The sequence below is a fragment of the Muscardinus avellanarius genome (assembly GCF_963383645.1).
Source record: "Muscardinus avellanarius genome assembly, chromosome: 12".
Taxonomy (NCBI): Eukaryota; Metazoa; Chordata; class Mammalia; order Rodentia; family Gliridae; genus Muscardinus; species Muscardinus avellanarius.
Window position 1 is genome coordinate 4879042 of NC_137798.1, and position 70490 is coordinate 4949531.

A 70490-nucleotide genomic window follows, 5' to 3' on the forward strand; every position below is an offset into this window, starting at 1 on the left:
GTGAGGTGACACCCAGCAGTCCAAGCAGTGATACTTAAATTCTCGTTCACAGTGGTCGGTCAGAGTGCTGGCAGCACATAACATTTTCGTTTTTTTGTTGTTATTGTTGCAGACATAACGCCAAGTCAACATTAGAGCGCCACAAGTGTGTGTGTGTGTGTGTGTGTGTGTGTGTGTGTGTGTGTGTGTGTGTGTGTTGAAGCCAGGGGCACTCTACCTCCGAGCTACACCCCCAGCCTGATATTTTCTTTATTTATTAAGTAATTTTTTTTTTTTTTTTTGGTCGTACTGGGGTTCCTGGAAGCCCTTCTACCTCCGGGCTACACTCCCAGACCTGTTTTATATTTTTATTTAGAAACAGGGTCTCCTAAGCCAGCCCGCGAGGCTGGCTTCGAACCTGTGCGATCCTCCTGTCTCTGCCTCCCATGTCCTCTTCCCATTATTTTGGCCCAGGGTCAAAGCTCCTTTTCTTATCCTCATTTAATTTTTAGTTTTTGGGGAAAAAAGTAATGCCTATTAGAACTTTAAAGATAGGCTTATTAGGTGTTAGCAGAGATAAAGGCTGCTGCTGATAAAGACTGAAGCAGAAGCTTGCTCTAGATTGTAAAACTGAAGTAAGTTTTCACTTCAGTTGATCAGTCAAATTCCTTATATTTATTGGGTTTTATTTTTATATAGAGTGGATGATTCAGAATTCCTAACACAGGGGGGTTATTTAAACCAGCATATAGTCCAGAAAGGGAAGTAACTTAATATGTAGAAATACAAGGCAATATAAAAAATGGCAAGACGTAGTAAAGAGGTATGGTAAGAAGTGCTGAATTTTATGCTTTGGGCAATGGAGAAGCTTCATGGAGAAGCTGGCATTTGAAGCGGAGCTTGGGAGAATGATTTACAAAGATGGGGAGTTACATAGTAAGATTTGGGTAATTAAAGTGATTTTTTTTTGTTTTGTGGGAAGTTGAACTCAGGAGTGTTCTATTTCTGATCTATACCTCCAGCCCTATTTTATTTTTTATTTTTGAAACAGGGTCTCACTAAGTTGCTGAGGGCCTGGCTAGCAATATAATTATTTGTGTGTGTGGTACTAGGGATTGAACCCAGGGGTATTCTACCTCTGAGCTTATGCCCCCCCAACCCTATTTTATGTTTTGCTGAGGCTGACCTCGAACCTGTGATCCTACTGTCTAAGTATCCCAAGTACTGGGATGACAGGTGTGTGCCATCATGCTGAGGTACTCCCTGTTCCCTTTTATTTTTTGTCTTGAAACGGTCTTTATAGGTTGATGAAAGTCTCATTGCTATTGAGTTTGCCTAAAACCTGCCATCCTCCTGTCTTGGCCTCCCAAGTACTCCGGGGGTGGGGAGGATTATAAACGTGTACAAATATATTTATATTTATCGGTGCTAGAGACAGGGAGGGGCATTCTATCTCTGAGCTACACCCCAAGTACTATTTTTTTATTCTTTATTTTGAAACAGGGTCTCACTGAGTTGCAAAGTGCCTCACTAAGTAGCTGAGGCTGTGTGTGAACTGTGATCCTCCTGTCTCAGCCTCCCAAATGCTGCCCAGGCCTATTTTTTATTCTTTATTTTGAAACAGGGTCTCATTAAGTTGTGTGGGACCTCATTAAGTAGCTGAGGCTGGCTGCAAACCTGCTATCCTCCTGTCAATTACTGACATTACAAACATTTGCCACTATGCACAGATGCAGTACACACACACACACACACACACACACACACACACACACACACACACATTTTGGTGGTACTGGGGTTCCTGGAAGCCCTTCTACCTCCGGGGTACACTCTCAGACCTATTTTTACATTTTTATTTGGAAACAGGGTCTCCTAAGCCAGCGCGCGCCGCTGGCTTCGAACCTGCGCGATCCTCCTGTCTCTGCCTCCCAAGCACGGGGATTACAAGCGTGTGCCACCACGCCCGCGCAGTATAATTTTTGGCCCTATGAATAGCTGGAAATGTTCACACGATGACACATACATGTAAATGAGTACAATGATTGGAATTATAGTTGTTGCTGGTTTTTTTTTTTTACGGTCCTGGGGATGGAACCCAGGGGCATTCTACCTCCGAGCTACACCCCCAGCCCTATTTTTTTTTTCTTTATTTTGAAACAGGGTCTCATTGAGTTGCAAAGGGCCTCACTAAGTAGCTGGGGCTGTTTGCGAACTGACTGCAATCCTCCTGTCTCAGCCTCCCGAGTCCTGGGATTACAAATGTGTGCCACTTGGTTCAAAAGCAGCCTCAGCCACTTAGCGAGGCCCTTCACACTTAGTGAGACCCTGTGCTTTTTTTGTCTTTTCTTACTAAGAGAAAATAGCAAGTATTAATGCATTGACTTAGAAAAGAGCTTTGTGTGCACAGGAACAGAAAGGCAAGTATGACTAGCATAGTGAGAAAGACTGATAAAAAAGGAGTATGGATTTTTTTTTTTTTTTTTTTTTTTTTTTTGGTGGTACTCTGGGTGGAACCCAAGGGCTTTTCTACCTCTGGGCTACACTCCCAGAGCTATTTTATACTTTATTTGGAACAGATTCTCACTAAGTTGCTGAGAGCCTCACTAAGTAGCTGAGGCTGGCTTCGAACCTGTGGGATCCTCCTGTCTCAGCCTCCCAAGTGCAGGGATTATAAGCGTGCGCCACCACGCCCGGCGAAGTATGAATTCTAAGAAGAAAGTAGGGACCAGATTCTGTAGAGCTTGATAGATCCTGGTGAAGAGTTACTCTTAGCGTAATGACAAACCACTGAAAGATTTTAAGTAGGAAATGTTTTTTCTATTTTTTTTTTTTTTCCTTTTTGGTACTGGGGATTGAACACAGGACATTCTGTCTCCAAGTTATACTCCTAGCCTGCTTGCTTATCTATTTATTTATTGATTGATTGGTTGATTGATTGATTGCGGGTCTGGGGATGGAACCCAGGGGCATTCGACATCTGAGCCACACCCCTAGCCCTATTTTTTTATTCTTTATTTTGAAACTGTGTCTCACTGAGTTGCAGAGGGCCTCACTAAGTAGCTGAGGCTGTCTGCGAATTGCGATCCTCTAGTCTCAGCCTCCCGAATGCTGGGATTACAAGTGTACGCCACCACACCCAGCTTTATTTATTTATTTATTTATTTAAGACTGAGCCCAGGGACATTCTACTTCCGAGCTACACCCCTAACCTTATTTATTTATTTAATTTATTTTTGTGGTCCTGGGGATGGAACCCAGGGACCTTCTACCTCTGAGCTATACTCCCAGATCTATTTTTTATATTTTATATGAAAGCAGGGTCTCACTAAGCTGCTGAGAGCCTCACTAAGTAGATGAGGCTGGCTTTGAACCTGTGTGATCGTTCTGTCTCAGCCTCCTAAGCACTGGGATTACAAGCGTGTGCCAGTGTTCCTGGCTTATTTTTTATTTATATATTTTTTGGTACTGGGGATTGAGCCCAGGAGCCTTCTACCTCCAAGCTACACCCCTAGACCTATTTGATTTTTATTTTAAAACAGGATCTTCTTAAGTTATTGAGAGGCTTAATACTTGCTGAGGCTGTCCTTAGACCTGTGATCCTTTTGTCTCAGCCTCCCAAGTACTGGGATTACCAGTGTGTGCCACCATGCTTGGCATTTACTTATTTATTTATTTATTTATTTATTTATTTATTTATTTATTGTAGTACTGGGGATCCAGGGACATTCTACCTCCGAGCTACATTCTCATCCCTATTTTTTAGTCTTTATTTTTAAACAGGGTCTTACTGAGTTGCAAATGGCCTCACTAAGTAGTTGAGGCTGGCCACAAACTGTGATCCTCCTGTCTCAGCCTCCCAAACACTGGGATTACAAGCGTGCCCCACTACGCCTGATTTTTTTTTTATTTTGAAATAAATAAAAATAAAAATAATAAAAAAAAACTTAGCAGGGTCTTGCTAAGTTGCTGAGGCTGGCTTCAAACATGTGATACTCCTTTCTCAGCCTCCTAAGTACTGGGATTAGCAGGCTTGTGCCTCCATGCCTGGATTGGAGATGTCTTAAATGTGATTTATATTTTAAGGAGATGACTAGCTATGTGGAGAAAGGACTGTAGAGGCTAAGAGTAAAAGCAGGAATACCAGGGAAGTAGATATTACAATATTTTATTTTATTGTGGTGCTGGGGATGGAACCCAGGGGCATTCTACCTCTGAGCTACACCCCCAGCCCTATTTTTTATTCTTTATTTTGAAACAGAGTCTCACTAAGTTGCAGAGGGCCTCACTAAGTAGCTGAGACTGGCCACTAACCTGGATCTTCCTGTCTGAGCCTCCCACATACAATATTCTATGTGAGAGATTATGGTGGCTTACACTATGGTGTTACACTGAAGATATAAACTAATGGGAAATAGAACTACTAAGACTTGATGGATTGAATAGAAATGGAAATAACTATTGTACTTACTTGATCTTAGTGGAGAAGTTTTCAAAGTTTAACTATTAAGTTGATATTTGCTTTGTTTTTTTTTTAAGTCGATACTATTAATTTACCTTCTGCTTCTAGTTTACTAAATTTCTATATTTTTATAAATAGGAAAAGATGTTAAAGTTCATCAAACTTATTTTTTCTATTTGTTGAGATGATCTTTGTGTGTGTGTGTGTGTGTGTGTGTGTGTGTGATACTGGGGGTGGAACCTAGGGACATTCTACCTCCAAGCTACACCTCCAGCCCTAGTTTTTATTATTTCATTCTTTCTTTCTTTATTTTTGTGGCACTAGGGATGTAACCCAGAGGCTTTCTGCCTCCAGGTACATTCCCAGACATATTTTATATTTAATTTGGAAACAGGGTCTCAATTGCTAAGAGCCTCACTAAGTAGCTGAGGCTGGCTTCGAACCTCTGCGATCCTCCTGTCTCAGCTTCCGAAGGGCTGGGATTACAAGCATGCACCACCACGCCCAGCTTATTCTTTATTTTGAATCAGGGCCTCACTAAGTACCTGAGGCTGTCTGCAAACTTATGATCTTCCTGTCTCAGCCTCCCAAATGCTGGAATTACAAGCGTGTGCCACCATGCCTGGCTTATGATTTTGCCTTTAATCTATTAGTATGGTAAATTATAAGGGTGATTTTCTTTTTTCTTTTTGGTGGTACTGGGGGTGGAACCCAGAGGCTTCCTACCTCCAGGCTATACTCCCAGACCTATTTTATATTTTATTTGGAAACAGGATCTCACTAAGTAGCCGAGGCTGGCTTCAAACCTGTGTGATCCTCCTGTCTCAGCCTCCCAAGCGCAGGGATTACAAGCGTGCACCACCACGCCCAGCTTATAAGGGTGATTTTCTAAAGTTAAATCAATTTTTGCATTTCTGGAGTAAAACAAACACAACTATTATATACTATTTTCACAAATTGCTGGATTTGTACAAATTGCTGGATTCTTTTTGCATATAAATATATAAAAATTGTGTGTGTGTGTGTGTGTGTGTGTGTGTGTGTGTGTGTGTGTGTGTGTTTTACTGGGGATGGAACCCAGAGACATTCTACCTCTGAGCTATATCCCAGCTCTATTTTATTCTTTTATTTTGAACAGGTCACACTAAGTTGCAGAGGGCTTCACTGAGTGGGTGAGGCTGGTCAAGAACCTGTGATTCTCCTGTCTCAGCCTCTCAAGTACAGGGATTATAAATGTGCACCACCACGTGTGGCTTTTTTCCTTGTATATTTTTGTCTGTATGTGTGGTACTGGGGAATTGAACCCTGGAGATTTCTACTTCAGAGCTAGAACCCTAGACCTTTTTTTTTTACTGGGCATGGAACCCAGGGACATTTCTACCTTTGAGACACACCCCCAGCCCTATTATTTATCTTTATTTTGAAACAAGGTCTCACTGAGTGGCAAAGGACCTCACTAAATGAGTACTTGAGGCTGTTGGTGAACCTTCTTCTGTCTCAGCCTCTCAAATGCTGGGATTTGCCGGGCGTGGTGGCACACGCTTGTAATCCCTGCTCTTGGGAGGCAGAGACAGGAGGATCACAGAGGTTCGAAGGCAGCTGTGCGCGCTGGCTTAGGAGACCCTGTTTCCAAATAAAAATGTAAAAATAGGTCTGGGAGTGTAGTCCGGAGGTAGAAGGGCTTCCAGGAACCCCAGTACCACCAAAAAAAAAAAAAAAAAAAAAAAATGCTGGGATTACAAGTGTGTGCCACCACCCAGGTTTAATGCTAGACCTGTTTAATTTTTCATTTTGAAATAGTGTTACACTAAGTTATGGCAGGTGGACCAAGAACCCAAGATCCTCCTGTCTCGGTTTCCTATTTTTTTTGTGGCACTGGGGATGGAACCCAGGGGCACTCTACCTCCGAGCTACACCTCCCCCTATTTTTTTATTCTTTATTTTGAAACAAGGTCTCACTGAATTGCAGAGGGCCTCACTAAGTGGCTGAGGCTGTCCTCGAACTGAGATCCTCTTGTCTCAGCCTCTGGATTGCTGGAATTACAAGCCTGTGTCACCACACCTGGCTATTCTAATGTTTTATTTAAATGTTTTTGATTTTATTTCAGTACTAGGGCTGGAATCCAGGGGCATTCTACTTCAGAGCTATCCCCAGCTCTATTTTTTTATTCATTATTTTGAAACAGGCTCGCAGGGCCACACAAAGTAGCTGAGGCTGTGCTTAAACTATGATCCTCCTGTCTCAGCCTCCCAAGTACTGGGATTACAATTGTGCACCACCACGCCTGGCAAATGTTTTTTATTTCTGGTAGTGAGATTGGCATGCAATCTTTATTTATTTTTTTGTAGTGTGAGTGTAAGTGTGTGCACACACATGTGTATGTGAGTGAGTGATGGTTGCAAGAAGGGAAGCTTAATTTTATTTCATCTCCCATTGTGGGAAGACAGTTTAATACCCAAAACTAGGAAAATCAAAACATAGCAAACAAATCAAAATATGCAAACTAAGTTATCTAGTCTAACAAGGTGAATACAGAAATAATCAGTACAAAGTAAAAGTGGTTGCCTTTGGGAAGGAGGAAAATGAAAGGAGAGAAGTTGCTGATTTAATAACAATCAGGGTAGCCAGGCGTGGTGGCGCACGCTTGTAATCCCCGCGCTTGGGAGGCTGAGACAGGAGGATTGCACGGGTTCGAAGCCAGCCTCAGCTACTTAGTGAGGCTCTCAGTAACTTAGTGAGACCCTGCTTCCAAAAATAGGTCTGGGAGTATAGCCCGGAGGTAGAAAGCCTCTGGGTTCCACCCCCAGTACCACACACACACACACACACACACACACACACACACACCCAATCAGGGTTTTTTTGTTTTGTTTTGTTTTGTTTTGGCGGTACTGGGGCTGGAACCCAGGGGCATTCTACCTTTGAGCTACACCCTCAGCCCTATTTTTGATTCTTTATTTTGAGACAGGGTCTCACTGAATTGCAAAGGGCCTCACTAAGTAGGGAAGGCTGTTTAGGAAGGGATCCTAAAGTCTCAGCCTCCCAAATGCTGGGATTACAAGCATTTGCCACTAAGCCTGGCTAACAATCAGGGTTTGTTTTAAGTATCTAATTAACTTCAATTTGGAGATTGAATTTGCATAATTTGAATTTTATAATTTGAATTACAATTATAATTTCGTAATTTGTAAACTATGCCAAATTTTTATTTGAACCAGTAAAATCTTTATCATTCTTATCAGTCACAGTTTTATCTTGAATGTGAGGATTTTCTAAGAGTACTAATTAAAATGGAGTAATTTAAACTCCTTAAAATATCTCATGTTTTAGATTTCATAGTATAGTTTTTTCTTCCTATTTTTGGTCCTCTCAGAAAGTAACCCTAAATTCACAACTATGCTTCTCTTTTTCCTCCCCTTCCGTTTCTTTCCTCTTCCCCTTCCTTCTTTCCTTTCCCTCCTCCTTCCCTCCCTCCCTCCCTCCCTCCCTTCCTTCTTTCTTTCTTTGTTCTTCTTAGATCCAGAGCCTCCTACACAATAGGCAAGCACTCTACCAATAAGTTACATCCTTAGCCCACAATTATCCTCTTAATTTTTTCATAGATTATTATTTATCTTTTTTTTCTCACCTTTTCTATTATTTCTTGTTACAGGAAAATACGATTTTCTTTAAAAATGGATGGAGTGTCTTCAGAGGCTAATGAAGAAAAGTAAGTTCATTCACTGCAGCTAAAAATGTTATATTCTACTAGAACAAATATTTTCCTTTTTTTCCCTATTTTTTTTTTTTATTGGGGGTCTGGGGATGGAACCCAGAGGCATTTGACCTCCGAGCTACACCCCCTGCCCAATTTTTTATTCTTTATTTTGAAACACGGTCTCTCTAAGTTGCAGAGAGCCTCACTAAGTAACTGAGGCTGTCCAAGAACCACGATCCTCCATTCTCAGCCTCCCAAATGCTGGGATTACAAGCGTGTGCCACCACACCTGGCAGAAAAAGATATTTTTCTAACTAATAAGACCTCTCAATAAACTTTGGAAATCTTTTTCTATTATACTCCAGGGGGGAAAAAATAAATGCTACACAGTGATAGCCCCTTTTGCCATATTTTTGTATAATTAATCTAGAGTCAAAACTGAGAGGGACTTAAGTTATTTTATTTATATATTTTATACACACACACACACACACACACACACATTTTGGTACTAGAAATTCAACCTAGGGGCATTCTACTTTTGAGAGATACCCCCTCCTAGCCTCACCCCCTTTTTCCGCTACTGGGGATGGAATCCAGGGCCATTTTATCTCCAAGCTATACCCTCAACCCCACTTTTACTCTTTATCCTAAAACAGGGTCTCGCTGAGTTGCAAAGGGTCTCACTAAGCAGCTGAGGCTGGCCACAAACCGCAATCCTCCTCTCTCAGCCTCCCAATCTTTGGGATCACAATCGTGTGCCACTATGACTGGCTCCCCCAGCCCTTTTTAAAATTTTTAAGCAGGGTCTTGCTAAGTTGAGGAGGGTGACCTTGAACCTGTGATACTCCTGTCTCAGCCTTCCAAGTACTGGGATTACAGACAAGCATGTGCCACCACCATGCTTGGACTAAAAGGAAGTTTAGATAACTACCTTCCATCTCCTTAATTTAAGCATGAGAAGATTCAGACTGGAGAGGAAATGATTTATCTAAAAGTTGGCATCCAGCAGGGTGTGGTGACGCTTGCTTGTAATCCTAGCATTAGGGAGGCTGAAACAGGAGGATCGCAGTTTGCGGATAGCCTCAGCTACTTCGTGAGGCCCTTTGCAACTCAGTGAGATCCTGTTACAAAATACAGAATAAAAAATAGGGCTGGAGGTGTAGCTCAGTGGTAGAATGCCCTGGATTTCATCCCCAGTACTGCAAAAAACAACCAACACTGAATTCTTAAATACTGAATTTAAAGTCTTATACTATAACACAAATTTTGCTGGCTGAAGTGCAAAATAAAAGAAATGGCCAATTTAAAAGTATGTGAAGGGTGATGTGATGATGGCTTTTGTACACTCATTTTTTTTCTTTCTTAGTGACAACATAGAGAGACCTGTTAGAAGACGGCATTCCTCAGTAAGAAATATTTAAATGAATAATCATTACATTTTATTGAATGATATCTATATACCACTTTAATTTTGACTGACTTCACTTTCTTACTCCCACTAACTTCCTATTGCTCCCTGGATAAAGATTTTTTAAAAAATGTTTTTATACTAGAGACGAGGGGATCTCTATGATTGAACTACATCCCCAGCCATTTTCAGCCATTTTCATTTTTTTATTTTGAAACAGGATTTTGCTAAATTGCCAAGGCTTACCTCAAACTTGTGATCCTCCTGCGTTAGCCTCTGAGTAACTAGGATTGCAGGTATGCCCTGCCAAGACTCAGATATTTAATCTGGTTACAAAATTCTAGAAATAAACTGAAATTCACATTTTATAAATTTTTATAACAAATTTTGTTGCTACATAAATTATACTTCCATACAAAATTGATAAAAAATATATCTAACTTTGTGTACAAAACTTTCAGGACACATAAGTGTAACCGAAATGATTTGAGTACAAAATGCATATTGGATTATGAAACTGAAAAGTTAAAAAATAGGGACTACTACAGGCATAACTTTTTTTTTTTGTAATACTAGGGATTGAACTCAGTGACATTCTACCTCTGAGCTACATCCCAACCCTATTTTATTCTTTATTTTGAAACAGGGTCTTACTAAGTTGCAGAGGGCCTCACTAAGTAGCTGAGGCTGGCTGTGAACCTGTGATTCTCCTGTCTCAGCCTCCCAAGTACTGGGATTACAAGTGTGTGCCAACCTGTCTGGCTCCAAGCACAACTTGTTGACAGGGGATTCTAACAATATCTTACTAGAATTTCCTTTCTCTTTTTCTATTCTGATTGCTTCCTATGGGCACTCCCTGCTAGGCACTATCTCCCAGCAATTACTTTGGTACCTCTAGCGTTTCCTACTTCCAGATTCAAGTCCTATTTGAAGAATAGTATCTATTTCTTCAAGAGAGGAAAACAAAAGACTCGGTACTATATCATGTTGGTGAGAATATCCTGATAGGTCCAAGTCTTCTTTTCTGACACAGACATTACTACTGACAAATATCAGATTGTTTTATTTTATTTTATTTATTATTATTATTATTATTTGGTGGTACTGGGGTTCCTGGAAGCTCTTCTACCTCCGGGCTACACTCCCAGACCTATTTTTACATTTTTATTTGGAAACAGGGTCTCCTAAGCCAGCACGCGCGCGGCTGGCTTTGAACCTGCGCGATCCTCCTGTCTCCGCCTCCCAAGCGCGGGGATTACAAGCGTGCGCACCACGCCTGGCTCTATCAGATTGTTTTAGACAGAGGTACATGTTGTACCCTAGAGTCAATATGGAGCTTCTTCATCCAGACCACATGGGATGAAAGTGGGTGAAATAATTTGGGAAACTGGGCTTGGAAAAGAGAATAAATGGGAACTATTTAAATATGCCAGATGTGAGGGTGATCTGGCTGTGACATCTGTCACCCCACTGATCGCCAGGGTCGATTCTGCTGATCTGGCTGGCTAGGCGGGTGTCCCCTTCCTCCCTCACTGCTCCATGTGCGTCCCTCCTGAGGGCGCGTGCTCAGTCAAAGAGGATGACCTTCCCCGAATAGAGGAGGACTGGTCTTCGGTCAAGGGTATACGAGTAGCTACGCTTCCCTGCTAGAAGAGTCCCAGACAAGCTTCAAGGTCCATTTGTAGGAGAACATAGGGTAGTCAAACTTCCAAGACTCCAGACACACCCAAATGAGGTGTTGCTCATGACAGTCTGCCCTTCTTTTAAAATAAAATAAAATAAATCTGCCACATAAGACTGAGCAATATAACTTGAAGAAGTTTCAAAGATTTTAATGGAAATTTTAAGTTTCTATTTACAGTATAACTTGAAATAAACTAATTGTTAACAGATATGCCAGATTTTGTTAAATAATTTTAATTATTACTACCTCTAGATTTTGAAACCCCCAAGGAGTCCTCTTCAGGACCTCAGAAGTGGAAATGAAATAGTTCAGGTAAGTCTCTAGTGCAAATAAATGCTTTATAGATTACTATTTTCAGTGGCTTTTTATTTCTTTCTTTATTTTTGTAGGATTGAGAGTAGAACCTTGTGCTAGGCAAGTGTTCTGTCATTGAGCTACATCCCCAGCACTTTTTAAATATGTATGTATGTATGTATGTATGTATGTATGTATTAACTTATTTTGAGACAGGGTCTTGCTAAGTTGCCCAGGCGAGCATACAACTTGTGATCCTCCTAATCCTTACCCTCCTAAGTAGCTGGGATTACAGGTATGTGCCACCATTTTTTTCTTTCTTTTTGGATTGGGGGTTGAACCAAGTGTGTGCTACCTCTGAGCTACGTCCCCTGCCCTTTTTAAAAGTTTTGATTTTGAGAAAGGATTTTGCTAAATTGCTGAGACTGGCCTAGAACTTTGTAAACCCTCCCTCCCCCACTCTATGAAGTACTAGGATTGCGGGCATGCTCCACCACACCTGGCTTTTCAGTGATATTTTTTGTTTTGTTTTGTTTTTGCTGGGGATTGAACCCAAGGGCATTCTACCTCTGAGCTATACTCCCAACCTTCTTTTTTTGTAGTACTGGGGATGGAACCCAGAAGCATTCTACCCAGAGCTACACCCCCAGTCCTATTTTTTAGTCTTTATTTTATTTTATTTTATTTATTTTTATATTTTTTTGGTGGTACTGGGGATGGAACCCAGGGGCCCTCTACCTCTGGACTACACTCTCAGACCTATTTTATATTTTATTTGGAGACAGGGTCTCTTAAGCCAGCTGAGGCTGGCTTCGAACCTGCACAATCCTCCTGTCTCAGCCTCCCAAGCGCGGGGATTACAAGCGTGTGCCACCACGCCCGGCTAGTCTTTATATTTTTTGAAACAGGATCTCACTGAGTTGCAAATGACCTTGCTAAGTAGCTGAGGCTGTCCGCAAACCATGATCCTCCAATTTCTGCCTCCCAAATGTTGGGATTACAAGCTTGCACCACCATGCCCGGCATTTCCAGCCTTATTTTATTCTTTATTTTGAACAGGGTCTCAGTAAGTTGCAGAAGACCTCACTAAGTTGCTGAGGCTTGCTGTGAACCTGGGATCCTCCTGTCTCAGCCTCCCAAGTACTGGGAGTACAAGCCTGTACCACCATGCCCAGCTCAGTGATGATGATGATTTGGGGTACTAGGGATTGAATCCAGAGGCATTCTACCTTTAAGTTATACCTCCAGCCCAATATTATTTCTTTTTTCTTTTCTTTCTTTTTTTTTCAGGTCTGGGGATGGAACCCAGGGGCATTCCACCTCCGAGCTACACCCCCTGCCCTATTTTTTATTCTTTATTTTGAAACTGGGTCTCACTGAGTTGCAGAGGGCCTCACTAAGTAGCTGAGGCTGTCCGCGAACCGCGATCCTCCGGTCTCAGCCTCCCAAATGCTGGGATTACAAGCATGCGCCACCACGCCCGGCTTTATATATGCCATTTCATCTTTCAAGATGGCAAGTCCCTAATGAACACGTGGTCATTGTTGGCTGAAATGTAATATGATACAGCTGCTGTGGAAAACAGAAGGGCGATTCCTGAGTAAATTGGAACTAGAATTGCCATTTAATTCAACAACTCTACTTTTGGGTATATTTCCAAAATAATGAAAAGCAGTATCAGAGTTATTTGAATACTCATATTTACAGCAGCATGATTCACAATAGCCAAAAAGTAGAAGCAACCCAAATGTCCATCCACGGATGAATGGATAAGCAAAAGGTGAGATTTACATACAATGAAATTCAGCCTTAAAAAAAGAAATTCTGACACATACCACAACATGCATGAATTAAAACAATTTTTTTGTATTACTATTATTAGTATTATTATGTTAAAGAAAGGCAGACTGCCACGTGCAGCACCTCATTTGGATGTGTTTGGAGTCTTGGAAGCTTGACTACCGTATGTTTTTCTACAAATGAACCTTGAGAGCTTGTTTGGAGGTTCTAGCAGGGGGTGCAGCTACTTGTGTCCCTTGACCAAAGATCAGTCTTCTTCTGTTCAGGGAAGATTGTCCTCTTTGACCCAGTGTGCAGCTTTGGGAGGGACACACATAGAGCGGTGAGGGAGAAAGGCTACACCCACCTAGCCAGCTAGATCAGCTGAATGAACCTTGACAGTCAATGGGTGATAGATGTTGCAGCCAGATCGCCCTCACAGCCAACATGTATGAATTTTGAGGACATTATGCTAAGTGAAAAATCCAGTAACAGAAGACAAATCCTAAGCTTACATTTATATGAGGTGGAATAGTCAAACTCATTGAGAAAGAAAAAATAAAATAGAAAACCAGGTGTGGTTGCACACACTTGTAATCCTAGCATTTGGGAGGCTGAGACAGGAGGATCTTGGTTCAAAGACAGCCTAAGCCACTTAGTAAGGCCCTCTGCAACTCATTGATACCCTGTTTCAAAATTAAGAATAAAGCCGGGCATGGTGGTGCACTCTTGTAATCCCCGCACTTGGGAGGCAGAGACAGGAGGATCATGCAGGTTCGAAGCCAGCCGCGCTGGCTTAGGAGACCCTGTTTCCAAATAAAAATATGAAAATAGGTCTGGGAGTGTAGCCCGGACCTAGGTAGAAGGGCTTCCAGAAACCCCAGTACCACCAAAAAAAAAAAAAAAGAATAAGCTGGGCTTAGTGATGCATGCTTATAATCGCGTACTTGGGAGGCTGAGCCAGGATTGCGCAGGTTTGAAGCCAGCCTTAGCTAGTTAGCGAGGTTCTCAGCAACTTAGACCCTGTTTCCAAACAAAATATAAAATAGGTCTGGGAATGTAGCTGGAGGTTGAATGCCCCTGGGTTTCATCCTCATTACCGCAGGGGGAAAAAAAAGGCTGAAATAGAGCTAGGGGTGTAGCTCGGAGGTAGAATGCCCCTGGGTTTCATTCCAAGGAATGTGCACGTGTGCGTGCACACACACGCACGCACACACACACACGCATACAGACACAATTTTAGCTGGGGATAGTGGTATATTACTATAATCTCAGCAACAATGCAGGCTAGATTAGACTGAGGGCAGGAGAGTCTCAAGTATGTGGCCAATATGGACAATTTAGGGAGGCCTTATGTAAACAGATACAGTGCACACGCTGGTCATCCCAGCATCCGGAGGCTGAGACCAGCCTCAGCTTCTTAGTGAGGCCCTCTGCAACTCAGTGAGACCCTGTTTCAAAATAGAGAGTAAAAAAAAGAAATAGGGCAGGGGGTGTAGCTCGGAGGTACACTGCTCCTGGGTTTCATTTCTAATACTGAAAAAAAAAAAGGGGGAGACCTTATTATTATTATTTTTTTTTTTTGCAGGTTTGGGGATGGAACCCAGGGGCATTTGACCTCCGAGCTACACCCCCTACCCTATTTTTTATTATTTATTTTGAAACCGGGTCTCACTGAGTTGCAGAGGACGGACCTCACTAAGTAGCTGAGGCTGTCCGCGAACTGTGATCCTCCAGGTCTCAGCCTCCCGAATGCTGGGATTACAAGTGTACGCCACCGCGCCCAGCTGAGACTTTATGTTAAAAAAAAAGAAATAGGGACGGAGTGTAGTTCAGTGGTAAGACCACCCTGGGCTCGACTCCCAGTACCAAATAAATAAATATTTAGCTGGGTGTGATGGCGCACACTTGTAGTCCCAGCATTTGGGAGGCTGAGACAGGAGGATCGTGGTTCAAGAACAGCCTCAGCTATTTAGTGAAGCCCTTTGCAACTCAGCGAGACCCTGTTTTATTTTTTATTATTTATTTATTTATTGGTGGTACTGAGGATGGAACCCAGGGGCCTTCTACCTCCGGGCTACACTCCCTATTTTATATTTTATTTGGAAACAGGGTCTCTTTAGCCAGCTGAGGCTGACTTTGAACCTGCGCGATCCTCCTGTCTCAGCCTCCCAGGCATGGGGATTACAAGCGTGTGCCACGATGCCCTGCGCAAGACTCTGTTTTAAAATAAAGAATAAAAAATAGGGCTGGGAGCCATGGCGCACACTTGTAATCTCAGCATTTGGGAGGCTGAGACTGGAGGATCGTGATTTGCACACAGCCTCTTGAGACCTAAATCACAGTGATTCTATTAAGAATCATACCATATATTCTTTCATCTTAGGAATCCAATGCTTTGAGGAATAGGAAAAGCTCTCGTCGAGTCAGCTTTGCAGATACTATAAAGTAAGTTGAAAGTAATAATAAAATAATACAGTTTTTATGGATAATGCTGTTTTTGTGTGTGTGGTACTGGGGGTGGAACCCAGGGGCATTCTACCTCCGAGCTACACCTCCATCCCTAGTTTTTATTTATTTTGAAACAGGGTATCACCACGTGGCCAAGGACCTTAAAGTAGCTTTGACTGTCCTCAAACCTGTAATCTTCCTGTCTCAGCCTCCCAAATGCTGGGATTACAAGTGTGCACCGTCACGTCTGGTGCCTAATAATGCTTTTTGCTGTGTTAAACAGGAAATGTAGCCAGGCATGGTGGTGCACGCTTGTAATTCCAGCATTCAGGAAGCTGAGACAGGAGGATCACAGCTCCGTTTGCAGACAGCCTCAGCTACTTAGTGAGGCCCTTTGCAACTCACTGAGACCCTGTTTCAAAATAAAGAATAAAAAAATAGGGCTGGGGGTGTAGCTCAGAGGTAGAATGCCCCTGGGTTCCATCCCGAGTACCACAAAAAAACAAAACAAAACAAAAAACAGGAAATGTTGGTTCTTGATTTGGATAATCTCTTTTAATTAAATACACTTTAGAGAATAACTTTTGTGTAAAATTTCTTATTCATTCAGATTTGGAACATACTTATAATCCCAGTACTTGGAAGGCTAAAACAGAAGAATTGCAGGTTTGAGGCCCATCTCAGCAATTTAGTGAGACCCTATTTTAAAATACAAGATTGGCCGGGCGTGGTGGCGCACGCTTGTAATCCCCGCGCTTGGGAGGCAGAGACAGGAGGATCGCGCAGGTTCGAAGCCAGCCGCGCGCGCTGGTTTAGGAGACCCTGTTTTCAAATAAAAATGTAAAAATAGGTCTGGGAGTGTAGTCCGGAGATAGAAGGGCTTCCAGGAACCCCAGTACCACCAAAAAAAAAATACAAGATTGAACAGGATGAGGGGTGTGGTTTAGAGGTAGAATGCTTCTGGGTTCAATCCCCAACACAAAAGAGTAAATTTGAAAAGTTCTCAAAAGCAGGTGGCGCACACTTGTAATCTCAGCATTTGGGAAGCTGAGACAGGAGGATCACAGTTTACGGACAGCCTCAGCTACTTAATGAGGCCCTTTGTGATTCAATGAGACCCTGTTTCAAAATAAAGAATAAAAAAAGAAAGAAATAGGATTGAGGGTGTAGCTTGGAGGTAGAATGCTCCTGGGTTCCATCCCCAATACTGTACAAAAAGAAAAGAAAAGAAAAACACTAAGAATATTTCCTTAAAGTCAGTAATTAAACAATGATAATCTATTGTTACCACTGTTATTTAACATTGTATTAGACATACTAACCAACAAAAACAGAAAAGAAGCCGGGAGTGGTGGTGCACACCTTGGGAATGTAAAACAGAAGGGTTGTAGGTTTGCCGCCAGCCTTGGCACCATAGTGAGGCCCTCTCCAATTTAGTGAAACCCTGTTTAAAAATAAAAAATAAACTGGGTGTAGTGGCACACACTTGTAATGCTAGTACTTGGGAGGCTGAGCCAGAGATTCATTACTTTGTAGCTGATCCTCCTTTCAGCCTCTGCAACTTAGTGAGACTGTTTCAAAGTAAAGAATAAAAAGTAGGGCTGGGTTCTAGCTCAGAGATAGAATACCTCTGAGTTCAATCTCCAGTCCCCCCCACACCAAAAAAAAAAAAAAAGGAGGGAGAGAAAGAAATAGCAGGATATGGGATATAAAATTAATATATTGAAATGACAATGTTTCTCATATTCAAAACTATAACCAGATGGAATATAATGGATTATTATATTTTATTGCTATTAATTTACTATAATTCTATGTATTTTTTATTTCTTTTGTGCTTTGGATGTACCCAGGGTCTCATGGTAGGCAGGTGCTCTACCACTAAGCTTTATTTCTAATGTAGTTCTTTTTGTGTGTGTGTGTGGTACTGGAGTAGAACCCAGGAGCTTTTCTACCTCCGGGCTATACTCCCAGACCTATTTTTCTATTTTATTTGGAAACAGGGTCTCACTAAGTTGCTAAGAGCCTAAGTAACTGAGGCTGGCTTCGAACCTGTGTGATCCTCCTGTCTCCCAAGTTCTGGGATTACAAGTGTGCAACACCATGCCCCTGGCCCCTTTTGGAACCCAGGGGCATTCTACCTCTGAGCTACACCCACCAGCCCTCTTTTTTGTTCTTTATTTTGAAACGGGTTCTTATTGAGTTGCAAAGAGCCTCACTAAGTAGCTGAGGCTGTCTGGGAACTGTGATCCTCCTTTCTCAGCCTCCCAAATGCTGGGATTTGGCCCCTACTGTAATTCTTATATGTAATGGTTTTCTTCCTTCCCTTTTCTTTAATTTTCTCCCCCCCCCCTTTTTTTTTAATACTGGGAATTGAACCCAGGGGCATTTTACCTCCCAGCTATATCCCCTTCCTATGTTTTATCTTGTGTTTTGCAATAGAGTCTCATTAAGTTGGGGAGAGCCTCACTAAGTAGCTGAGGCTGTTCTTGAACCTGTGGATCCTCACGTCTCACTCAGCCTGCCACATAAAGGAATTGCAGGCAAGCGCCATCATGGCTTTGTTTTGCTATTAATTACATTCATGTTATAAATTATGTTACTTGGGTCTTCTATAATCTTATATAGTTTTTGTTTGTTTTGTTTTGCTTTGTTTTTGGTGGTACTGGGGTTCCTGGAAACCCTTCTACCTCTGGGCTACACTCTCAGACCTATTTTATACTTTTTTATTTTGAAAGAGGGTCTCACTGAGTTGCAGAGGGCCTCACTAAGCACCTGAGGCTGTCTGCGAACCACAATTCTCCGGTCTCGGTCTCTCAAATGCTGGGATTACAAGTGTGCACCACCACGCCCGGCTTAAAATTAGTCTCATTTCTCTGTATTTAAATAGGTTTTTTTTTTTTTTTTTTTGTAGTACTGGGGATCCAATCCAGGGACATTCTACCTCCAAGCTACACCCCTATTTCTATTTTTTATTTTTTATTTTGAAATAGGATCTCACTGAGTTGCAAAGGACCTCACTAAGAAATACCCAAGGCTGTCCACGAACAAGCATGTGCCACTACACCTGGCTAATAGTTTTTTTTTTTTTTTTTTTTTTTTTAGTACTGGGGGTGGAACCCACGGAGTTTTACCTTTGAGCAACACCCCCATTCCTATTTTTTATTCTTTATTGTGAAACAGAGCCTCACTAAGCTGCAGAGGGCTTTACTAAGTAGTAGCTGAGGCTGTCTGCAAACCATGATCCTCCTGTCTCAACCTCTTGAATGCTGGGATTACAAGCATGCACCACCAAGCCTGGTCTACTTTTTTTTTTAATGTGGTGTTGAGGGTCAAACCCAGAGGCATTCTACTTCTGAGCCCCAGCTTTTATTTTTTATTTGAAACCTGTTTCACTAAGTTGCTAAGGGCCTCTTTGAGTTGTTGAGGCTTATGTCAAACCTGTGATTCTCCTGTCTCAGCCTCCCACGTACTGGGATTGCAGGCTTGTGCCATGATGCCCAGTTTCAACAGTGTGTGTGCGTGTGTTTGTGTTACTGGGGGCCGTCTGCCTCTGAGCTATACCCCAATCCTGTTTTATTTTTATTTTGAAAGAGTCTCATTAGATTGATGAGAATCTCAATGATCAGGCTGCCCTTGAACCTCAATCCTCTCTGAGCCCCCAAAGTATTGGGATTACAGGTGTGGACCACTATGTCTGTTTTAATAGTTTTTTAAAAATTTAATTTTGGAACCGGGAATGGTACTTATTCTCCTAGTAATTGGGAGTCTGAGGCAGAAGGATCACATATTTGAGGCCAGGCTCAGCAATTTAGCAAAACCCAGCTTCAAAATAAAAAAGGGCTGGGGGTGTAACTTAGAGGTAGAATGCCTTTGGATTCCATCCCCATTACCAAAGAAAAACAAAAACAGTTTTGGTTGCCAGGGGATGTAGTTTAGTGGCAAGAGAAGTTGCCTAGGATTTGCAAGGCCCTGCATTCAAACTTCAGTACTACACACATAGAAAGTTGATGCTATGTTCATTGGTACACAATTATCACTATTTTAAGTTCATTTTGAATTGTACTTTCTGGTATTATGAAATACTCATCTTGGCTTTGTCTCTTGTTTTTTGACTCAAAATTCCATGTAGATTGATACTTAGATTTTAATATCATGGGCTCTGGGAGAGCTCAGTGGTAGTACACTTGTCTAGCATTTGTAAGGTCCTGGGTTTGATAACTGGCCCCACAATGAAGTCTTTACCTATCTCAAATCAGACTATATAGGAACAAAAAAGATTCTATTTATAATTTGAAGGTTTTCAGTAAGTTTTATTTTTTCTCCTAGAGTCTTCCAGACAGAATCTCATATGAAAATAGCAAGAAAGTCAGAAATTGCAGGTAAATGTGTTATTGTAGTCCTTGCTAATCTGTTTTTTAAAATTTATTGTAGATATCTAACTAGAAAATCCATATAAGTAATTGTCTATTTTCTTGATACTAGAGATTTGAACTCAGGGACTTTTTATAACCTCTAAGCTACACTCTTCTTCTTCTTTTCTTTTTCTTTTTTTTTTTTTTTAATACTGGGGATGGAACCTAGGGGCATTCTACCTCCGAGCTACACCCCCAGCCCTATTTTTTATTCCTTTTTTTTTTTTTTTTTTTGGTGGTACTGGGGATGGAACCCAGTATCTCTGGGCTACATTCCCAGACCTATTTGGAAACAGGGTCTCAGTAAGTTGCTAAGAACCTCACTAAGTAGCTGAGGCTGGCTTCAAACCTGTGTGATCCTCCTGTCTTAGCCTCCCAAGCACTGGGATTATAAGCATGCGCCACCACGCCCAGCTTCATTGATTCTTTATTTTGAAACAGGGTCCACTAAATAGCTGAGTCTGGCTATGAACCTGTGATCCTCCTGTCTCACTCTTCTAAATGCTGTGATTACAAGCATGCGCCACCACACCTGCTCCTTTTCCTTAATTTTTTATTTTGAAACAGTCTTGCTAAATTTCGGAGGCTGGCCCCAAACCTGTTTATCTTCCTGTCATAGCCTTTTTTTTTTTTTTTTTTCAATACTGGCAGTACTGGGGATTGAATTCAGGGGTGTTCTACCTTCAAGCTACACCCCCAAGCCCTATATATTTTTTTTCTGTACTGGGGATGGAACCCGGGGGTATTCTACCTCCAAGCTATACCTCCAGCCCCCCTCCTTTTCTTTTTATTTTTTATTTTTACAGTGCTGAAGATGGAATCCAGGGGCATTCTACATCAGAGCTATACTTCCAGCCCTATTTTTTATTTTTTATTTTGAAATAGGGTCTCACTGAGTTGCAAAGGACCTCATTAAGTAGCTGAGGCTGGCTGCAAACCACAATCCTCCTGTCTTAGCTTCCCCCATACTGGGATTACAAGTGTGTACCACCACGCCCCACTCTCAGCCCTGTGTTTTATACTTTATTTTGAAACAGGGCCTTAGTCACTGAGGCTGTTTGCGAAACTGTGATTCTCCCATCTCAGCCTCCCAAGTACTGGGGTTACAAGTATGTGCCACCACTCCTGGCAACTATACGTTTTTAGATTAAAACTATACATTAGCAATAAAGCAGCCTCAGCAATTTAGTGAGGCCCTCTCCAATATAGTGAGATCCTGTTTCCAAATAAACAATAAAATAGGTCTGGGGGTATAGCTTAGAGATAGAATGCCCCTGGGTTCAATCCCCATGACTATGAAAAAAAAAAAGTATTTTGATGCTGAGTATATGGTCACACATGTGTAATCCCAGTTGCTCAGGAGACTAAGACAGGAGAATGCAAATTTGAAGCCAGCTTAGACACTTTAGCTAGATCCTATCTAAAAAAAAAAAGTAATCTGGAATTATAGGGAGGGAAAATACAGGGGATAGTTGGTAACTTCTTTTTTAAACTGAAAATATATGTACTTTTTGTAATGCTTTATCTGTGTATCCTTGCACAACTTTAATTTTTATTTTATTTTTAGAAACAGAAGCAGGAGAAAATGTTATGTTCATCCAGTAAGTAAATGACATTTCAAATTATATTTAAAAGTTTCTTCAAGATTTTTTATGCCTGTGTAAATTAATAAATGTGGACTGTATATATGTACACACACAAAGAAAAAGAGGTACACACACGTGCTTTCTTCATCCCCCTTTTAAACAGTGGTAATACACTACGTACTTTGACATCTTGCTATTCCTCCTGAGTGACACAGTTCAAAGATATTTTTTCCATTTATATAATCTTTTCTTTCTAGCTGCATAGTAGTCAATTATATGGAAAATGTATGATTTATTTACACAGCTCATTACTTATGGATATTTAGGAGATACTAGGGATAGAACCCAGGGGCTTTTCTACCTCCGGGCTATACTCCCAGACCTTTTTTTTTTTTTTTTAATATTTTATTTGGAAACAGGGTCTCACTAAGTTCCTGAAAGCCTCACTAAGTAGCTGAGGCTGGCTTCAAATCTGTGAGATCCTCCTGTCTCAGTCTCCCAAGTGCTGGGATTATAAGTGTGCGCCACCACGCCTGGCTTAGGATATTTCTTGTGTTTTGCTATTATAATAAATGCTGCAGTGAATAACGTTATCTATTCATCACTTCAAATTTTACAAGTGTGTAGGTGAAATAAATCCCGAGACATGAAATTGATTATCTACAGAGAAGAGACCCAGGAAGCCTCACAAGAGAATACATAGTGGCTTTGTGATTTACTAATTTTGAACCATGTAAATATAATACCTGTTAGTCGGGTGTGGTGGTGCACACTTGTAATCCTAGCATTTGGGAGGCTGAGACGAGAGGATCTTGGTTCAAAGATAGACTCAGCTATGTAGTCAGGCCCTTTGCAACTCAGTGAGACCTGGTTTCAAAATAAACAATAAAAAAATCAAGCTGGAGATGTACTTTGGACGTAGAATGCCCCTAGGTTTCATCCCCAGTATCACAAAAAATAAAAACAAAAGAACACCCGGGCGTGGTAGTGCACGCTTGTAATCCCCAGGCTTGGGAGGCGGAGACAGAGGATCACATTGGTTCGAAGCCAGCCTCACTGGCTTAAGAGACCCTGTTTCCAAATAAAAGTATAAAATAGGTCTGGGAGTATGGCTTGGAGGTAGAAGGGTTTCCAGGAACCCCAGTACCACCAAAAAAAAAAGAACAACATCAATGAAGAAACAGCTGTGCACAGTGGCTTTCGCTTGTAATCCCAGCACTAAGGAGGCTGAGACAGGAGGTTCCCGGTTCGTGGCCAACCTCAGCTACTTAGTAAGGGCCTCTGCAACTCAGTGAGACCCTGTTTCAAAATAAAGAATAGAAAGTAGGGCTGGGGGTGGACCATGGAGGTAGAATGCTTCTGGCTTTCATCCCATTATGGAAAAAAAAAGTTATATATATATATATATATTAAAAATATATATCAAAAGCCGGGTGTGGTAGCACACACTTGTAATCCCCACTCTTGGGAGGCGGAGACAGGAGGATCACACAGGTTGGAAGCCAGCCTCACTGGCTTAAGAGACCCTGTTTCCAAGTAAAATATAAAAATAGGTCTAGGAGTGTAGCCCAGAGGTAGAAGGGTTCCATCCCCAGTTCCACTGAAAAAAAGAAAAAAAAATACATAATATATATTAAAAAATATATATTAAAAATATATATATATATCTCTGTACTGAGTTGCAGAGGGCCTCACTAAGTAGCTGAAGCTGTCCATGAACTGCAATCCTTCTGTCTCAGCCTCCCGAATGCTGGGATTACAAGCGTGTGCCACCATGCTTGGCTTGGTTTCTAGTCTTTTTTTTTTTTGGTGGTACTGGGGTTCCTGGAAGCCCTTCTTCCTCCGGGCTACACTCCCAGACCTATTTTATATTTTTGAAACAGGGTCTCTTACGCCAGCGCGGCTGGCTTTGAACCTGCGCGATGCGCGATCCTCCTGTCTCCGCCTCCCAAGCGCGGGGATTACAAGCGTGCGCCACCACGCCCGGCTGGTTTCTAGTCTTTTAAATGATGTGATCAGAATAAAAAATTTAGCTGGGTTGTAGCTCAGAAGTAGAATGCTCCTGAGTTCAACCCCAGCCTTACATACATACATACATACATACATACATACATGGTGTGATTCTTGGTAATTCTTTGGGTAATAGATTCTAAAAATATCTTTTCACTTTTAGGGATAAGAATTCAGAAGATAACTATTGTGAGATCACCGGTGAGTATGACCAGAATTCTTTTCTCATGATACACCCTTTTTCTCCTCCTCCTTCTCCTCCTCTTCTTTTTCTTCCTCTTCTTCCTCTTTTTTTGTGGTACTGAGGATGTAACCCAGGGGTCTTCTACCTCTAGGCTACACTCCCAGACCTATTTTGTATTTTATTTAGACACAGGGTCTCACTAAGTTGCTGAGAGCCTATGTAGCTGAGGCTGGCTTCGAACCTGTGCGATCCTCCTGTCTCACCCTCCCAAGCACGGGGATTACAAGCGTGCGCCACCACACCCAGCTATGATACACCTTTCTCTTCATCCATTCCTTGAATTATATTTACAAGAACCATGCAAAAATATATATTAAAGAGCACTTTGTTCTTTGTACAAAGTCTTCTATCTAAAATTTCATAAACATCTTGTTTTTTTCTCAAATCTACTGTTGTTCTTGTTTTCTCTTACACTCCTGCTCGATCAGTCATTCACTCAAGTAAGAAATCAAGAAATCATTGTGAACTCTATTTTCATTCTATATACCCTTTAGAAAGGCTACAGAATTTACCCTCTTCAAATCCTGTCTCCTTGTGCCAGTGCTTTAGCTCTTTATTATTTCTCTCTGGCTTTCCTATCTTTCACTCTCTTTCTTTTTTGGTTGGTATTAGGATTTAAACCTAGGAGTACCCTACCTCAGAGCTATATCGTCCCAGCCCCTTTTTAAATGTTAAGACAATGCTTGCTAAACTGCTGTAACTGACCTCAAACCTGCAGACTCCCAAGTCCCTAGGATTATAGGCATGTGCCACCATACCTAGTTAAGTTTTAACCTTCCAGTCTATTTCTGTGTCTGACTGTGTTACATCCCTGTTTTAAATGGTTCAATAATATATTTTGCATACTGAATAAGGCTCATGCTCCTCAGCACTAACTTTGAAAGTCCTTTATAATTTGCCCTGTCTTCTTTTCAGCCTATTTTCTGCCCTTTGTAGGTATCTGTGCTCTAGTCCATGATGAGTTATTTACAGTTCTCCATATGGACTGTTTTTCTGCATGTATGCACTTACAAATGCTTTTTTCTCTACTTTGAGTTTTCCTGTTAGTCTTCTCATTTTTTCATTTCACTTTGCTTAACCTAAGTGTTATACAAAATAGCTAGTCTACAAACTGTTACTGTACTGACAGAAAAGGAACTTGCCCTGGAATGTAAATATCTATGATACTAAGTTGCTGTGTAGTTCAACTAACATTTTTCCTTAGCAAAGCTTTCCTGATGAACTACTACATGTTCTACATTTGCTGCGAGCTCCTTACCTCATCATGATTGGTAACATGCAGTTTATATATTGACACGTATTTCACATTGCACTGACTTAATGGAACTTCTCTATCAAAACCATGGAATTAGCGGGACATGGTGGTGCACGCTTGTAATCCCAGCACTTGGGAGGCTGAGACAGGAGGATCGCACGGGTTCGAAGCCAGCTTCAGCTCCCTAGTGAGGCTCTCAGCAACTTAGTGAGATGCTGTTTCCAAATAAATTATAAAATAGGGCTGGGGGTGTAGCCTGGAGGTAGAACGCCCCTGGGCTCCACCCCAGTACCACCAAACCAAACCAAACAAAAACAAAATGACCCCATGGAATTAGTCACTGTGTTCTAAATTGAAAAGTAAAAGTAGAGAAGTAAAATTTAGTAAGAAATAGTAGTTTAAATTTTTTACCTTAAAAATTAGTACTACAATTCAGGTGTGGTGACGCACACTTGTAATCCCCGTGCTTGGGAGGCAGAGACAGGAGGATCGCGCAGGTTTGAAGCCAGCCTCACTGACTTAAGAGACCCTGTTTCCAAATAAAAATATAAAAATAGGTCTGGAGTGTAGCCCGGAGGTAGAAGGGCTTCCAGGAACCCCAATTTGAATAACAACAACAACAACAAAAATCACCACTATATTCTAAAAATATTCAAAGGGAGAATACTGTGATCAGTCACTGATATCTGTCATTAAAAGAAAAAATTAGGGACTACAGATATCTGGCATACACAAGGCCCTGAATTCAATCCCTAGCACCAAAAAACAAAATAAAAACAAGAGTTTTAGTGAAATTTAATTATTTTGTTTATGAAAATCTTAGTAGCTTTTAAATACTTGTGAACAACTTAAGAAAAATCAGGTTCCTTGATGATATTTTTTCTGACCAGAGTTTTTTCATTTTCTAAATAGGGATGAACACATTGCTTTGTGCTCCCATTCAGACTCAGATGCAACAAGGAGAGGTATGAATTCACGTAAATTCATGCATATTTTAATCCACAGTTAAAATTTAAACACATAAAAATGAATGACTTACAAAAATGAATCAACATACCCTGGGAAAATTTCCTACCTTTCCAGTTAACTAAAAATGGTTAAATTACTGCCATTTTGCCCTTTTTGGGGGGGGGGAGTGGTGTTTTGGGCATTGCACTCTGGGGCATTCTACCTCCAAGCTACAACCTCACAGTTTTTTTTTTTGTTTTTTTTTAACAGAGTCTTGCTAGGTTTCTAAATTGCTGAGGCTGGCCTCAAACTGTGATCCTCCTGTCTCAGCCTCCCAAGTACTGGGATTACAGGCATGCACCACCATACTGAGCAAATTACTTCTAATTTTAATAAGGAAACATATCAGGACTATTTATTTATTTATTTATTTATTTAATTATTTTGTGGTACTGAGATTCCTGGAAGCCCTTCTACCTCCTGGCTACACTCCCAGACTTTTTTTTTTTTTTTTTTTTTTTTTTGCAGGTCTGGGGATGGAACCCAGGGGCATTTGACCTCTTGAGCTACACCTCCTACCCTATTTTTATTCTTTATTTTGATTACCGGGTCTTACTGGGTTGCAGAGGGCCTCACTAAGTAGCTGAGGCTGTCCACGAACTGCGATCCTCAGGTCTCAGCCTCCCAAATGCTGTGATTACAAGCGCGCGCCACCACGCTCAGCATCCAGACCTAGTTTTTATATTTTTATTTGGAAACAGGGTCTTAAGCCAGCATGGCTGCCTTCGAACCTGTGCGATCCTCCTGTCTCCACCTCCCAAGCACGCGGATTATAAGTGTGTGCCATCATGCCTGGCTATCGGGACTTTTTAAATTGAATGAATATTGCCAGGTGTGGTGGCGCACGCTTATAATCCCAGCATTTGGGAGGCTGAGACCAGAGAATCGCGGTTTGCGGACAGCCTCAGCTCCTTAGTGAGGCTCTCCACAACTTAGTGAGACCCTGTTTCAAAGTAAAAAATAAGTGCTGGGTGTGGTGGCGCACACTTGTAATACCAGCCCTTCGGAAGCTGAGACAGAAGGATCTCATAGGTTTGAAGCCGGCCTCAGCTATTTAGTGAGGCTCTCAGTAACTTAGTGAGATCCTGTTTCCAAATAAATTATAAAAAATAGAGCTGAGGGTATATCCCCGAGGTAGAATGCCTCTGGGTTTCATCCCTAGTACTGCAAAAAAAAAAAAAAGTGAAGAATAAAAATAAGGCTGAGGTGTGGCTCCTCCGAGTATGTCCCTGGGTTTAATCCCCAGTACCACAAAAAATAAATAAAAGAGAAAAAACTTATAATGATTCAAACAAAATAATTTGTCATGAAACCATCACTGAAGATTATTTGTATAGTACATATTGTAAAATACTTTATTGAAAATTTATATTTGTTTTATTTTCTTATATTTTCTTTCATTATAGTTTTCAGTTATAGAACACAATCCTGATAGAAAAGATGCAAACGACCAGACAGTCATCTTTTCAGATGAAAACAAGATGGATCTGACAGCAAGTCACACCGTGATGATTACCAATGACCTTTCAGATGGTACCAAAAGTGAAAAGTCTACCAAGATAGATACAGCATCCTTTCTGGCTAACTTAAAGCGCAATACTGAGGATTCAAGAACAAAAAAAGAGTTAAAATTTCTGAAGGATCAAAACACTTATTCAGAAAAGAAAATAAATTCTGAAGATTTCATTAAAATATTGAAAACAGGAAAACATAGTGCTTCTTCTACAGGGCCTGATAAAGAAAATTTTGAGATACCTATATCCAAAGTATCAAGCAATGCCTCTTCTACACACCAAATCCATGTATCTCTTAATGAAGATGAAAATAGTGGTCACATGACCAGAATATTCAGAGAACAAGATGATGACATGAATTTTACCCAGTGTCATACAGCTGATATTCAGACTCTGGCTTCCATATCTACTGAGGCAAAATTAAGGGAATTTAAAGGTGATACTACAATTTATGGCAATGATTGTATGGACTTGACAGTTAACCACACTGTACAGATTTTACCCTCAGCTGATTACTTATCTGAAACAGAAAATCAAACTCAGAATGTCACAATGGATGTTACAACAGTTTGTGGAACTAAAGCTCCAGGGGAAAAAATAATCTTTAAGAATAAACATGCTGCTTTTCAAGATCCTTTTTTAAACTCTCAAGACAAAATAAACATTAGTAGAAGCCATATTATGGGGCCAGAAACTCACAGAGACACACAGGCTAACAATCAGGATGCTGAAACATTGGTCATGACCCCAGAATCTATAGGTTCTATTCCAGCTATTCAGGGTTATGAGACACTTCTTTATTCTAGTTGTAATGATGCCATGGAACTGACAAAATGTCACTCAAGTATGAGAGAGGGAAAAAATTTTCTGAATCATAATTCTAAAATGTGTCCCAATCCAGATAACAACACTCTTATAGAGAAGACTGTTTATTCAGGAGAGGATACCATGGAAATCACTAAGAGTCACACAGTTGCAATAGATAATCAAATTTTTAAACAAGATCAGGCGAATATACAAATAGCTCTACCAATATCTGAAAAAGAAATGATGCTCCCAAATCCCCTAATTGTATCAGAAGATGAGAAAATGAATGTTCCTTATGTATCTAAGAAAAAATTACAACAGAGCCTGACAAATCCATTATCTCTTTTATTGACTGACAAAAAGACGGAACTCTTAACAGGTGAAGCTATGGATTCGACTGAAAGTCATACAAATAACTTAGGAAGTCAAATCCCGCTTACATCTTATAATCTAACACCAAAGAATATCAGTGAATCTCTCTCTGACAGCAAGAGCCCTTCATTTGAATGGGGAAAAAAGACTGAGAGTCATATCAAACCATTCCAACAACCAAACATTTTGTCTAAAAACATCCTTATTGACACCCAGAATAAAGAAAAACATCAGATTTTGAAGAGTTCACACTATTTTGGTAAAGATTTTCCCCCATCAGCTGATTACAATCAGGACACAGTGACAGACCATAATATCTACTCTGGTATGGTTCTTGACAAAAAAGTAGCAATAGGAAATAATAAAAGTACATTTTCAAGTGAGCAGTCTTTATATCCTGCCATAAAGTCATTTTCATCACAAGGACAATCAGCTGTGAAAAATCATGATATTGCTGAGAATAATCATATTGTAAAACTTGTACTAGGTCAGAATCCTAAATTTTCTGAACCACTAAGGAAAAATTTAGATGATGTCACCCCTGTCTGCTCTCATGACAAGAGAATTATCTGTTCAGAAGAGGAGCAAACTATGGATTTAACGAAGAGCCACACTGTTGTCATAGGGTTTGGTCCTTCTGAACTACAAGAAGTTGATAAAAGTAATTTAGATTTAGAACACAGAACCAGCCAGCTTACAATAGTTAGGAGACAGATACCTGTAAAAGTTGAAACACATGATAAAAATTTTACAGAAAAAACTGGATTGTTTATTTCTAATGATATGGATGTGTTAAAGGACAAAGATGTACAGAAACCTGGATTTCTGAAGGAAGAGCAAAATGTCAAAATTTGTGGGAGGAAAAGTATCGGTGGACTGAAAGTTGATAAGACTGTTGTATGTTCAGAGAACGATGAGAATGATATGGATATCACCAAGAGTTATCCAGTAGAAATAAGCCATAGGCCTTTAGCAGATAAACAAGACTCTTACTTGGTGACTTTGGCAGGAACTTCTAAAACTATTTTGTATTCATGTGAGCAGGATGACATGGAGATCACTAAAAGTCATACAACTGCCTTAGAATGTAAAACTGTCTTACCAGAAATAACTAGCAGGCCTGTGGACAAAACCGTTATGTATGTAGATAATCACAATGAACTCGAAATGACAAAGTCCCATACTATTTTCATTGACTATCACACACAGGAGAGAACTGTACTTCCAGACAGACCTGTTATTGAACTATCTAAAAGGAAAAGCCTGCAAAATCTAAAAGTGGCATCTACTTCTGCTGAAGAAAATGTTTTTTCAAAGAATGATGAAAATGACCACCCAGTAGCAAAAGGCAGTCAGTTAGCAGTACTGAAGGTATGGTCTAATAGTGATCCTATGGAGAAAACTGGTACAGTCATAGCTAATGATAACATGGAAGTGTCTAAATTAACCACTTGGGAAAATGTCAACAATGTGCAAAGGCCTGGATTTCTAAATGAACCTCTTTCAGGCAAAAGTCAGAGAAGAAAAAGTCTTGGGCTCAAAACTAACAAGACCATTGTATTTTCAGAGGTTGATAAAAACAATACGAATATCACACAGAGTTGTATGGTGGAAATGAATAATAAAAGTGCCCTGGAAGATAGAGAGGACTCCAATTTGGCAGGAACATCTAAAACTGTTTTGCATATAAGTGGGCATGATGACATGGAGATCACTAGAAATCACAGAACTCCAGAATGTAAAGCAGTCTCACCAGATGAAATAACTATTAGGCCTGTGGAAAAAACTGTAATCTTTGTAGATAATCACAGTGATCTGGAAGTCACCAAGTCCCATACTGTTTTCATTGATTGTGAGGTCACAGAGAAAATGCTTCAAAAGGACCCTAAATTTGGAATTACAAGAGGAAAAAACTTGAGTGTTTGTTTTCCTAAGGATGATAGCTTTGTTGAAGAAACAACTAAAAATCAACCCCTGGCTATAGAAAACAAAATTATTTCTCACCCTGAACAGAAGCATCATGTGATACCTCTTTTTTCTATTAGAACATTGCCTGGGAATGAAATGGAAACCATTAAACCCCATAGAGCTGCTGTGGAAGAGGAGGTCATGGGGAAAGTTATAGACCAGGCCTGCACATCGGAGAAAGCCACAATTGAAAGCCATAATTTAAATAGTGCAGGTAGAGGAAATATGGATTTTATAAGTACTACACCGGCTATTTGTGAGTCCAGTGATACTCATCATTGTTTGCCAAATACTTCCTCTTTTGATAAATTAGAGAATGACAAAGATAAGGTGAAATCCAATAATTTCCCAGTGCAAAATCATCCTGCTTATGCAGATGATTTAGCCAGTAACCGTTACTTGGAATCTGAGGAACAACCTCTCTCTGCTTCTCGTTCCTTATTAGAAAAGGAAGAAGCAGTTCAAGCTAATTCCATAGGACATTTAAATTGTGCTATAACACAGCCCAAAGAACAAAATCTGATTAAGAAGTCTCAAGATCTATTAGCTAATCAAACTTTTGAAACAGTACCATTTAAAGCTGGAAGTAAGAGCTTAAATTTGATTATAGGAAACTCTTTTGCATCCACATGTGAAAATGAGTCCAGAATGCTCAATAACGAGAAAGAGTCTGTTATAGCCTATAAAAAAGAACTGAAAGAAAATATTAAAAAAGCTAAATGTAATGTAGATTCAGAGTTTCACAGTAACTCAGACTTGATTACACAAATCACTAAGACCAATGTCGATACAAGAGAAGTGTCCCATCCTATGACTGCATCTAATGCTCCGTGTTATGGTGGTGTGAAACCAAATATGAATAATTTGAGTGGTAAAACTGGAGAGTTTTTAGATCTTCAAACTGTTAATGTATTACCTCCTCCAGAACACTTATGTGAATTAGGAAATAAAGTACAGAATAATATGAGTATAGCACAAACTACAGAAATGCATAATATTAACATATTACCCAGTGATAAGGGTAATGGAGATGAAGTAAATGAAAATCCTCAAAATGAAGCTGCAACCACCTCTGTACCATTAAAGATGGTTGTTAAAGATAAAATGAGGAGGTGTTCTTTGGGAATCTTTTTGCCCAAATTGCCAAACAAGAGAAATTGTAGTGTCACTGGTACTGATAACCTGGAACAGATTCCAGCAGATACAATGGATTTAAGTCACTTAGAAACTCATCCAGTCTCCACCAAGGATTCAGGCATTGGATCTGTTGCAGCTAAACTGAACTTAAGTCCATCTCAATATATAAATGAGGAAAATCTCCCTATATATCCTGGTGAGATGAATTCCTCAGACTCTATTAGCATAGAAATTGAGGAAAAGGGTTTGATTGAGACATACCAAAAAGAGATTTCACCATCTGAACACAAAATGGAAGAAACCTGCAATAATCAGAAAAGAACCTGGATACAAGAAGATGATGACGATGATGTTCAAAATGAGAAAAAAATCAGAAAATGTGAGATTAAGCTTAGTGATAATGTACAGGACCAGGAGGTAAGTTCTGTCTTGAACTAAGGAATGTTCTTGAGTGCTATTTTTATTAATTTTTTTGGTGGTACTGGGGTTCCTGGAAACCCTTCTACCTCCAGGCTACATTCCCAGACCTATTTTTATACTTTTTAATTTGGAAACAGGGTCTCTTAAGCCAGCAAGGCTGGCTTCGAACCTGCGTGATCCTCCTGTCTCCGCCTCCCAGGCGCGGGGATTATAAGCGTGCGCCACCACGCCCGGCTGTTCTTGAGTTTTAGATATTTTTGAAACTTGTGTGTGTTCTTGAATTTTAATTTTATTCATAAGTAAGAACAAATTATTTTCACTTAAAGGGCTGGCAAATATTCCTGTGCAGAATCTTCAAGAATTTATTTACTAGGAGCTGGACTATTAAAAAAATTTTTTTTGGTACTGGGAATTGAACCCAGGGACCTCTGAACTACACCCCCAGCCTTATGCTATTTTTTATTTTGAAACGATCTCACTAAGTTGCAGAGGGCCTCACTAACATACTGAGGCTGGCTGTGAACCTAGAAATCCCTTGGTACAGCTAGACTTAAAAATAATTTATAGTGACAAATGGATACAAAAATTGAAATGAATAGTATAAAACTTAACCAAAGTTGAAATTGTATAATTCTTAATATTCCAACACCTCTGGTGATTTGTTCATGTTGCTTTGAGAATCTGTTAAGAGGATACTTGTAATTTGAAAAGTTTTCAGCGTGTGTGTGTGTCTGTGTGTGTTTGTGTGTGTGTGTTAGTAGGGATTGAACTCAGAGGCATTCTAGATCTAAGCTACACCTCCAGACCGATTTTATTTTTTATTTGGAAACAGGGTTTCACTAGGTGGCTGAGAGCCTAACTAAATTGCTGAGGCTGTCCTCAAAAATGAGATCCTCTTGTCTCAGCCTCTCAAGTACTGGGATTATAAGCGTGTGCCACCACACCCAGCCACTTTATTAGCATTTTAAATTTTGGAGGAGTAAAAAACCTTTCTGTTATGCACACTGCAAAGAGTTTGTCTAAATTTTCTTGGGTAATAAGGATATGTGGAAGCTGATACATACATGAATGCATAGTTCAAGTGAAGAAATACTGATTTGGAGGCTGGGCGCGGTGGCGCACACCTGTAATCCCAGTATTCGGGTGGTGGAGACCTGGGTGTCATGGTTGGCAGAGAGCCTCAGCTACTTAATGAGACCATTCGCAATTCAGTGAGACTCTGTTTCAAAAAAATACAAAGACTAAAAAATAGAATTGGGGGTGTAGCTTGGAGGTACAATGCCCTGGGTTCCATCCCCAGTACCCCCCCCCCAAAAAAAAAAAAAAAAAACTAGGTAAATTAGAGAGCAAAGCCTATTACTTAAACCAAGTTTTATAGGTAGGGAATTTTTTTTTTTCTTTTGTTGTACTGGGGATTGCATTTAGGGGCATTCTATGAGCTACAACCCCAGCCCTACCTTTTTTTTTTTAAACAGGGTCTCACTAAATTGTGGAAGGCCTTGCTAAATTTCTGAGGCAGTCCTTGAACCTGCGATCCTCCTGTCTCAGCCTCCCAAACACTGAGATTATAAGTATGTGCCACCACTCCCAGATTGGAAATAAAAATTTAAGTTTTAAGCCTGGTATGGTGGTTCATGCCTATAATCCCACTATGTGGGAGGCTGAGACAGGAAGATCACAGGTTTGATACCAGCCTCAATAATTTAGTGAGACTTTTATCAACTTACTAAAAACCTGTTTCCAAATAAAAATGAAATAGGGCTAAGAATATATCGTGGAGGTAGAATGCCCAGGGTTCAGTCCCCAGCACACACACCCTACCAGCAGAGCTTCAAGTACTTGGGAGGCTGAGACAGGAGGATTGCAGGTTCAAGGACAGCTTTAGCAACATACTGAGACTCAGCAACCTAGCAAGACCCTGTTTTAAAACCCAAAATAAGCCAGGTGTGGTGGCATAAATTTGTAATCCCAGTACTTGAGAGGCTGAAACAGGAGATTACAGGTTTGAAGCCAGTCTCAGCAACTTCCTGAGGTTTTCAGCAATCTAGGGAGATCTTGTTTCTAAGTAAGAAATAAAATTGGGCTGGGGTGTAACTCGGAGAAAGAATGTCGCTGGGTTCAATCCCTGGTACCCCAACAGATGTAAGTTTCAGAAGTTCATAGAATAAATACAAAGCTTAACCTGTTAAGAACCACACATAAGCCAGGCGTGGTGGCGCACACTTGTAATCCCAGACATTGGGAGGCTGAGAGAGGAGGATCGCATGGGTTCGAAGCCAGCCTCAGCTACTAGGTGAGGCTCTCAGCAACTTAGTGAGACCCTGTTTCCAAATAAAGTATAAAATAGGTATGGGAGTATAGCCTGGAGGTAGAAAAGCTTCTGGGTTCCACCCCCACTACCACATACAAAAAAAGGAAAGAACCACATAAGTAAACATAGAAGATAATTTCAGTGACTTCTAAGATGAGGTTATAAGGAAATAGTCATGAAGCTTTGAGAAATTAGTAATGTTAATAAAATTTAAATCTAAATAAATTTTGTTTGTGTGTGTGGTACTAAGGATGGGACCCAGGGGCATTCTACCTCCCAGGTATACCCCAGTCCTATTTTGTATTTGAAACAGGGTCTCACTAAGTTGTGGAAGGCCTCACCAAATAGCTGAGACTGGCCACGAACCTGCGATCCTCCTGTCTCGGCCCCCCAAGTGCTTGTATTATAAGCATATGCCACCATACCCAGCTTAATCTTACTGTATTTTATAAAAAGTCTTATTTTGTTTGATAAATATTATCAGCTATACTCTAGGCAGTATTTTTAGATACTGGGATTGCATCACTGAGAATATACCAGAAAATCTTTATTGGAATTTGCGTGCGTGTGTGTGTGTGTGTGTGTGTGTGTGTGTGTGTGTGTTGCTGGGGATTGAATCCAGGGGCATTCTACCTCTGAGCTACACCCCCAGCCCTATTTTTTATTCTTTATTTGGAAACAGGGTCTCACTGAGTTTCAAAGGGCCTCACTAAGTAGCTGAGGCTGTTATTGAACCTCAATCTTCCTGCCTCAGCCTCCCAAATGCTGGGATTACAAGCATGTGCCACCATACCCAGCTTAACCCTGAGCCCTTTTTTTGGTTTTGAAACAGTAACTCTAGGTTGCTGAGAGCCTTGCTAGTTGCTGAGGCTGTCTTCAAACTTATGATCCTCCTGTTTCAATCTTCTAACTACTAGACTTATAGGCATATGACACCATACCTGGCTCATTCTTCTCATTCTTTTTCTTTTCCTTTCTTTTTTTCTTCTTTTTGTTTGTTTGTTGTTGTTGTTGCGGTACTGGGGATGGAACCCGGGGGCATTCTACCTCTGAACTATACCCTCAGCCTGATTTATTTATTTTGAAATAGAGTGTCACTGAGTTGCAATGGGCCTCACTAAGTAGCTGAGGCTGTGGGGAACCACGATCCTTCTGTCTCAGCCTCCTAAATGCTGGGATTAAAAGTTTGCACCACCACGCTCGATCTTTTTTTTTTTTTTTTCATAGAACTTCTTTCTTTTTCTTTTTTTTTTTTTTTTTTTTTTTTTGCAGTACTAGGGATAGAACCCAGGAACACAGGGGCATTCTATCTCCCAGCTATATCCCAGCCCTATTTTTTTTTTTTTAATTCTTTATTTTGAAACAGGGTCTCACTGAGTTGCAGAGGACCTCATCACTAAGTAACTGAGGCTGTCCTCAAACTGTGATCTTCCTGTCTCAGCTTCTTGAATGCTGGGATTATAAGCATGCACTACCATGCTCAGCTTAATAGAATTACTTTTAATTAAAATTAAATTACTTTTAATTAAACATAGAAGCAACCTAGATTAATTCTTTATTGAAGTATTTCATATGAGTTGCACATTTTATGTTACAAGTAGTATTTCTGTTAGTGTTCAAAATTTAATCCTTATAAGTATATGGTGTCATAACTTTATTTTTATGGTTTCTTAATTGATAATTTCAGATTTTTGATCACCATACTGAAGGGGATATAGATAAAAATATTAACAGTGTATTAACAAAAAGCCTGAACAGGAGCCCATCTAGTTGCAGCAGCTCTCTGGATTCATTCAAGGCTGATGGAACTTCGCTGGACTTTAGCAGTAAGATTTTTCCTGAAGGCTAAATAATAGCTATCGTCTCCATCCTTGAGTAATTATAAATGTATTTCAATTGAGGAAATAATTGAATTTTGCATAAGCCTTATTGGGGCTTAAATAAGAGTAGATAAGTAAAACAGTATTTAGGGATTTTTTTTTTTTTTTTTTTTTTTTTTTGGTGTGTGTGTGTATGTGTGGTACCAGGGATGGAATACAGGGGCATTCTACCTGTGAGCTGTACCCCCAGCCCAATTTTTTATTCTTTATTTGGAAACAGGGTCTTACGAAGTTGCAGTGGGCCTCGCTAAGTAGCTGCGGCCGGCCGTGTACCCAGATCTCCTGTCTTAGCCTCCCAAGTACCGGGATTACAAGCATGTGCCACCATGCCCAGCTATATTCAGTTTATTTTTAATTCTTAGTTATTTTAGTGAATTGGGAAGTGTTCTATTAGAGAAGAATAGAGTTATTTCTTTCAGAGGCTTATAATTAGTAGAGAAACATTGAATGTATCCTTTAAACTGTACTATACTGTGCCTTGGTCAATAAATGACTGTATTCTCAGAAAAATCTAAATGACCAGCTTCAGGATCATGAATAACACAGAAATCTGAAAGATAAATAAAATTAATTGAACAATTTTATCACATGAATTTGCTTTACTTCTAGCACACCGCAGTAGTCAAGTGGAATCACAGTTTCTCAGAGACGCTATTTGTGAAGAGAGCTTGAAGGAGGTATGTTAAAAGGGGCATCCGACATCTGAGCTACACCCCCTGCCCTATTTTTTATTCTTTATTTTGAAACCGGGTCTCACTGAGTTGCAGAGGGCCTCACTAAGTAGCTGAGGCTGTCCGCGAACCACAATCCTCTGGTCTCAGCCTCCTGAATGCTGGTATTACAAGTGTGCACCACCATGCCCGCTTTTATTTTATTTTTTATTTTATTTTATTTTTGCAGTACTGGGAATGAAACTCAGAGGTGTTCTACCTCTGAGCTACACTCCCTGCCCTATTTTTTTATTCTGTATTTTGAAATAGGGTCTTACTGAGTTGTGGAGGGCTTCACTAAGTAGCTGGGATTATCTGTGAACCGCGATCCTCTCTAATGCTGGGATTTTAAGCATGCATCACTACTCCTGGCTAGTGAGACTCTATTTCAAAATAAAGAATAAAAAATAGGTTTGAGGGTATAGCTCGGAGGTAGAATGCCCCTGAGTTTAATCCCTAGTACTGCCAAAAAAAACAAAAAAAAAACTTCAGTAAAATCTGTTCATGGATAGCCTGCTAAATCTGGATAATTTCACAAATATATGCAAAATAGTTTAAGCGATTTGGAATCAAATGAGGTGGTTATAGTCAAAGTAAGCTCAACGTGAATAATCATGCAAACTTTTCTTTTCTCAGAAACTCAAAGATGGGAGAATAACAATAAGGGAGTTCTTTATACTGCTTCAAGTCCACATCTTGATACAAAAACCCCGGCAGAGCAATCTCCCAGCCAAAGTAAGTGCAGTTTCTTGTAAAAATAGTTATCATATAACACAGATAAAGTATATTATACTTTTTTATTAAATTGCAGCAAAGGAAGTCTGTATTGAAAAGAAATTTTTAAAAGGTGAAAAGAAGCAAATTTTCTACAGAAACTTTTTCTATAGTAGGTATATTTATGGTTAACATTAAAAATATGAATTTTTTTTGTGGTACCGGGAATGAAACCTGGGACCTTCTACCTCCAGGTTATACTCTCAGACCTATAGTGCGTGTCTGTGTGTGTGTGTCTGGGGATGGAACCCCAGGGGCATTTGACTTCTGAGCTACACCCCCTGCCCCATTTTTTATTCTTTATTTTGAAACAGGGTCTCACTGAGTTGCAGAAGACCTCACTAAGTAGCTGAGGCTGCCCGTGAACCACGATCTTCTGGTCTCCGCCTCCCGAATGCTGGGATTACAGGCGTGGGCCACCACGCCCGGCTCAGACCTATTTTTTTGTTCTATTTGGAAACAGGATCTCTCTAAGTTGCTGAGAGCCTCACTAAACTACTGAGGCTAGATTCAAACCTGCGATCCTCCCAAGTACTGGGATTACAAGCGTGTGCCACCATGCCCAGCTAGAAAAATAAGACAGGAGTGCTCTACCATTGAGCAATTTCTCTATTCTTCCTTTTTTAATTAATTAATTAATTAATTTTTTGTGCAGTACTGGGGATAGAACCCAGGGGCATTCTACCTCCGAGCTACATCCCCAGCCCTGTTTTTTTTTTTTTTTTTTTTTGGTGGTACTGGGGTTCCTGGAAGCCCTTCTACCTCTGGGCCACACTCCCAGACCTATTTTTTATTTTTGGAAACAGGGTCTCTTAAGCCAGCGTGGCTGGCTTCAAACCTGCACGATCCTCGGCTGGCTTCAAACCTGCACGATCCTCCTGTCTCCGCCTCCCCAGCGCGGGGATTACAAGCGCGCGCCACCACGCCCTGCTTATTTATTTATTTTTTTGAGAGAGGGTCTTGCTGAATTGCCCAGGCTAGCCTTGAACTTGCAGTCCTTGTGCTTCAGCCTCTTGAGTAGGTGAGATTTGGGGATTACGTTATATGCCAGAGAGGCAGGCAGAATTGATTATTTTGGTATGTATGTGTATGGTACTGAGAATTGGACTCAGGGGCATTCACCTCCAGCTACAACTGCAGCCCTGTTTTTTGTTTTTTTTTTAAACAATCTCACTCAGTTGCTGAGGGCCTCATAAAGTAGCTGAGGCTAGCTGCGAACCTGCAACATTCCTGTCTCAGCCTCCCAAGTACTGGGAATACAAGCATACATCACCATGCCTGGCTGCATTTTAAAATTTAGTTGTTTTTTTTTTTTTTTTTTTTTTTTTTTGGTGGCACTGGGGGTGGAACCCAGAGGCTTTCTACCTCCAGACTATACTCCCAGACCTATTTTATTTTTTATTAGGAAACAGGGTCTCACTAAGTAGCTGAGGCTGGCTTTGAATCTGTGTGATCCTCCTGTCTCAACCTCCCAAACATGGGGATTACAGGCGTGCGCCACCACGCTCAGCTGGCTGCATTTTTTTAAATTAAGAATTTTTTTTTTTCTGGTAGTACTGGAGATGGAACCCTTCTACCTCTGGGCTACACTCCCAGACCTATTTTTTTTAATATTTTATTTGGAAACAGGGTCTCTTAAGCCAGCAAGGCTGGCTTCGAACCTGCTCAATCCTCCTATCTCTGCCTCCCAAGTGCAGGGATTACAAGCATGCGCCGCCACGCCTGGCTAAATTAAAGACTTAAAAAAATTTTTATACAGGGTATTGAACCCAGTGACATTTACCTTCTTTTTTGTTTGTTTGGGGTTTTTTGTTTGTTTGTTTTGTTTTTGTGGTACTGGGGGTGAAACCCCAGGGGCTTTTCTACCTCTGGGCTATACTCCCAGACTTATTTTATTTTATTTGGAAACAGGGTCTCACTAAATTGCTGAGAGCCTCACTAAGTACCTGAGGCTGGCTTTGAACCTGTGCAATCCTATCTCAGCTTCTCAAGCGATGGGATTATAAGCATGCGCCACCATGCTCGGCCAACATTTATCTTCTTAGCTATATTCTCAGCCCTTTTTATTTTTCATTTTGAAACAAGGTCTCACTAAATTGCTGAGGCCGGTCTCAAACTATTTTAGTGAGTCTCCCTAAATTGCTAAGGTATGTGCCATCATACATACATTTCTCTCTTTCTTTCTTTTTTTCTTTCTTTCTTCTTTCCTTCTTTCTTTCATGGTACTCAGGATGAAACTCTGGGGCATTCTACCTCCAAGCTATATCTCCAGCCCTATTTTTTATTCTTTATTTTGAAACAGGGTCTCAGGGCCTCACTAAGTAGAAGCTGAGGCTGGCCAAAGACTGTATTCCTCCTGTCTCAGCCTCCCAAATTCTGGAATTACAAGTGTGGGCCACTACCCCCGGCTCTTTAGAAAGAAATCACTTCTAAAATAAAGCTGGGCGTGGTGGCACACACTTGTAATCCCTGCATTCCGGAGGCTGTGACAGGAGGATCATGCTGTTGCAACCAGCCTCAGCCAGTTAGTGAAGCCTTCTGCAACTTAATAAGACCCTGTTTCAAAAAAAGAATAAACTACCGCTGGGGGTGTAGCTCAGAGGGAGATTGCCCCCAGGTTCTATCTTCAGTATCACAAAAAATTAAAAATTAAAAGGACTGTAATGTAGCTCAGTGATAGAACATCCCTTGGTCAATCCCCAGTAACACTAACACACACACACACACACTATTCCATTTCTCTGTGACTGATTTTTTTTTTCAGTTTACTGTAAACACATCACCAACTCCAGAGGACCTGATGTTAAGGCAGTATGTTTTTGGACCCAAGATACAGATTTATAGAGAAGATTGTGAGGCTCTTCGCCAAAAGACTGAAGAGTAAGAAAGTTTTAATTATTTTTCTGTGTGGTTTTGTTTTTTATTTTATTTTTTTAATAAATAGTCTGTGTGGCAAAGTTTGAATTAGAATAACACTGGCATGGGAAAAAATTATGTAATTTATTGGCAGTGTGACATGTGTGAAGGAATTTGGCTTTGTAGTAAGACATGCTAACATTTAATCATGGCTAAAGCATTAGATGTGTAACATTGGCTAAATCATTTACAGTGAGGATAATAATACCTACTTAGGAGCTAAAAGTTAACAGTACAAATTGTATGCAACAGGCTTTCTGTATACACAACAGTTTTCCTGTTCTGTATACACCATTAACAAAAACTAAGTCCTCAATAAAACTGTAATTATCAGATTTTGATATCATAAATTGCAAGAGAACCTTCAAAATAAGATAATATCCTTTAAAGATGTATAATGTAGTCCCTAAAATCAAGATTCCCTTTGGATTCTAGTGTTATATATGCCCTTAATTTGCATATGTAAAAGAATATAGCTTTACTCAGAAAATAGGTAAAAGCTTTGGTATAAATGTTGCACACTGATTCAGTTCACAAATTGGATATATCTGGATTCCTTCAGTCAGATTAAAATTTACAATTCAAAATAATGTTGATGTCATACTTATTTAGGACTACCAATTAAACTTGAATTAATCTAACAAACAAAAAATCAGGGCCGGGCATGGTGGCGCATGCTATTAATTCCAGCATTCAGGAGGCTGAGCTTGGAGGATCTTAGGTCACTGACAGCCTCAGCTACTTAGTGAGGTCCTCTGCAACTTAGTGAGACCCGGTTTCAAAATAAAGAATAAAAAATAGGGCAGGGGGTGTAGCTCGGAAGTCGAATGCCCCTGGGTTCCATCCCCAGACCCGCAAAATAAATAAAGAAAGAAAGAATAAAAAATTGGGCTGTAGGTATAGCTCGGAGATAGACTATTCCTGGGTTCAATCCTGAGTACCGCAAAGAAAGAAAGAGAAAGAAAGAAAGGAAGGAAGGAAGGAAGGAAGGAAGGAAGGAAGGAAGGAAGGAAGGAAGGAAGGAGAAAAGAAAAGAATTAATGTAGTTTTAGCCAGGCGCAATGGCGCATACCTGTAATCTCAGTACTTGGAGTACTTGGGAGGCTGATAAGAGGATTGCAAGGGGTTTTTTTTTTTTGTTTTGTTTTTTTCTTTTTTTACTTTTGGCAGTACTGGTGTTGGAACCCAGGGGCATTGTACCTCCGAGCTAAAACCCCAGCCCTATTTTTTATTTTTTTAATTTGAAACAGGGTCTTACTGAATTGTAAAGGGCCTCACCAAGTAACTGAGGCTGTTCAAGAACTGTGGTCCTCCTGTCTCACCTCCTGAATGCTGGGATTACAAGCCTGCAACACCACTTCCTACTCTAACTACATTGTATCTCTTTTTTCTTTTTCCTTTTTTTTCTCTTTTGAAACAGGGTCTGAGTTGAAAAGGGTCTCACTAAGTATCTGAGGCTGTCTGCAAACTGCGATCCTCTGGTCTCAGCCTCCTTAATGCTGATATTAAAAGCATGCACCACCATGCCTGGCTTACCTCAAGTGTTTTTGATTTAGGACTTTGCATGTGTGTGGTGCTAGGGATTGACCTAGGGACCTCTCCCTCTGAACTATATCCTCAGCCTATTTTATTCTCTTTTTTTTTTTTTTTTTTTTTTAATAGTATAGAGGGTGGAACCCAGGGGCTTTCTCCCTCCAGCCTATCTTCCCAGACCTATTTTATACTTTATTTGGAAACAGGGTCTCACTAAGTTGCTAACAGCCTCACTCAGTAGCTGAGTCTGGATTCGAACCTGTGCGATCCTCCTGTCTCAGCCTCCCAAGCGCGGGGATTACAAGCGTGCCACCACACCTGGCTTTTATTCTGTCTGTCTGTCTTTCTCTCTCTCTCCCTCCCTCCCGCCCTTCCTTCCTTCCTTCTTTCCTTTCTTTCTTTCTTTCTTTCTTTCTTTCTTTCTTTCTTTCTTTCTTTCTTGTACTGGGGATGGAACCCAGGGGCTTTCTACCTCCGGGCTACACTCCCAGACCTATTTTATATTTTATTTGAAAACAGGGTCTCATTTAGTTGCTGAGAGCCTCACTAGGTAGCTAGGCTGGCTTCAAACCTGTGCGATCCTCCTGTCTCAGCCTCCCAAGCACTGGGATTACAAGTGTGCACCACTACGCCCGGCTTATTCTTTATTTTTGAAGAAGGGTCTAACTGAGTTGCAAAGGGCCTCATTAAGTTACAGTAGCTTAGACTGGCCACAAACTGTGATCTTTCTGTCTCAGCCTCTCAAATACTGGGATTATAAGTGTGCGCCACCATGCCCAGCTCTTATTTCTTATTTGGAAACAAGATCTCCCTATGTTGCTTAGAGCCTCACTAAATTTCTGAGGCTGGCTTCGAACCTGTGATCTTCCTGTCTCAGCCTCCATAGTACTGGGATTACAGGCGTTGTGCAACTGTGCCTGGGTCAATCGCTATTTATTCTTTAAGTGTTAAATAGTCAGGCTGGCCAATTTTCTTGAGTGAATTTCCCCCTTTTAAATAGAAGTAAGTAAGTAGATCAGAGCTGGTTTGTTTAAGCTGACTTCTAAACCCTGTACTAATTAAACTTTTCTGTCTTTTAGATTAAAGGTTTCTTCATTGAAACAAGATAAACTGCTTGCTGATGTAAATAGGAACCTGTGGGAAAAAATGAGTCACTGCTCTGATGAAGAGGTACTTTTGTCTCATTTTCTACCCCTGCCCTATTCTGTATTCTTTATTTTGAAACAGGGTCTCACTAAGTTTGAGAGGGCCTCACTAAGTGGCTGAGGCTGGCTGCGAACCTGTGACCCTCCTGTCTCAGCCTCCCAAGTACTAGGATTACAAACATGAACTGCCACACCCAGCTTTGTCTCATTTTCTGAATGGTAATCAATACAGACCTTTTTTCTTCTCTCTGTGGTAGTATAGATTGAACCCAGAGCCAGTATACCTTCAATATTCTTTATTTTTTTGTTTGAAAACAGGGTCTCGCTAGGTTGTTGAGTCTAACTGCTTGTCGTGGCTGTCCTTGAATTTGCTATCCTCCTCTCAGCCTCCCAAGTACTGGGAGCACAGGCGTGTGCCAGCATACCAGCAATACAGACTTCTTCAGGAATGTTTATTGTGAAATCAATAACTGTTACTTGATAATTGGCAATGAGTTTTTTATTTTCTCAATGAATATGCCACTAAGGTCTTATTTAATTATACACAAGTAGTTGTTAATATGTGATCTTTTCATGCTGGGTATGGTCGCGCACACTTGTAATCCCCGCGCTTGGGAGGCTGAGACAGGAGGATCGCACAGGTTCGAAGCCAGCCTCGGCTACCTATTGAGGCTCTCAGCAACTTAGTGAGACCCTGTTTTCAAATAAAGTGTAAAATAGGGCTGGGAGTATAGCCCGGAGGTAGAAAAGCCCCTGGGTTCCACCCCTAGTACCACCCAAAAAAAAAAAAAAAATTTAATTAAAGGTAGCAATCAAAACTGAAATCTTTGATTCTGGGGTGTTTTGTTTGTTTTTTGGTGGTACTGGGGGGGGGTGGAACCCAGGGTCTTTTTTACCTCCAGGCTATACTCCCTGACCTATTTTATACTTTATTTGGAAACAGGGTCTCACTAAGTTGCTGAGAGCCTCACTAAGTAGCCAAGGCTGGCTTCAAACCTGTGCGATCCTCCTGTCTCAGCCTCCCAAGCGCGGGGATTACAAGTGTGCGCCACCACGCCTTGCTTGATTCTGTTCTTAGACAATTATATAGAATTAAATTGTAAGTGAGAAGTTTTCTGCCTCAGGAATCAGAATCTCAAATGGGCAAAACCTAGCACATTATTGCAGAACAAACCTCCCTAGACTTTTTCCCTTTCCTGTCTAGTATGTTTTAGTGTAATTTTTTTTTCTTCCTAGTACTGGGGATGGAACCCAGATTCATTCTACCTCCAAGCTACACCTCCAGCCCTATTTTTTATCCTTTATTTTCAAACAGGGTATCACTGAGTTGCAAGGGCCTCCCTCAATAGATAAGGCTGTCTCAAAACTGTGATCCTCCTTTCTCAGCCTCCCAAATGCTGGGATTACAAGTGTGCGCCACCACACCTGGCTAGTGTAACGTTTTCTTTAACCTTACCTTACAGCTGAAGGCGTTTGGAATTTACCTTAACAAAATAAAATCACGTTTTACCAAGATGACTAAAGTCTTCACTCACCAAGGAAAAGTGGCTCTGTACAGCAGGCTGGTGCAATCAGCTCAGGTAATTTCAGGCAGTTAACAGCATAGAAGAGCTATTAAAGTTACTTTATATTGATTGTGGAATATGAAGAATGTGATATGAAGGTATGTGATCAAGACTTTAGTAAAAATTTAATATTGCTCACAAGGAGTGAGGCTGTCAAAAGTGACAAATCTTGGCATCTCAAATAAGCTGGAATATATTTGCTAATTTGGGCATATGCTTCATCTCAAATATCGTCATCCATTATAGATATTGAAATAAAATATGTAGGATTCTTGTCTTCCATTGCAGGGACACTGAAGACTATAGCATTATCTTCTTCAGAATCCATATGCAGCTGTGTCTGTGTGTGTGTGTGCTTAAAGAAGCATTTTCAAAATGATCAGGCTTCACATAAAAATTTGTGATAAATAGTATGGAAAATGTCTGCAATACTGCCTTTTAGAAAAATATAAATTTTAGGCCGGGCGTGGTGGCGCATGCTTGTAATCCCGCGCTTGGGAGGCGGAGACAGGAGGATCGCGCAGGTTCGAAGCCAGCCGCGCGCGCTGGCTTAGGAGACCCTGTTTCCAAAAATGAAAATGTAAAAATAGGTCTGGGAGTGTAGCCCGGAGGTAGAAGGGCTTCCAGGAACCCCACCCAGTACCACCAAAAAAAAAAAAAAAAAGAAAAATATAAATTTTATTTTAAGAAAACTAAAATTAAAAATGATATAATTAGGCAGGCATGGTGACTCATGCTTATAATCCCAGCGTTCGGGAGGCTGAGACAGGTGGATCATGGTTCACAGACAGCCTCAGCTACTACTTAGTGAGGCCCTTTGCAACTCAGTGAGACCCTGTTTCAAAATAAAGAATAAAAAATAAGGCTGGGGTGATGCTCAGAGGTTGAATGCCCCTGGGTTCCAACCCCAGTACTGGGGGGGAAAAAAAAGATATATTTTTTGATGAGTATTATTGGACTGGAGAAAAATTTAAAGGTATTCTTTTTTTTTTTTTTTTTTTTTTTTCTGTTTCTTTTTTTATGGTACTGGGTATTGAGTCCAGCAGTGTTCTACCTCTGAGCTACACCCCCGGCCCTATTTTATTTTTTTTATTTGAGGCAGGGTGTCACTGAGTTGCTGAGGGCCTTCCTAAATTGCTGAGTTGGCCTCAAACCTGCAATCTTCCTCTCTCAGCCTCCCAAGTATTGGAATTGCAGGCATGTATCACCATACCTAGCTAAATGAAGGAAGTCTTTTTAACTAACAAATAATAATATCCTATATTCCATGGAACACATTTAGAAATACTTGAATAAAGCAAAGTACAGCCAAACACAGTTGTACTTGCTTGCCCCTGCTACTTAGGAGGCAGGAGGATTGCAAGTTGGAGGCCTACCTAAGCAACTTAGAACTTGTCTCAACCAAAAGGGAAGGGGATTTAACTCAGTGGTAAAGTACCCCTCATTTTAGTCCTCAGCACCTCTATAAATAGCTGAGAGTAGTGGCCCATGCCTGTAATCCCAATACTTGGGAGGATGAAACAGGAGAATCACAAGTTTGAAGCCAGCCTCAGAAACTTAGTTTATGTTTATCTGCTTTTTATATTTTTATTTATATTGAATTAGTTAGTTTTTTGTGGTACTTTGGATAGAACCTAGGGGTATTCTACTTCAGAGCTTTACCCCCAGCCCAATTTTTTATTCTTTTTTTTTTTTTTTTTTTTTTGGTGGTACTGGGGTTCTTGGAAGCCCTTCTACCTCCGGGTTACACTCCCAGGCCTATTATTTATTTATATATTTATTTATTTATTTATTTATTATTATTTTTTTTTAATTTTTTGGTGGTACTGGGGTTTCTGGAAGCCCTTCTACCTCCGGACTACACTCCCAGACCTATTTTTACATTTTTATTTGGAAACAGGGTCTCCTAAGCCAGCACGCGGCTGGCTTTGAACCTGCGCGATCCTCCTGTCTCTGCCTCCCAAGCGCGGGGATTACAAGTGTGCGCCACCACGCCCGGCTATTTTATATTTTTGAAAGAGGGTCTCTTAAGCCAGCACGGCTAGCTTTGAACCTGCGCAATCCTCCTGTCTCCGCCTCCCAAGCACGGGGATTACAAGCGTGCGCCACCATGCCCAGCTTATTCTTTTTATTCTTTATTTTGCAACAGGGTTTCACTGAGTTGTGGAGGACGTAAGTAGCTGAGGCTTTCCATGAACTGCAATTGTTCTGTCCTAGCCTCCCAAATGCTGGGATTATAGCATGCACTACCATGCCTTGCTGTTTTCTTATTTTTAGGTCCAGATTGATAATTTTTGTATGTGTGGTCCTGAAGATTGAGCTCAGGGGCATTCTAATTCTTAGCTACTCCCTTAACCCTATTTTATGCTTTATTTTGAAACAAGATCTAAGTTGCTGAGGGCCTCACTAAATTTCCGAGGCTGGCCTCAAACCTGTGAACCTCCTGTCTCAGCAGATTGATGCTTTGATACTCATTTTATGATTTGCCTCAGCTGGGGGTAGTGGCACATGCTTGGAATCCCAACATTTGGGAGGCTGAGACAGGAGGATCCTGGTTCATGGACAACCTCAGCTACTGTTTAGTGAGGCCCTTTGCAACTCAGTGAGACCCTGTTTCAAAATAATAAGAAATAGGGCTGAGGGTATAGCTCAGAGATAGAATGCCCCTGGGTTCCATCTCCAGTATCAGGAAAAAAAAAGATTTGGCTCTTTATGACCAAGATATAGCAATTATGTCAGTAGTTTGAACCAGTTATAAAGTTGTTTTGTTTAGAGGTTTAACCTTCTAATCTATAATATTTTGTATTTAGAATGAAAGGGAGAAACTTCAGAGAAGGGTAGATGAGATGGACAACATACTTAAGAAGATCAATAACTGTCTCACTGAAGTGGAAATAGGTGAAGTATTTCAAATACTCTTCTTTTAGGTCGAATGTTTAATTTTTTATTTTATTATGTATTTATGTATTTATTTTTGATGTACTGAGGATTGAACCCAGGGGCATTCTACCTCAGAGCTATACTCCCAGCTCTATTTTATTTTCTATTTTTTTTTTTTTTTTTTTTTTTTTTTTATGGTACTGGGGGTGGAACCCAGAGGCTTTCTACCTCCGGGCTATACTCCCAGACCTTTTATATATATATATATATATATATTTTTTTTGGAAACAGGGTCTCACTAAGTTGCTGAGAGCCTCACTAAGTAGCTGAGGCTGGCTTCGAACCTGTGTGATCCTCCTGTCGCAGCCTCCCAAGCGCGTGGATTTCAAGCGTGCGCCACCACGCCCGGCTCTTTATTTTTTATTTTGAAATAGGGTCTCCCTAAGTTGCAGAGAGCCTCACTAAGTAGCTGAGGCTGTCTGCGAACCTTTGATTTTCCTGTCTCAGCCTCCCAAATACTAGGATTACAAACATGTGCCACCGTGCCTGGCTTAATGAATTACTTTCAACTGATATGTTCTAATGGATGCTGTCTATATTTAGAAACTAAGAATTTGGAGGATGAAGACAAAAACAGTCCTTTGGAAGAATGGAATTCTGAAATGAGAGCTGCAGAGAGGGGTAACTGAGCTAATTAAGTTAAATGAAAAAAAGAAGTCCTCTGTTTTGATAGACTATTTTTGTGACAATATTTCAATGTGTTCTTTTTATATTTTGTTTTCATAGAATTGGAACAGCTAAAAACAGAAGAGGAGGAGCTTCAAAGGTCAGTCTTCATTCCAAGTGTTGGAAAATACAATGCTGAGCTCCCCAAGGCTAAATGGTTTCCTGTCTCTAGAGACTTAAAAGATTTAGGGAAGCCGGGCGTGGTGGCGCATGCCTGCAACCCTCGTACCAGGGAGGCTGAGACAGGAGGGCCCAGGTTCAAAGCCAGCCTCAGCTACCTACTGAGGCACTCTGCACCTTAGACCCTGTTTCAAAATAAAGAACAAGCCAGGTATGATGACGCACACTTGTAATCCCAGCCTTCAAGAGGCTGAGACTGGAGGATCACAATTCTGACAGCCTCAGCTACTTAGTAAGGCCCTCCGTAACTTAGTGAGACCCTGTTTCAAAATAAGGAAAAAATAGGGCAGGGGGTGTAGCTTGGAGGTCGAATGCCCCTGGATTCCATCCCCAGACCCGGAAAAAAAAAATTGGGCTGGGGGTATAGCTCAGAGGTAGACTGCCCCGGGGTTCAATCTCCAGAACCACAGGAAGAAAAGAAAAAAAAAGATAAAAAGACTTAGGGACATAAGGCTTAACTAAAACTAACTCAGGGCTTTTGTTTCACTTTGAATTGGACCCTAAAGGACATCTTAGCCAACAATATTTTCAAAGCTCTTACTGTTTACAGGGCATTAATTCGAAGCAGTATTTCTCAATTGAATATTGCCAGGATCCTTTTAAAGTAAATAGACCAAGAATTAAGCTGTTTTTATATTATACATAAATAACTGTAAAATAAGACGTGTGTGTGTGTGTGTGTGTGTGTGTGTGTGTGTGTGTGTGTGTTTAAAAAGGGTCTCACTGAGTTTGCAAAGGGCTTCACTATCCTTCAGTGTCAGCCTTCCAAATGCTGGGATTACAAGTGTGTGCTACCACGCCCAGCTCAAAATAAGACTTATATTTCTTAGGCATACGAATCTTACTAAATGAAATACAAGTTCTTAAAATACCAGTCAAATTTCAATGGTCATTAATTTAATAAATGGTAATGTTTGACTAAAATTTTTTCAAAGCTAGCAAAATTACTAACAAAACATAAATTCTACACCCCAGCCCCATTTTTATTTTATTTTATTTTTTTATTTTTTTGGTGGTACTGGGGTTTCTGAACACACTTCTACCTCCGGGCTACACTCCCAGACCTATTTTTATACTTCTTTAAATTTGGAAACAGGGTCTCTTAAGCCAATGCGGCTGGCTTCGAACCTGTGTGATCTTCCTGTCTCCACCTCCCAAGCAGGGGATTACAAGCATGCGCCATCATGCTCGGCCAGTTTTTATTTTGATACTGAGTCTTCCTAAGTCATTGTACACAAGCCTCGATACTTCTGTTCTCTGTGTGGTCTCCCAAGTACTAGGATTGTGAGTATACCAAGCCACTCTTGGCCACAAAGGATAAGTTCTATTTGGCTCTAGCAAACTGAACAAAATTAAAGGCAAGCAAATGTATAACATGTCTCAATTTTTTTTTTTTTTTTTTTTTTGGTGGTACTGGGGGTGGAACCCAGGGGCATTTCTACCTCCATGTTATACTCCCAGACCTATGTTATACTTTATTTGGAAACAGGTCTCACTAAGTTGCTGAGAGCCTCACTAAGTAGCTGAGCCTGGCTTCAAACCTGTGCGATCCTTCTGTCTCATCCTTGCAAGTACTGGGATTACAAGCATGTGCCACCATGCCCAGCTAATATGTCTCAATTTTAAAGTGGGCATATTTATGCTCTGTATAATGCTTATATTTTTATCACAAAAAATTAAAAAGTAACTAGGTGTGATGGCACATGCCTGCAATAACAGTATTTAGGAGGCCGAGAGGAGTGCAGGTTCACAGCCCCCTTTAGCAACTTAGCAAGGCACACACCTATAATTCCAGTACTTAGGAGACTAAAACATGAGGATCCCAATTTCAAGGCCAGAATCAGCAATTTAACAAGATCCTATTTCAAATACAAAAATAAAAAGGACTAGCAGTATAGCTCAATGGCAGAACACCCCTGGGCTCAATACCTAATATCCTCCCCCCAAAAAAATTTCAACTAATTCCTCACTGAAAACTATCAAATTTGTGACTTCTTGTCATAAACCTTTTTAAGAGTATGATTTATCTAACAAAAAATTATCTTTTTGTGAATACCTGGTTTTATTTCCAGAAAGCTCGTAGAACTGGAGGCACAGAAAGAGCAGACCCTTGCTCAGATAGACTTAATGCAGAAGCAAACTAATAGAACCAAAGAACTGCTGGGGCAATTGAGGTAAGCACACAGGCAGGCATCATTTCTTGTATTTTATCCTGTGCCATACTTATTGCCTGAAACTCCTGGAGTCTTGATATGTTGCTACAGGTTTCTTGAGAGTTGTTTTTGTTGCTACTTTGCTAAGACTGGCCTTAAATTCTGGAGCCCAAGCAGTCCTAGCTCTGTCAGCCTCCTAAGTAGCTGGGATGGCGGGCACTTGCCACGATACCCATCAGTTACTATAGATTTTTAAGCTATGATACAGTCCAGTTTCAAAAGGACTCAGAATTTCCACTGAGGTGAAAATATACAGGGTGGGAGACCTGTGGAATAATGTTAAAATATTTAACACTTTGCTCGGAGGTAGAATGCCCCTGGGTTCAATCCCCACTATGCCAAAAGAAGAAAAAAGAAAAGAAAAAATAAACTAAGCGTGGTGGCACATGCCTCTAATCCTAGTACTTGGAAGGTGAGACAGGAGGAGTGCAGGTTTGAAGTCATCCTCAGCAACATAGCAAGACTCTGGGCAAATTAGGAAGACTCTTCCACGCAAAAAATAAAAAGGGCTGGGGGTGTTGCTCAAAGGTAGAATGCCCCTAGGTTTAATTTCCAGTGCCAATCACACCAAAAACAAAACAACAACAACAAAAAACACCTTTTTTCACTTATCTCCCTCTAGTTTGTCGGAGTGGGATATCATTGAGTGGAATGATGAACAAGCTGTATTTACCTTTGTTTATGACACAATAGAACTCACCATTACCTTTGGAGAACCAGTAGGTGAGTAGCAAAAGTAAGATAATCTTGTATAGAAAATTAATGATATCCGGTGTGGTGGCACATGCTTGTTATCTCAGTACTTGGGAGGCTGAGACAGGAGGATCACAGGTTCACAGCCAGCCTCAGCTACTTAGTGGGGTCCTCCACAACTTAATGAGACCCTGTTTTAAAATAAAGAATAGCCAGTGGGTCGTGGTGGCACACACTTGTAATCCCTGTGCTTGGGAGGCGGAGACAGGAGGATCATGCAGGTTTGAAGCCAGCCTCGCTGGCTTAAGAGACCCTGTTTCCAAATTTTAAAAAAGTATAAAATGGGTCTAGAACTGTAGCCTGGAGGTAGAACGGTTTCCAGGAACCCCAGTACTGCCAAAAGACAGACAGACAGGCAGGCAGGCAGGCAGGCAGGCAGGCAGGCAGGAAGAAAGCAGGATGGAAGGAAGGAATGGAGGAAGGAAGGAAGGAAGGAAGGAAGGAAGGAAGGAAGGAAGGAAGGAAGGAAGAAAGGAAGAATAGCCGGGCATGGTGGCACATGCTTGTAATCCCCGCTCTTGGGAGGCTGAGACAGGAGTATTGCACAAGTTCGAAGCTAGCCTCAGCTACTTAGGCTCTCAGTAACTTAGTGAGACCCTGTTTCCAAATAAAATATAAAATAGGTGTGGAAGTATAGCCTGGAGGTAGAAACTCTCTGGGTTCCACCCCCAGTACCACCAAAAATAAAATAAAATAAAATAAAGAATAAAAAATAGGGCTGGGAGTGTAGCTCAAAGGTAGAATGTTCCTCAAAAAATAAACAACAACAACAGGAAAAAAACCGGAGTATAAAAAAGTGATGCTGTTATTTTTCTGGTTCTTCTTAGATGGTCTCCCTTTCCTGGACAAGGCTTACAGGAAGATTGCTGGCCTGAATTTTCAGTCTCTGTTAGATGGTAAGTTCAAAACATTTAGGCCTTTAAAAAATCTGTGGATGATTTCTAGGTATTAATTGTTTCTTGGTAAATCTTTCACATCCTAAATTAAATATAAACAATAATAATATATCCTTAAAAATGTATCCTAGAGCCGGGCTTGGTGGTGCATGCTTGTAACCCCAGCATTCAGGAGGCTGAGACCAGAGGATCGCAGTTCGCGGACAGACTTAGTTACATACTGAGGCTTCCCCATAATTTAATGAGACCCTGTCTCAAAAAAAAAAAAAAAAAAAAAGAATAAAAAATAGATAGGGCAAGGAGTTCAGCTCGGAGGTCGAATGCCCCTGGGTTCCATCCCCAGACCCGAAAAAAAAAAAGTATACTAGAGCTGGGCATGGTGGCACACACTTTTAATCCCAGCATTTGGGAGGCTTAGGCAGGAGGATCGCAATTCACGGACAACCTCAGCTACTTAGTGAGGACCTTTGCAACTCAATGAGACCCTGTTTCAAAATAAAGAATAAGCCGGGCGTGGTGGCGCAAGCTTGTAATTCCAGCATTCAGGAGGCTGAGACCCGAGGATCACAGTTCGCAGACAGCCTCAGCTACTTAGTGAGGCCCTCTTCAACTCAGTGAGACCTGGCTTCAAAATAACGAATAAAAAATAGAACAGGGGGTAGAGCTCGGAGGTCGAATGCCTCTGGGTTCAATCCCCAGACCGGGGGGGGGGGGGGGGATAAAAAATAGAGCTGGGGGTGTAGCTCGGAGGTTGAATGCCCCTGGATTCCATCCTCAGTATTACCAAAAAGGGGGGGGTGGGGACATGTTCACTATCACATGCCAATAATTTCAGTACATAGGAGACTGAGACAAGAGGATCGCAGGTTCAGTGCCAGCCTCAGCAATTTAATGAGGCTTCAGCAACGTAGTGAGACCCTGTTTCAAAATAAAAAAGGGTGGGGGTGTAGCTCTGAGGTAGAACTCTCCTGCATTCAACTTCCAGTACCATAATAAACAAATAAAATGAAAAGGGCTGGGGAATGCGGCTCAGTGGCAGAGCACTCTTGAGTTCTAGTACCAAAATAAACAAACAAAAAGCCAGTGCATTAGATATAAAATTGATTGCGCAGTATTCTAAATATAGGGTGAATTTTATTTTTGGTTTATTGTAGTCCTACATCTTAATGGAGTACAAGATGGTGGAGGCATACATGCACACATCACCCAATTGGCCTTTGCCCAATTCCTGCCCCATTGCCTCTTCCTCCCTTGGTGAATCTTAAAAGAAATACCTTTTTTATTATTATTATTATTATTATTACTAGGTCTTGAGCAGTGATTGATAATAGTATAAAACATTACCAATATGAGTAGTTACTCTATATCAATCATGTGTGTTAAATGTCACAACTAATACTCCAATGAGGTAAGTATTATTTCCCGTTTATAAGTTAGAAAACTACAGATCAGAAAAAGTGTTTTGCACTTAATCACTTCGTACAGAAAGCCTTTTTTTTTTTTTAAGGTGTTGGGTATTGTTTGTTTGTTGCTTTTTTTTTTTTTTTTTTTTTTTTTTTGTGGTACTGGGAGTGGAACCCAGAGGCTTTCTACCTCCGTGCTATACTCCCAGACCACTTTTATATTTTATTTGGAAACAGGGTCTCACTAGGTTGCTGAGAGCCTCACTAAGTAGCTGAGGCTGGCTTAGAACCTGCGCGATCCTCCTGTCACAGCCTCCCAAGTGCGGGGATTACAAGCGTGCGCCACCACGCCCAGCCACTCCCAGACCTTTTTAATACTTTATTTGGAAACAGGGCCTCACTAACTTGCTGATAGACTGTTTTAAAATAAAGAATAAAAAATAGAGCCGAGGGTGTAGCTCGGGTGTAGAAAGCCTCTGGGTTCCACCCCCAGTACCGAAATAACAACAACAAAAACCCCCACACAACTCAATAACCCTAGCCCTGTGTGACGACACAGGCTTGTAATCCCAGTACCTGGGAGGCTGAGACAGGAGGATTGCAGGTTCACAGCTACTTAGTGAGGTTCTCCACAACTTAGACCCTGTTTCTAATAAAATATAAAATAGGTCTGGGAGTATAGCCCGGAGGTAGATAGACTCTGGGTTCCACCCCCAGTACCACAAAAAAAAAAAAAAAAAAAAACAGGGTCTCACTTGGTTGCACATGGTCTAATTAGCTGAGGCTAGCCATGAACCTGCTATCCTCTTATCTCAGCCTCCCAAATACTGGAATTACAAGCGTGCGCCACCACGCCTGGCTTTTTTTTTTTTTTTTTTTCAAAGAGGGTCTCACTAACTTATTGAGACCCTAGATAAATTGTAGGAGCTGGCCTTGAACCTGTAAGCCTTTGTTTCAGCCTCCCAAGTACTGGGATTACAGGCATGCACCACCGTACCCAGCTGGAAAGCCAGGATTTATATTCAGGTGCATAGTAAGTTGAAACCCATGATTTTAGACAGATGCAGTTCTTTTTTCCCTTTTTTTTTACGGGTCTGGAGATGGAACCCAGGGGCATTTGACTTCGAGCTATACCCCCTGGCCTATTTTTTATTTCTTTATTTTGAAACAGGGTCTCACTAAGTTGCGGAGGGCCTCACTGAGTAGCTGAGGCTGTCCGCGAACCGCGATCCTCCGGTCTCAGCCTCCCGAGTGCTGGGATGACAAGTGTCCGCCACCGCGCCTGGCGACAAATGCTATTGTTTATGTGATAAAGGTTTGAGATTTTGTAGAAACGACTTATATTCACTATATAATGTTCTGATTGTGCTAGAGGTTAAAAATCAAGATGGTACTTATGCACCTGGTAATTTGAGGATATTTTTAGCTTATAAAAATATATGAACAATAATTAATACCCTGCTTTTGATTTTTTTTTTTCTTTACCAGAGGATAAAGCTCCTCCTTCCTCCCTTTTAGTTCATAAGCTTATATTTGAGTACATTGAGGAACAGGAATCCTGGAGGAAGAAGTGTACAACACAGCATCAGGTACCCAAGGTAAAGTCTGATTGAAGTATTTATTTATTTATTTGCTTATTTATTTAGTGGTGCTAGGGGTGGAACCCAGGGGCATTTTACCTCCAAGCTATACCTCCAGCCCTATTTTTTATTCTTTGTTTTGAAACAGGGTCTTACTAAGTTGCGGAGGCCCTCACTAAGTAGCTGAGACTGTCCGAGAACCACAATCCTCCTTGTCTCACCTGGCTTGATTGAAGTATTTAAGGGGAAATTTCCAGATGAACTTGCAGGCACACGTTTGTAATCCCAGCATTTGGGAGGGTGAGACAGGGGGATGGTGGTTCGCGGACAGCTTCAGCTACTTAGTGAGGCCCTTTGCCTTTAAATGGAGGTAGAGCGTCCCTGGGTTCCATCCCCAGTATGGAAAAAAAAAAGGAGGAAAATTCCCAACTATCTGTTCCCACAAGCAGAACTGAAATTCTAAATATATAATAGTATCCTGAGGATAGACTCAGTTGTTTAATTTCTTTGAGATCTTTATAACAAAGTCATTAAATATCTAATTCTTTTAATAATTTTATCAATTTTTCTACTTTTCAGATGCTTCAAGAACTCTCAGTGATAGTGAAACATTGCCGACTCCTTGGAGAGGAGATTGAATTTTTAAAAAGATGGGGGCCAAATTATAACCTAATGGACATTGATGTAAATAATGCTGAGTAAGTGCATTAGTCCTTTGGCTGCCGTAACAAAGTATTACAAGCTCATGGCTAAAGCAAGAGACGTTTATTGTCTCACAGTTCAGGGGTCAGAAGTCTGAGGTCAGGGTTGGTTTCTAAGAGCTGTGAGAGAAAATCTGTTCTCAACCTTTCTCCTGCCTTCTGGTGGCTTGCTGGTAACTTTAGCATTCCTTGGCTCATAAATGCACCGCCCTGGTCTCCGCCGTCGTCTTCACGTGGTGCTCTTTCATTGTCACACCTGTGTCCAGGTGTCCCCTTTATTTATGAAGGCCAGTCATCCTGGACTAGAGCCTGCCCTGCTTTTATAGAACCTCACGCTAACTCATTAAGTGCGCAGAGATCTGATTTCCACACACTGAGGTTTTGGTGGTTACGATGACTTCAACACATAAATTTTGGGAAATATATTTTAACCCATAATAGCAGTTAGTCATGAGCTTATTAAAATAATTTATTAATGTGTTTCATGACTAACAATGAAAAAACCACCATTATAATCCTTGTAGATATTTTACCTTTCTTGTTTGATAAAGAAAAGAAATAACATGTACCCAAGGTTCATGTTGCCAGTGTAAAAGGAAAATATGTTGGTGTTGCAGTGTAATTTTGTTTCCTATTTTTAACTGCAGGTCTTATCTTTTACAGATTGAGACTTTTATTCTCCAGCTCCACAGCATTTGCAAAGTTTGAGATAACTTTCTCTCCCTCGGCCCATTATCCATCGGTCCCTTTACCTTTCATCATCCAAAATCACCTTGGGAACGCTGGGTATGTAGAGCTAGCACGATCAGACTCTCAACTACCACTTTACTACTTCTTTTTTGCTACTGGGGATTGAACCAAAGGGCGTTCTACCTCTGAGTTACATCCCCAGCAACGCCTCCCCCCTTTCAAAATAGGGTCTCAGTAAGTTGCTGAGGGCCTAAGATGATGAGGCTGGCCTCAAACCTGTGATCCTCCTGTCTTAGCCTCCTGAGTACTGGGATTATAGGCCTGAGCCATACATTCAGCATACCTTCTTTTTGGTGCTGGAGATTGAACCGAGGCATGTTCGACCTCTGACTACACCCCTAGCTCTATTTGATTGTGAAACAGGGTCTCACTAATCTGTGGAGGGTCTCATGAAGTTGTTGAGGCTGGCCTCAAATTTAGAATCCTCCTGTCGCAGCCTTCCAGGTTCTGGGATGACAAGCATGTGCTACTACACTTGGCTTACTGTTTTTAAATATCCTTTTCCTGGTGCACTATAATTGTACAACCTAAAGGATCAGCGCGATAGGACACACTTGTATTCCGCACTTGGTACGCTCCCCTTGAGCCCACTCACTCCCGTGCTCCCCTTCCCTGTTTCTGACATTGCCATTGGTCGTTTCACACGTGCACATAGCATCCTTTGCAGCGTTTTCCTTGGTCGAGTCGCCCTCTCCCTCCTGCACGAGACCCTCAACTAACCACTAGGGCTGGGGAGATCGAGGCCCAAGAGGGCTCCACGGGACAGGGCAATGCCAGCTACTCTCACCTTTGGTGTTTCATTCAGAAGATTCCTCGACATGTTCAGCAAGTTATGAGCGAGAGCTTAATGCTACTCCTTTCCGACTTCACTGCAGAGAGCTTATTCCTCTTTTACCAGGGAGTATGGAGGACTGAACCAGGGCCATTCTTCCTCAGAGCTGCAGCCCTATCTCACTTTTTGGCAGTTATGGTGGTCGTTGTGGTGGTGGATTTGCAACAGGATCTACTTTGCTGAAGCTGTCCTTGAGCTCATGATCCTACTGTCTCAGCCTCACAAGTACTGGGATAGAACCCAGGGGCATTCTACCTCCAAGCTATACTTCCAGCCCTATTTTTCATTCTCTATTTCAAAACAGGCTCTCACGAGTTGCAGAGGGCCTCACCAAGTAGCTGAGGCTGTCTGTGAACCGCGATCCTCCTGTCTCAGCCTCCCGAATGCTGGAATTAGAAGTGTGTGCCACCACACCCAGCTTCGGCTTCACTTTTTTTTTTTTGTACAGGTCTGGGGATGGAACTCAGGTGCATTTGCCCTCCGAGCTATACCCCTGCCTTAATTTTTATTCTTTAGTTTGAAACAGGGGCTTACTAAGTTGCAGAGAGCCTCACTAAATAGCTGAGGCTGTCCATGAACCATGATCCTCTGGTCTCAGCCTCCCAAATGCTGGGATTACAAGCGTGCACCACCACGCCCAGCTCTAGCTTCACTTTTTAAACCCTCCTACCTAAGCCGGGCGGACAGCCTCAGCTACTTAGTGAGGCCCTCTGCAACCCAGTGAGACCCGGTTTCAAAATAAAGAATAAAAAATAGGGCAGGGGGTGTAGCTCGGAGGTCGAATGCCCCTGGGTTCCATCCCCAGACACACACACACACACACACACACACACACACACACACACACACACACACACAAATATTAAACCCTCCTACCTAAAAGATGAATCAAGAAGGGAAATATTGCCAGGTGTGGTCGCGCACACTTGTAATCCCCGCACTTGGGAGGCTGAGACAGGAGGATCACACAGATTCAAAGCCAGCCTCAGCTACTTAGTGAGGCTTTCAGCAACTTAGTGAGACCCTATTTCCAAATAAAGTATAAAAAAGGTCTGAGAGTATACCCCGGAGGTAGAAAGTCCCTGGGTTCCACCCCCAGTACCACCCCCCCAAAAAGGGGGAAATATTTTACATAAGCTTGGCCCAGATTTTTATGGCCTTAAAAAACACAATCAGCATTTTAAAATCTATGCATTCAAGATACTTTTCTCAGTCTGTGAAGTCAGACCTATAGATGTCTCATTCCTACGAGGATGTGATCTTTTTTGTATTTTAGACACACTACTAACATATTGGAAGATGAGGAAGATGTCCATCAGCAAGCACCAGGAGTTTAAAATTTTATAGCTAAAGAAAGCAACTAGGGTGCAATGCAGACACCTGTAATTCTAGTGACTGGGGAGGCTAAGCCAGGAAGATGGCAAGTTCGAGGACCACATGGCAACATAGTGAGACCCTATCTCTAACTAAAAATGAATAAATAATAAAAAGGGTTAGAGATGTTTAGCTCAGTGGTAGAGTGCCCCGTACCTAGTACCACAAAAGGAAGGAAGGAGGGAAGAAAAAAAAGAAGGGAAGGAGGAGAGCACTTAGATAATAAGGTTATGATACCTCACAGTTATATAGAGAATTGGTTCTTGGGTCTTGTTTTAGAATCCCATTTCAACTAGACACCCTACTTATTTCCAAAAATGTCCATTTATGTTTCATAGTAAACTGGGAGACTGAACCAAGAATATGAGTAGCACTGAATTGGAAAGAAAGAAAGTTTCCTCCCAAAATTAATTAACCTTTTGTTCCTTCCAGTCAAGATGAAATTGCTGCCATTATATCTAAAGTGCCATTAGAGGACAACTACCTGAAGAATGTAGTCAAGCAAATTTACCAAGATCTCCTTCAGAGCCGCCATTTGTACTTCTAGACCCATGGACCGCAGCTGTAACAACCACACAAGAGTGCACTTAGTAATTTTATGTCAGGGTCTCATTGCTATTTAACCTTTGCCTATAGGTTCTGGAAGTCAAGTGAAATTCTGACTGATGATGTTTTAGTTAATATAATTGGTCAGTTTTGAAATCTCTATAGTCAGAAATAATGAAGGGCATCAGATAACCTGATAGCAACTTGCTCATCCCGTACCCAAGGTTAAGTAGAAGGACATTTAAAAGAAAAATTTAAAAGAAAAATTTAAAAGAAAAGAGGTCCCACTAAAGTGGTGCTGTCTGCTTTAGTATAAGCTATAAGGAGTAACTTTAAAGTAGAAGAGGTATCGCCACTGACAAAAACATACATACAGCTATTCCCCATATATACAGCTATGATTTTTAGGAAGCTTAGATTCTTCCTAGCAGCTATTTCTTGAGTAGAAATATGTCTCACAGCTACCAATGTTGTCCCAGATACTTAGAAGACTGAGGTGGGACGATTACTTGAGCCCAGAAGTTCAAGACCTGCCTGGTCAACATAGCAATACCCTATGTCAGCAACAATAAAAAGAAATATGCATATCCACAAATTACTCATCCTGCTTTTTCTCCATTTCAGAAATGCTACTGAGAGAAGGTAGCCAGGTGTGGTGTCACATGCTTGTAATCCCAGTACTTGGGAGGCTGAGATGAAGATCACAGGTTCGTGGCCATCCTCAGCAACTTAGTGAGGCCCTCCGCAACTTAGTGAGACCCTGTTTCAAAATAAAAGAAATAAAATAGGCCTGGGGGTGTAGCTCAGAGATAGAATGCCCATGGGTTCATTCCATAGTACCACAAGGGGGGGGGGGGGGAGAAAGGCAGTAGCACTCAGCTAATGAAATGTTTGCCATCTTTTCTTGGGGCCTTGCTATTTATTCTATAGTGTTTCTGGGGAAAGTTAATTCATTTTAACCTAGTACATACATGTAAATATATGAATGTTGTTTTGTGCCTGTGCTGTGGTAAGGAAATGTATGCCTCTGCCTGTGTAGTTTCCATCTTTCTCAAGTATGCTTTACAGCAACTTTCAATCTTTTATTAAATAATTTCAAACAATATAGCATCCAAAATACTACTTTCTGGCAATAATAAACTAGTAAAATTTTTCTGATGATGTTAATTTATATGGTTAGTATTAAATCCTGAAGCCTCACCCTCCCCTTACACATAGTAAGCATATTCATTGATTAGCAAATGACTAATATTATCTATGAGTTAAACAAATATGAAATCATTTTTACCTAACTTCATTCAAATCCTAGTTATGATAATTTTTGTTTCTTTTATATTTAATTTTTTTTTTTCAGTACTGGGGGTGGGACCCAGGGACATTCTACCTCTGAGCTACACCCGCAGCCCTATTTTTTATTCTTTATTTTGAAACAGGGTCTCACTGAGTTGCAAAGGGCTCACTAAGGAGCTGAGGCTGGCTGCAAACCTGAGATCCTCCGGTCTCAGCCTCCCAAATGCTGGGATTACAGGCGTGTGCCACCACGTCTGGCTTTATATTTAATTTTAAACTATATTTTTACTTTTAAACTAGTTTGTCTTAAAGATTGTTATTTATTTTAGGATCACATGAAAGTCCTATGGGTCCATGCACTTTTCCCTTTTTTATTTTATTTTTTTGAGGTAATGGGGATTGAACCCCAGGGGCATTCTACTTTTGAGCTACCTTCCCAGCCCTATTTTTTATTCTTTATTTAGAAACAGGGTCTCATTAAGTTGCAGAGGTCCTCACTAAGTAGCTGAGGCTGGCCACAAATCTGCAATCCTACTTTCTCAGCCTCCCAAGTACTGGGATTACAAGTATGTGCCATCACACCTGGCTGCACTCTTCTTTCTTAAAAGGTTTTTGTTGTTGTTGTTTTTGTTGGTTTTTGGTGGTACTGGGGATGGAACCTTGGGGCATTTTGCCTCTGAACTCCTCCCCACTCCACCCTATTTTATCCTTTTTTATTTTGAAACAGAGTCTCACTAAGTTGTGGAGTGTCTCACTAAGTAGCTGAGGCTGGTTGCAAACCTGTGATCCTCCTGTCTCTGCCTCCCAAGTTATAAGTGTGTACCACTTTGCCCAGACTTAACAAGTTTTTACTTTTGAGCTGTATGTCAAAAGATCACATGATTTTTTTGTTTTTATTCTTTATTTGAAACCGAGTCTCATAGAGTTGCAGAGGGCCTAATAGCTGAGGCTGTCCTTGAACCACAATCCTCCCCCGCCTCCCAAATGCTGGGATAACAAGCGTGTGCCACCACAACAGGCTCACATGACCTTTTAACCTGCAAAAGTTAACAAAAATTCATTTGGTATAAAAACCAAGATGTTAGATATTCCCTATTTTCATAAACTCCTTTAAAAACTTTTTAAAGTTTTAAGTTTGGTCTGTTTCCCATAAAACTTGTTTTCCTTCTTTTGGACATTTTTTTCCTTCTGTGTTGTCTCAACAAATTAGTTTTGTGCATTTTGATAACTGGAAGAACCTGATCCCAAGAATGATTTGGCTTATAATGGAGATTTCTGTTTTCTTGGTTTTAGAGTACAAAATTGTAATATCTATATGAGTATTTGTATTTTTCTATGTTTAAAGTGTTGGCTATTTTCTTAACCTTTTTTATAAGTTTTTTTGTTTTGTTTTACCAATTGAAAAGCAGAGTATTTTTGCACTATTAAAATAAGTTTATTGCTTGGAATCTTTTATAAGTTGTATCTCTTTGTGAAGAATATTTTACCTTTATCCAGTAGACCTTTGATGATATACCAAAGAAACCTCCCTCTAGGACCATTCATCTAATTGAAAAATGAGATAAGATTAAGATCTGTCAGGACCTAAATATAAAGAAAAATAATAACTTGGGAGGCTGAGACCGAGGATGGTAGGTTCAAGGCCAACTTTCACAACTTAACAAGGCCCTGTTTCAAAATAAAACAGTTTAAAAGGCAGGGATGTAGATCAGTAGTAGGATATCCCTGGGTTCAATCCGTACTTCCACAAAAATAACAAATCCCCAAATTTAAAGATATAAACTCTATCAGTTTTTATAGCTTTTGTGATTTGTGTCCTACTTAGATTTTTCCCACTGTAAAGGTCATAGTTTCTCTCGGAATTTTTACAGTTTTTTTTTTGTTTTTGGTGGTACTGGGGTTCCTGGAAGCCCTTCTACCTCTGGGCTACACTCCCAGACCTATTTTTACATTTTTATTTGGAAACAAGGTCTCCTAAGCCAGTGCGCGGCTGGCTTCGAACCTGCGCGATCCTCCTGTCTCTGCCTCCCAAGGGCGGGGATGACAAGCGTGCGCCACCACGCCCGGCAGAATTTTTATAGTTTAATACTTTACAGTTTTTATCATTTTGTCTGTTTGTCCTAACAAAGTATGAGGCATGGATCTATGTTTCTTTCTTCAGATGGCCGTGCAGTTAATCCCAGTACCATTTAATATAGCCTATTCCCCCACTGATTGCAATGCCTTCATTATCATTTACTCCAGTCTCTCTACCTGTCCGTTCCTACGTCTGGCGGGCAGATAATGGACTCCCACGCTGTCCTCTCTGATGCCTGTGAATGTTGCCTCATATTGCAGTCGTGACACTGTAAATGTATTTGTGTTAAGGATTTCGAGATGACGAAACTATTCTGTATTGGAATTGAAAGCATTCTTCTAATGTATGTTTGTGTGTGGCATTGGAAATTGAACGCAGGGGTATTCTTTCTCAAGATCCCAGCCCTTTTTTATTTACCTATTTATTTCAAGCAGGGTTTCCTAGGTTGCTGAGAGTTGCCAAGTTGCTGAGGCTTGTCTCAACCCCATGATTCTCTTGTATCAGCCTCCCAAGTACTGGGGTTACAGGCATGTGCCACCACACCTGACTGAAGGGTCCTTTTAAGAGGGAAGCAGATACGAGAATCTGAGGAGGTGTGGTGATGGAGGCACAGGTGAATGATGTGCCTGTTGGTTTGGAAGATGGAGGGAAGGGTATCAAGCCAAAGAATGTAGAGATGTTTAGAAACCAGAAAAGGCAAAAAAAAACCAACCCCAGATTATCCCTATGCCATACGATTCTTTCAACATCTTGATTTAACACTTTGAACCGTTTTTCAACATTCTGGCCCCAAGAGCTGGGAGAAACTTTTTAATGGTACTGGGGATTGAATCCAGGAGTGTTCTACGAACTCTGAGCTACATTATCAGCCCTTCTTTAAATTTGAGATAGGGTCTCAGTACGTTGCCGCGGCTGACCTGGAACTTGTGGTCCTCCTGCCTCAGCTTCCCAGCTCAATGGGATTATAGGCCTGTGCCACCATACCCAAGTGTAAAATAACTTTATTTTTTATTTTTTGGTGGTACTGGGGGTGGAACCCAGGGGCTTTTATCTACCTCTGAGCTATACTCCCAGACCTATCTTATACTTTATTTGGAAACAGAGTCTCACTAAGTGGCTGAGAGCCTCACAAAGTAGCTGAGACTGGCTTCGAGCCTGCGTGATCCTCCTGTCTCCGCCTCCCAAGCGCGGGGATTACAAGCATGTGCCACCACGCCCGGCAAAATAACTTTTTAAAAATAGTCCTAGGGATTGATCCTCTGAGCTACAGCCACAGCCCCACCCCTTTTTATATACTTAGGAAACAGAGTCATGTTAAGAAGCTGCCGCTGGCTTTGAAATTTTACATATACCCAATTTGTATGTATGTGTGGCACTGGTGATTGAACCCAGGGACATTCAGCCTCTGAGCCCCAGCTGAAGCCCTATTTTATTTTATTTGTCGTGCTGGGGATTGAAGCTAGGGCCTCTTGCATGCGCAGCAAATGCTTTACTACTGAACTATATCCCAGCCCCCACCGTCAGCCCTATGTAGTTGCTGAGGCTGGCTGTAAATCTGCGATGCTGTCGTAGCTTCTCAAGTACTAGGATTACATTCATAATCACCATACCTGCCTCCACAATTTTTCAACTACAGTTTTTTTTTTTTGTACTGGGGTGGAACCCAGGGGTATTCTACCTCAAGTTATACTCCCAGCCTTATATTTTATTCTTTATTTTGAAATAGGGTCTCACTGAGTTGCACAGGGCCTCACTGAGTAGAATCTGAGGCTGTCCATGAACCACAGTCCTCACATCTCAGCCTCTGAAATGCTGGGATTACACGCACTACCACACCTGGCTATGTTTATAAATATCCTAATTGCCAATTTGTTAGTATAAAATTTAGTTTGTCTTGTCCCCAAGTTCATTATTGCTTATTTATTTCGCAATACTGGGGACTGAACTCAGGTTTTCTACCTCTGGCCTACACCCTAAATCCTTTTTTTTGTGTGTGTGTGGTACTGGGATGGAACTCACGGGCATTTTACCTCCGAGAGGCACCCCAGCCCAGTTTTTTCTTTTCTTTTCTTTCTTTTTTTTTTTTTGGTGGTACTGGAGATAGAACCCTTCTACTTCCAGACTACACTCCCAGACCTATTTTATATTTTTATTTGGAAACAGGATCTCTTAAGCCAGCGAGGCTGGCTTCGAACCTGAGTGATCCTCCTATCTCAGCCTCCCAAGCACAGGGATTACAAGCGTGCGCCACCACGCCTGGCTTATTTATTCTGAAACGGTCTGAGTTGCAAAGGGCCTAAGTAGCTGAGGCTGTCTGTGAACCGCTACTCTCCTGTCTCAGCCTCCCAAATGCTGATATTACAAGAGCATGCCACCACGCCCCACTTCTTATTTTTTACTTAATTAATTTTTTAAATTTTTATTTGTTTTGGTGGTACTGGGGGTGGAATCCAGGGGCTTTTCTACCTCTGGGCCATAATCCCAGACCTATTTTTACTTTATTTGGAAACAGGGTCTCACTAAGTGGCTGAGAGTATATGTAGCTGAGGCTGTCTTTGAACCAGTGCAATCCTCCTTTCTAGGCATCCCCAGCACTGGGATTACAAGTGTGCGCCACTACACCTGGCTTATTTTTTATTTTTATTTTTATTTTTTTTTGCGGGTCTGGGGATGGAACCCAGGGGCATTCAACCTCCGAGCTACACCCCCTGCCCTATTTTTTATTCTTTATTTTGAAACCAGGTCTCACTGAGTTGCAGAGGGCCTCACTAAGTAGCTGAGGCTGTCCACGAACCGTGATCCTCCAGTCCTAGCCTCCCAAATGCTGGGATTACAAGCGTGCGCCACCACGCCCGACTTATTTTTTATTTTGAAACAGTCTAAATGCTGAGGCTGGCCTCCAACCTTGAATCCTCCTGTCTCAACTTTCCTAGTACTGGGATTAGGTATGTGCCACCTTGCCTCAGCAATTTAGATTCTGTTTCAAAATTTAAAAGTAATAATAAAGGGCTAGAGATGTAGTTAGGGGTAGAATGCCCCTGGATTCGATCCCAGGTAGAAAAAAAGGAGAGGATGAGAGGGAGTGAAGGAAGGAAGGAAAAGAAAGTCAGTCCTAGGTTTACACTAGACTAGAATCTAAATCCCAGTTTCAAAATTTCCACTGGGCGTGGTGGCGCACACTTGTAATCCCAGTGCTTGGGAGGCTGAGACAGGAGGATTGCACAGGTTTGAAGTCAGCCTTGGCTACTTAGTGAGGTTCTCAGCAACTTAGTGAGACCTTGTTTCCAAATAAAGTATAAAATAGGTCTGGGAGTATAGCCGGAGGTAGAAAAGCCCCTGGGTTCCACCCTCAGTACCACCAAAAAAAAAAAAAAAAAAAAATTCCAGGAGCAAGCCAGACATGGTGGTGCACTCTTGTAATCCCAGTATTCGGGAAGCTGAAATAGAAGGATCAAGTTCGTGACCAGCCTCGGTTATTTAGTGAGGCTCTCTACTACTTAGTGAAACCCTCAGAGGTAGAATGCCCTGAGTTCAATCCCCAGTACTGAAAGAAAGAAAGAAAAAATAAATCCAGGCCAGGCAAGATGGTACATGTCTATAATTCCAGAATTTGGGGAGCTAAAATGGGAAGATCACAGACTTGCAGATAGCCTCAGCAACACCTTCCACAACTTAGTGAGGCCTGTTTCAAAATAAAATAGGCTGCCGGGTGTGGTGGCTCACCCCTGTAATCCCTGTGCTGGGAGGTTGAAACAGGAGGATCAAGGTGCCTGGCCAGCCTCAGCTACTTAGTGTGGTGGCGCTCGCTTGAAATCCCATCATTTGGGAGGCTGAGACCGGAGGACCGGGGTTCAGGAACAGCCTCAGCTAATACTTAGTGAGGTCCTTTGCAATTTAGTGAGACCTGTTTCAAAATAAAGAATAAAAAATAGGGCTGTGATGTCTCTCGGAGGTAGAAGACCCCTGGGTTCCATCCCCAGTACCGCAAAAACAACAAAAAAATTAGGCTGTGGGTGTAGCTCAGAGGTAGAATGCCCCTCAATCCCCAGCAACACACACACACACACACACACACACACACACACACACACACACACGAATTCAATTCCCCTTTTGTCAGAGAAACTTCCATTTCCCATCTTCACTCTATTTTTGTAGTAGTAAGGATGGGATTCTGGGGCATTCTACCTCCGAGTACACCCCCAGCCCTATTTTTCTTCTTTACTTTGAAACAAGGTCTCATTAAGTTGTAGATGGCTTCATAAAGTAGCTGAGGCTGGTCGCTACCCTGCGACCCTCCTGTTTAGGCCCCCGAAATGCTGGGATTACACGCCGCCACGCAAGGCTCCCGGCTTCATTTCCTCCGGCGTCTTCAGCTCAGTCTATGGAGCTCTGGAAACCTGGGGTTTTTGGAGCTCTGGGAATCTGAGTAGGAGGATCAGACCCACCAAAAAGCCGGGGGCTCAGAGTCAACGCTAACGAAAGAAACACCTCGGCCCAGTCGGAGCACCTCCCGGAAGTGCTGCGCGGTGCATCCTGGGAGGTGTAGTCCTCGTGGCGGTGCGTCCTGGGGGTGTGGTCCTCGTCGCGGTGCATCCTGGGAGGTGTAGTCCCGGCGGACCGCCCCCGTTCACCCTGCCCAACCCCGTCCTCCTGGACTTGTCCCTCTGGTGAAGAGAAGGCAGCAGTTGGCGCGCTCCGCTCGTCGTCAGGGCGCGGGGAGGCCTCGTGCGGGCCCAGCTCCTCGGGCCCGCCCCTCCGCCAGCGACGGGCGGAAGCGGCCGGGGGGCGGGGCGCCGGCGGGGCGGGGCTGCCCGGGCCTTGGCGGGATTTCCGAAAGTCGCGGGCGGAGAGGGCGCGGCGCCGGGAGGCTCTCCTGAGGAGCGCGCCGCGGCTGAGCTCGCCGGGCGCGCGCTGAAGGCCGGCGGGGTCGAGGAGTGGAGTGGCGACGCTGGCGGCGCGGGGCGAGGGGCGAGCAGGGGCGGACGCAGGCGGCGCCGGCGGGGCCCAGCAGGAGCGCGCGGCCGGGTGAGTGCGCCCGTCCTCCCCAGAGACGAAGATGGCGGAGCGGCACGCCCGGGCCGCCTCCCCGCCGCCCGGCCGCCGGGCCCGGAGCCGGCCTCGGGAGCCCGGACCTGGCGCTCGCGCCGACCCGCGGGCGTGGCGGGGAAGCGCGGCCGGCGGCAGTCGCCGCTGTTCCTGGAGAGCCGGAGTTTTGAACTCCTGGTTCCTCCTTCCCACGGCCGTGTGTTTGCTTACAAAGTACCGACCGCCAGCCGCAGAAAAGATCATTTCATCCTCCAGCGTGGACGCCGTCGGTGTGCTGCCCAGGGAATGCTCGGGTCGGGGTGCTGCCACTCCGCGGTCGAGCCCTCGGCTTACCTGCCCCAGAGCCCCAACGTCGGGGGAACGGCGGCACAAGCCTGCGCCTGCCTCCTTCCCCCTTGCCCGACATTTTCCCCAATGGTAACTAACATTTTTTTCAAAACAGGGGCTCCCTAAGTTGCCGCGGCTGTCCTCAGACCTGCCATCGCCCTGCGCAGCCTCCCGAGTGCTAGGATTACAGGCTGCCCCGCTCCAACTCACTCATTTTCGGTACTGGCGATTGAACCCAGGGACATTCTACCTCCAAACTACACTTCCAGCCCAATTTTATTTTTATTTTGAAACATGTTCTTGCTAGGTTGAGATTCACTACTTGCTGAGGCTGTTTCAGACTTGGGTCACCACACCCAGCTTCCTACTACTACAACTTTTTTTTTTTTTTTCCGGTACTGAGGATGGAACACAAAGGCATTCTACCTCAGAGCTACATCCTCAGTCCTATTTTTTAGTCTTTATTTTTGAAACAAAAATCTCACTGATTTGCAAAGGGCCCCACTAAGTAGCTGAGGCTGCCCTCAAACCGTGATCCTCGTCTCACCCTTTCAAATGCTGGGATTACAAGCCTGTGCCACCACGCCCAGCCCCTACTCCAACGTCTGATGTGATTTCAGGTCAATATTATTTATTTCTAGTACTGGGGTTTGACCCCTCCGGCATTCTACCTCCAAGCTACACCCCCAGCCCTTTTTGGTTTTGCTTTTTTAATTTTAAAAAGGGTCTTCTCTGTGTTATTGTGGATCTTACTAAATTGTTGAGACTGGCCTCAAACCTATGATCCTTCTGTTTCAGTCTCTCAAATTCTGGGATTACAGACATGCACCACCATTAGGCTCCCGTGCATTTTATTTATTTATTTTTGTTTTATTTTTGCAGTACTGGGGACTGAACCCAGGGGCATTCTACCTCCAAGCTATATGCCAGCCCTATTTTTTTTATTCTTTTGAAACAGTGTCTAAATTTCGGAGGGCCTCTCTAAGTAGCTAAGGCTGGCCCTGAACCTTCAATCCTCCTGTCTCAGCCTCCCAAGTACTGAGATTGCAAGGCTATGCCACCATACCCAGCCCCCTATACTTTTTTTTTTGGGGGGGGGTACTGGGTGGTAGAACGCAGAGGCTTTCTACCTCTGGGCTATACTCCCAGACCTATTTTATATATTTTTTTTCTTTTTTTTTAAATTTGGAAACAGGGTCTCACTAAGTTGCTGAGAGCCTCACTAAGTAGCTGAGGCTGGCTTTGAACCTGCGCGATCCTCCTGTCTCAGCCTCCCAAGTGCGAGGATTACAAGCGTGCGCACCACGCCCGGCTTGCCCCCTATACTTCAAATCATCTCTTGATTGCTTATAGTACGTAATACAAGGCAAATGTAAATAGTTGTTATACCATGTTGTTTGGGGACTAATAATAAGAAATAAAATTATACCTGTTTGGAAGAGTTACATTTTGGGAGGGGAGAGTTGAAGGAAGAGCTACATTGGGGATGGAACCCCAGAGAAGTCCACCCCTGAGCCCTCAGCCCTTTTTTTTTTTTTTCATTTTATATTATTTTATTTTGAAATAGATTATTGCTAAATTACTA

General features: G+C 41.6%; 2 protein-coding genes across 2 annotated transcripts; both read left to right on the forward strand.

Annotated features, from left to right (window-relative positions):
* Positions 1–8116: 8116 nt before the first annotated feature.
* On the forward strand, positions 8117–31415 carry KNL1 (kinetochore scaffold 1; the record flags this gene model as incomplete). Its single annotated transcript, XM_080707949.1, has 10 exons — positions 8117–8151; positions 9509–9548; positions 11487–11546; positions 15694–15755; positions 20088–20140; positions 26181–26233; positions 27683–28372; positions 29186–31151; positions 31251–31267; positions 31383–31415. The coding sequence occupies 10 exons, from the start codon at positions 8117–8119 to the stop codon at positions 31413–31415; spliced, it is 3009 nt and encodes a 1002-aa protein (XP_080564075.1).
* Positions 31416–31924: 509 nt separating this feature from the next.
* Positions 31925–60163, forward strand: LOC308271549 (outer kinetochore KNL1 complex subunit KNL1-like; the record flags this gene model as incomplete). Its single annotated transcript, XM_080707950.1, has 17 exons — positions 31925–32491; positions 36493–36631; positions 37295–37362; positions 38032–38130; positions 40934–41049; positions 43698–43788; positions 45227–45343; positions 48139–48226; positions 48812–48889; positions 48995–49038; positions 51191–51288; positions 51950–52050; positions 52908–52976; positions 55868–55977; positions 56539–56657; positions 57324–57446; positions 60049–60163. The coding sequence occupies 17 exons, from the start codon at positions 31925–31927 to the stop codon at positions 60161–60163; spliced, it is 2142 nt and encodes a 713-aa protein (XP_080564076.1).
* Between the last annotated feature and the right edge of the window lie 10327 nt (positions 60164–70490).